At 46.8% G+C, this 72,089-nt stretch overlaps 2 protein-coding genes across 2 annotated transcripts; both read right to left on the bottom strand.

The window, feature by feature from the left end:
• Window positions 1-5,047: 5,047 nt before the first annotated feature.
• LOC105093062 (myeloid-associated differentiation marker-like) lies at window positions 5,048-7,612 on the bottom strand. The gene is given in 2 exon segments (XM_031440953.2): window positions 5,048-6,125; window positions 7,500-7,612. Coding segments are annotated over 2 exon segments (1,191 nt in total).
• A 7,968-nt stretch (window positions 7,613-15,580) lies between these two features.
• Window positions 15,581-18,347, bottom strand: LOC105100305 (myeloid-associated differentiation marker-like). Its single transcript, XM_010993293.3, is given in 2 exon segments — window positions 15,581-16,532; window positions 18,343-18,347. Coding segments are annotated over 2 exon segments (957 nt in total).
• Window positions 18,348-72,089: the final 53,742 nt, after the last annotated feature.

Raw genomic sequence — 72,089 nt, forward strand, 5'->3', positions numbered from 1 at the left:
CCCCACCAGGAAAGAGGGGCCCCTCTTCCCTCCCCTCAAAGGTGGAGTGAGGAAGGCCGGCTCTGTGATTTTTCCAAGATGCTGCTCCAAAGCCAGAGAATGGGACCATCTGTGCCCTGGGCTCTGTTCTGGACGCAGCTCAGGCCACAGTCTGGGGCGGCGTCACCTGCGGGGAGGAGGCCCTGGCTGGCCAGCTGATGAGGGACCTGCTGACCTCCCTGTAGAGACAGGGAGCCCAGGGCCAGCAGGGGAGCAAGGGAAGGGCTGAGGCTTGGGCCCTGGGGATCTTATCCATCAATTGTGTGTGCTAAAGGGCTGGGGGAGGCCCCGGCCACCCAGCAGGTGGGCTTGGGGGACACATCTCGCCCTCCCCAGACCCCTGGACCCAAGGCGCCTCCCTTCCCTCTGACATGTAGACAGACATTTGCGGGCATCTCTCATCTCCTCCCCAGCCTGCCCATGCGGGCTGCAGGGAATGTGGAGATCAGCTAGGAAACTAACCCTTTCCCTGACCGTCTCCAATTAGTAATTTCTCAAACTTAAATTTTATTTTCTAAAAATGGTAATGTATTATCTGATTCAAAATCCAAATGCTCTAAAACACCTCATAGTGAGAAACCTCGCTTCCACCTGCGGCTGCATCCACTCTCCCCTCAGACCCCTCCCCCACTAGCACCAGGTCACTGCTCCGTTGCTCTCCCGGGAGTCCTTCCTGTGCTTCTTGATGCAAATCAAGCATCTACAGGTATATTTCTTTATTACATAAAAAATAGAATATTATACATCATTCTATACTTTACTGATTTTACTTAATATATCCTGGAGACATTTTCCTACCATTATTTTGAAAGCATCCTTTTTTCCAGCTTTACAGCATTCTCTCTTGTGACTGTACCATGTTTAATACCCAGCATCTGAAAGGTGAGCACGTGGGTTGTTTCCAATCTTTCCAATCTATTTTCACATGAGATTACAAGTGGGAGCTTGATCCACGCTGCTCTGGTAAGAGAAAGTGGTGGGTGAGGCCAATATCCTGCGTGCAATCCCCCCCACCTCACCGGAACCCTAGGGCTTCAGAGTCACAGCTCGAAAACTATGATTTTAACCCAATTATGCATGTTTTATACATGGGAAAATGAGGATTAAATCAGAGACAAGACTCATCCGTGGTCACGAGATATCCTGTGGCAGAACTGGAACTAGAAACCTGATCTCTTGGGCTCTGCTGGCCCGACTACTCATGTCTCATCTCTGGGGGACCCGATCAGGGCTGTGGGGCCACTTGACCTTAGTCAGGAGCAGATGTGACTGTGGACCCAGCTGAGGCTTGAGGCTTGGGCCTCGGGGATCTTCTCCATCAACTGTGTCTGCTGAAGGGCTGCGGGAAGCCCTGGCCACCAGGTTCTGGACCTGGTTCTGCCTCTCTCTCACTCTGGGCTTCTGATTCCTCTTCCACTGCTTGGGATCAGCCCCTCTGTCCTCCCAGAAGAAAGGGCTCTGTGTTCACTAAAGGAAACGTGAGCTCCCCAAACAGAGCGAGAGCGTTCGGGCTGCTGAGCTGGAGTCTGAAGAGTTAGAAAGTCAAGGATGTGCAGGAACAGGGGGATCTGGGAGAGATCAGACTGTGGAGTCACTGGAAGAAACTTATGCTTTTGAAAAGGATCGCTGGAGAGTTGGATCACTGGTGAGTGACTGAGGAAACACATGTTATGAGAGAGAAACATGTTTACCGCCAAGCAAAAGTTGTGGGGAGGGAGGGCCTGTCTAATCAGGAAGGATGTAACCAATAAACAGGAGCCCAGCAGCCAAGAGGGAAACAAGCAGAGAGGGTGGACAGAGCACAGGGAGGCCGGCTTCCATCTCCACATCTGAGTCTCCAAGACTGATGCAGCCAGGGGCACCGGGAAGAGGGGGGGTTGGGAGGGGACCAGGGGTCAAGGGGATCCCCTTCCCCATCCTGTAGCTGAGGACCCTGACTCAACCAGCAGTGAGTGACCTCCTCAGGGTCACACGGCAGGTTTGTGGCAGAACTAGGGTGGACGGGGCATTAACCCCAGCCTGGGGGATGCTGCTGCCACACTTGTAACAGGCAGCTTGGGGCCGTGGAAAGATAGCCAGCCTGGGACCAGGAAACCTGGGTCCTGTCTTTGGCTCAGCCACACACAGGGTGTCTCTGGACAAGTCCTGCCACCTCCCTGGGTCCAGCTGCACCTCCTCTATGACAAGAGGGCTCAACTTAGTAGAGGACCTTTACACTTTCTTTTGAGCTCCAAAGTGAGGGGACTGGAACTTGCCCCCGAATTGTGACAAATGACATTTAACCCCCACCAGACAGGAGGGATGGAGCTGCCGTCCTCATGAACCACAAGGGCTTGGACAGTGAGCAATTCAGGTGAGCCCATTCCTTGGCAATTCTTTTACTAAACCACAGAGGATTTCCATCCTCCTTAGAAGTGAGGTCTCAAGTTTGGGTTCAATTTGATTCAGGAAAATATAACAGTATGAGAACTCCGTGCACTCAGACTTGTGGAGGTCAATGCATTCGTGATTTTGTAGATGAAAAGTTAATCAGTAGTCAATCTAAGAAAGAAACGGGAGATTTTATTCCAGGCAACCTGAGAATTATAACTGGGGAGACAGTCTTTCAGGAAGCTCTGAGAACTGTTCTGAAGAGGTAAGGGCGGGAGGCCAGGATGGATGTGACTTTGGTGAAGGGTTCATGCCATCCAGCACACAGCTTGGTAGACGATTACTCCTATTCGTGGGGAACAGGCATCTCAGTTAACAGTTTTCGTGCTTTTCTAAGAGTGGTAAGCTCCAAGAAGCTGGGTTCATAAAAATTTCTCCTGAAAGACTCTCACTGTTTGAGGGCCAGTTCTGCCAGTTTTCCCAAATGACAAAGAGCCTCATCCAGATCTTCGCCCTGAATTCCTTTCAGGGTGGACTGTAGGTTGACTGCAGTGGCAAATGACTTAATTCTTGCAGAATTGATGGGTGGTGGGCAGCATTCTTTATTTCACAATCCTCCCCCTTTTGGTCTTAATTTTGACCAATGTTTGGTGGGCATTTTCCATCAATTTGTCCCAGGGCGCTAGGCATGCCCATTCCAGATCAGCCAAGGACTTCACCGACAGGCCACACATGGGGTGAGTACTCATCTAGCCCTGGTAACGGCAGCCTCTGCCCCACTTGTCTTACTAGTCTGTCACCTGCAGAAAATGGTACCCTCTTGTTGCTTCTTCCCATCTCTAGATCACACTGTTACAATCATTGATCTATACATCAGGTCAGTTGTTTTAAGGCACCTGGTCATCATTATTTTTATCAAAGTCTCAATCACACACCGGTAATGCAAGAAACAGTACAGCAATAAGTAAGTAATGCTATCTTCTAAGGAGTTACACGGATGCAGCCAGAAGAAGAAAAGTTGATGTTTCTAGCATAGCAGGAATTTCTGCCCTTGGAAAGGTCTAGTTAATGCATAGTACAGACGCTCTGTGCACACCAGAGGGGAGGGAGGAGGCCCAAGGGAGCGGAGAACAATTTCATGGTTAGAATTGTTTTGTCTTGCCTTAGAATATGAATTTTATTACATTACATTTTACGATTTTCTTGCCTTGGGGACCACCTCCTGGGAGCCCTCCCCCATCCACCCAGCCTGCCAGGTAAAGGACACGTGCTTCATCGCAGGACAGGAATAAACAGCAGCAGTGCGGGTCCTTCCCTGCCCCTCCCCCACAGCTCTGCTTGCCTGGCCGCCCTGGCCCTGGTGACACAGAGGTGCTGGGCTCTGAGGCTGTGTGGCTGACAGCAAGAGAGGAAGGAGGCTTGTGGCACCTTTAGAGCCACCAGTTACTGTAAAGCGCTGCCGGTCCCGATGCGGGAGTGCACACGGACACATACACACACAGACACTGAGCAGGCACAAGGGCACACATCTTTAAAGAGAGGCCTCCAGGAGCTGGGAGGGCCCTTTTAAGATTTAGGGGACAGGATGTTGGGCACTGGCGCGGGGCCAACCTCTAGTTTCCCAAGGCTGGGCCACTGGGGTGGAGAGGCAGTGGGAAGGGCTTACAGAGAGGGTAGTTTGGTTCAGAAGAAAAGTCTAGTAGGCTGCTTCTGAGCTCTAGTCAAATTTGGGGCAATTAGGATCTGTGGATCTTTGGGGTGTTTTGCTTTTTTTCTTTAACTTTATACTGAGGTTAAAAATAAAGTACATTATGTATGTGAGAGAAGGTACAAGGCTTCTCTCTATGCCTGACAGCAGGGGCTGATGGGAACCAGAAGCTCCTGGGAATAAATATATACGTTTATATTTCTACATTTATATAGATCATATCATTCATGAGTCCCAGAGAAGCAGGAAGCAGCAGCAGAAAGCAACTGACACGCAGAAGCACGCGTGTGCACGCATGCTCAAGCACGGCAATTCCTTTCCCCATGGCAGAGGCAGTCCCCACCCTCCAAACCCACCCCTCTGAAAAGCAAAAAAACGAAAAGAAACTTCTTTAACAATAGGGTGACCCAGTAATTTTTTGCCCTCCTGACCAGAAAAAAAGAAAACAAAAACAAAAACACAGGCTAACATCAGCTTTAAGGCTGACAGTTGCCATGGCCTTGCCTTGCAAAGGCAGGACGTGCTATTTTGAACACTGAGGCAGGAGGGCCTCGTCACCCCCCCTCACAATTACTTCAGACAGTTGTCTTCAAGACTGTATGGCTCTTCGCCAGCTCCTTTTTTGATTCTCCAAAGAGTAAATAATTGGGCTGGAAGGCATCCACCCCTTGCTTCCTCTAAGGTGGCCTCTAGGCAGTGGGCTTTAGTGAGCCTGCAAAACTTCTAGAGCCCATCTCAAGGTGGGAGCTGAGCACCAGGTGGGGCCTAGGGACCCAGGGCCTCTGCTTTCAGGCTCCTGATGACGGGAAATTATTGACCTCCAGAGATTTTTTTAAACATAAATGGGAGGTACACTTTACACCCACCTCCACTGGGTAAAAGGGGTCTAGATATCCACCCCCATGCCCCAAAGCCACACACATACACCAACTAAGGCACAGCCGAGGAGACAGTCATGCTTCGGGAGCAAGGCAAAGAAACTTCCAGTGACAAGAGGGAATTGGGACCCCTGGGCAGAGCCTCAGAACCGGGTAAGAAAAAAATGCGGGCCAAGTTCACAAGGTCGACCACGTAAATCAGCAGGTTGACGGCTGTCAGGATGGCCACAGCAAGTCGTTGGTCCCAGATGCACACCACGCTGGGGAGTCTGTTGCTACAGCTCACATCGCTGGACCGCTGGGGCTGGCCGCCCAACTTCTCATTGAACTGGTAGAGCGATCAGAGGACCACAGTGCTGGTGTAGAGGAGGACGGAGAGCAGAGTCAGTCCCAACTGGAAAACGGAGAAGGGAATGGGCAGCCTGTTGTCACAGTCACACCAGTTCAGCAAGAGAGCTACAGCCCCCAGAAGGAAGCAGATGGCGTACATGGCCACGCACCACACCAGGGCTGGCCGGTGCAGGTACTGGTAAGGGCTGCTGATGAAGGCAAAGATGACACAGGTCACGAAGATCTCCAGCCTCTTAAACAGGTCTGGCAAGGTGAACAAATAGCAAGGTAAGTCACCAGTCATGGCCCAGGTCCAGGCAACATCAGTGGCATAAGCCATGGAAGCAATGCAGGAAAATGCAATGGTGGCGATGGCTTGGACCTGGGAAGCGCTACGCGGGAAGAGCTGGATGTAGGTGATGGCAAAGATGATGGAGGCTGAGAGGCAGAAGAGTGTGGCGTAGCAGGCGCAGGTGATGAGAAAGCTGTTCCAGGAGAGGTGGAGGCGGGACTGGAGCCCAAATAACTCGACTATGAGGATGATGAGGGTCATGAAGAAGCAGAAGCACCAGACGAACGTGGACCAGTTAACTGCGGCCCCCCTCCAAGTGCTCATGCTGGCCACCAGTGAGAAGGCCACACAGGTGGAGAAAAGCAGCAGCAGACGGAGGAAGTAGCCCATGATGGTCACAGAGCCCAGGCCTGAGGACGATCTCGTGGAGGCCCTACTGGTCATGCTGGTCACCGTCACCAATATTGCTGTGGTCTTCCCTGAGGGCCCATCACGGAAAGATGCGGGTCTGGAGGTGGATTAAGTCAGAAGCCTGGAATCATCTCAAGGGCCTGTGGCAGCTAAACTGTGGAGTTTGAAACAGACGCGGGTAACAGCACAGCCACTCCAGGATGACTCTCCCCACCTGTCACCCTTGGCCTTGTCAGGAGACTGGTCGTATCCCCAGCCTCACAGCTGGGTGTGGTCTGGCCTCAAAAACGTGACATTTTGGATCTCTCTGAGCTGTGTGCCATTATCTACAGAGACACAGGGTAGGATGGTCCTTATCTGCAATCCCAACCATTCAACACTCTGAAAATTATAACAGAATTAAAAGAAAATTCATCTGGTCACAAAATTTGGCTTGAGCAGACATGAGACAATTTATGGCCTTTATTTATTTCACTTAGTGTGAATGTTCAAAATTCAAAATGTTGCAGAAATAATATGTTTGATAGTAAGGTGCTTTCAGAGCCCTGTGGAGTGTTATGTCATGTAGAGTATATGCACCATGCTATGTGATTGCAGCTGAAAATTCTGAATTCTGGAGCGTATCTGATCCCAAGAGTTTCAGAAGAGGGATTGTGGATACTACTGCTAACCTCATTTTCCAGATGAGAAACTAAGGCTGTGGGAATTAAATACCTTCCCTAAGATCACAAGGCTAGAAAGTGGGAACCTCAGATAAAAATCCCAAAGCTGTGAGTGTGAATGCTTTGCTCTACAGCCCAGCATTTCAGCAGGGCCCGTGGGTGGGAGCCCAGGACCCAAGCTCAGGGATCTGGGAACCGAGGACATTCCTTCAGGGCCATGGCCTCCTTCCACAGCCACCTGAAGAGACAGGCGTCTGTCCTGTCCTTCTTGCAGCCATCGCTAGAAGGAGCTGCCATCTGAGGTGACACAGCCCTGCCTGGTGGAGGGCAGCCTCAGACGTGAACAGGGACAAGCCATGGGGTAGAGCAAGGCAGTGGTGACGAGATGATACGTGAAGCAGGAACTGTTTGAATTCTCCCCCCAATTCTGCCTTAACATGTGACTGTTGCCCATTTGGGAGGAGACACCAACCCAGCATTACTCCGGGGTGAAGCGTCATGGAGGACACAGAATACAGGAATGCAATGTTTGGCTTTTAAGCTCCAAACCAGCAAACCTGGTGGGGAAAATCTAGGAGCAGTACTGGCTGAGCAAGGATTTTCTGGTGGGAAACTAGTCAGTAGATTCCAAGCTGGGCAGAGGGTTGGAAATGAACAGGGATGTTGTGTCTGGGTGCTGATGTGGAGCCTTCAGGGCATCCCAGGGGAGGGGGTGGAGCATGGACGGTAATAGGCCCCCTTTTAAGGGCAGGAGCTGAGAGAGGTCTGTACCTGCAGGACCTCTGGGAGGTGCAGCCCTGAGGACGCACCTGGACTGGAGCCAGGGCGGGGGCGGCAGAGTGGAGATGGCTGGGGGGACTCCCACGGTCGAGTGGCCCTGAGGCAGCCAAGGAGGAGTCTGATCCAAAAGGAACACTGGCATGGAGCCACCTTCCCCATGTAGGAGGGGCCTGGAATGGAACTGAGAGGGAAGAACAGGTGCCTAAAGCAAATTCAGAGGTGACAGGGGACACGTGGCCAGAGTGGCAGGGACAATGGAGACCAAGGAATTGCCCAGGTCATCTGCCCAAGACAGTCCCTCCAGCCAGGGCTGCAGTCCCGCCTCACACAGGGGCCTCCTCCAAGGGGTCCCCACGTGTCAGGGGGAGAGCTCATCCCCAGCCTGCTCCCTCCTCAGGGACACTGCCCTGTTTCAAAGGCGCTATTGACTGAGAGGCACCCCCAGGGCTTCAGGGCCAGCACCCTGAGCCAGCAGCCAGCTTCCTGCCATGAGGGCCCTTGTCACCTTGGCTGACAGTCAACCCTGGGAACAGCTGTGGCTGGAAAGAGACACAGAGCAAACCCCAAGAATCTCCCTGAATTTACAGAGCTCCTTCAGCCCTGGTTGTCCAAGGAGCCCAGGAGCCTGCTGGCCTTCCAGTGGGCACTGCTGGGGGCGAGGTGGGGACACTGGTTGTGAGGGGGGCTAGGGGTGTCACACTGTCTGTCCCCCAGGTTGTTCCCACCAACCTCCCCAAACTCAGCCTGGGATTTCCACCTAAGGCCAAAAGACAACTCTGGATCCATTTGATGCCAGAGGGGGAGGGCCTGGGGACTCCAGCTGTGTGACCCTGGGTGAGGCATGTGCCCTCTCTGGGCCTCATTTCTCCCACCTGTAAAGCAAAACGTTTGCCTGAGTTTCCTCAACAGCCCCTCTTCCATCCTAATCTGTGAGCAGGGAAGTGTCAGAGCACTTCCTAGACTTGGCTGAGCCCTGCCTGCCCAGCAGCCGGGCACATTGGACTTGGAAGGTAGTGAGTCTGGAAGGTCATGGCTGGGGCAAAGCAAGGAAGGAGGAGGTGCAAGAAGAGCAGAGAAGGAGGAGCTGAGATGGACACTCAGAGATACAGGAGGCTGTGGGGCTTGGAGGAGACACTTCATAGCTGGATGATCCTGGTAAGTTACTCATCAGAGCCTCAGTCTCCCCATCTATGCAATGGGCTTCACACTTACTTTATGTCAGTTAAATGAATAAAAGCACATGAAGGTCTTATCAGAGGGCCTGGCACGTGGAACACACAGCAAATGCCAGCCACCTTCTCCCCTCTCTTCTCCTCAGAGTGGGCGCAGAGGCCCTGGCCCTGCTCTGCACAGAAGCACATGCAAGCTGGATTTGCTCCAGGTCAGGGGTTGCAAACCAGTATTTACTGGAGGTGGCTCGCAGATGTGTTTGGTTTGCCTTCACAGTGTTTTCAGGGAGTGATGGTGTAGAATTGGTCCTATTTCTTCCTTAAGTGTTTCATAGCTGCAGTGTTTTAATTTCCGTGAAACTACAGATTTCCAGCTCTTTGTGAAGCATCAGGAGATCTGGTGTCACCTGGACTGCGTTCCCTTGCGGGGGCGGGGAGTGGGGGCCACGTCTGGAGCAGAGCAGCTGCAACACCCTTTACATTGTTTTCTATTCTTCATTTTTGTTTAGCTTTATTTATTTTTCTTATTCACATGTATAATTGACAGAAAGCAGGACTATGATCATATCACATGTGCCCGGTTCCCCTCTTCCACTTGGCCAGCCTTCCTGCCTGTTCATGGGAACGTGCACCCCTCTGTCCTGGGAGCATCTGTGCCATCAACGTAACATACAGCATTCAGCACATTTCTCATGCTCTGAAATCATATTTAGACATATGTGTGCATATACAAACATGTTTGTAGGTGGTAACTGTAGATTTTTTTTTCCCTTTTTATAAACATGAGACTATGTCATGCACACCGCATCTTGCTTTTCCACCGCCCCCTACTGATGCAGCTGGTCCTCTCCAGGGGGCTCAGTCCTCTCCGTCCGCTTTGCTTGTTCCCTTCCCTCCTGGCTCTTGTGGACACTGGACTGACCACCCTTCTCTAGATCAGTGGTTCTTTCCCTGTGAGTCTCAGACACTGGGGGCCACAGGATTGTGACAGGGGGCCCTTGGATCCATTGAGACCACTGTGCTCTACAACAGGAGGTCGGCAAGCTTTTCTGGAAACTTTAAAAAAATATGACACAAGATCTTGTATATATTTCCCTGTGCTATACAGTATAATCTTGTTTATCTATAAAAGAATGTGACAATGAATATATGTATATTTATGTATAACTGAATAATTATGCTCTATGCTGGAAATTGACTCAACATTGCAAAATGACTATAACTCGATAAAATAAAATTTAAAAAAATTTTTTAAAAATACAAAATATGACAAAGGTGCTATTTTTCATTTCTAGGAATTCATCTTGATGTCATAGGTTTACTGCAACAAATTATCACAAGTTTGGTGGCTAAAAACCACAGCAATTATTCCCTCACAGTCCTGGGGCCAGAGGTCTGCCGTCAAGTGTGGGCAGGGCCACGGCCTCTCTGATGCCCCAGAGTAGGGCCCTTCTCTGCCTCCTTTAGCTTCTGGAGGCCCCGTAGCTTAACCCCATCTCTGCCTCCACCTTCAGGAGGTCATCTTCTCTCACCTTTGTGTGTGCAAATCTCCCTCTCCTTTCTCTCATAGAGAGACCAGTCATTGGATGCAGGCCCACCCTCCATCCAGGATGATTTCCCCTCAAAATTCTTAACTAAGTATGTCTGCAAAGACCCTATTTCTAAACGAGACCACATCGTGGGGTTCTGAGTACACATGAGTTGTGGGGGACACTCTGCCATCCATTGCGGTTCTCTCTCTAATGTTCCTGTCCTTTTTTCATGATAACTTTTCCCAATGTGTTTATCGTATTAAGTGTATTTCTTTGCTGTCTCTTTCAGATTAGTGCTATTTTGTTGGAGCTCTTGTGACTCACAGTGGTTGTTTCCTCGTGCACTTTGTCATTTAAACTCTGAGCCCAGATTGAGCAGGACCCTTTTGTCCCGTGAGGAGCCTCATTGCCTGGATTGGGGGCCGTAACCCAGGACAGCTGCACCTCTCCCTGCTCAGGACACTCAAGGCCAGTTGCCTGTTGGGCACCAATTGTGTTCATTTCCCAGGTTGGAGTTGTTGGACCTCAGAGATCATGTGCATTTGGGCCCAAAGCCACAAGAAGAGAAAACCTGAGATTTTGATTTCTCCTGTGGAGACTTAAAAATACAATCCAAAACTCCTACAGAGGGAGATATCACATTGTCCTTCCCTCTTGCTGAAGAGCATGGTTTTTTTCTTGTCTACCTTTGCTCAGAGGCTGCAGGCCATGTGGTGCTGGAAGTGTCTCAGCTCCAATCCCTTACCTTGTGCCATCCCAAAGCCTTATTCCTCACCCAAGTGGGCATAAAGATCAGTCTCCAGTTGGCCATGCTCAATTCTCCCTTCTCCCTCCCTCTTCCCATAACCCTGCCACTGAAGATTCATGAGATCCTTGAGGAAATCACTTAATCCTAAAACGTCATCTTTTCTTCTTTGCCTTTTTAACCCTATCTTGTCCTTGACCTTCAAATCACCTCCTCAAGGAAGCCTTCCTGGATCCCACTAGCTCCATATCCCATTGCTCTGATTGACACATCCCAGTCTTTGCCCTTCTGTCCAGCAGAATGTTGTGGCAGGACAGCACAAGCTGCTGGGTCTTACCTGAGTGGAACAATTGAGGTGGGGAGGAAGGGAGATGTTGCAGGAGCAAAAGATAGGGCACAACTTTGATGGGCCTGAATGCCAGGAAAAGAAGTTTGATTCTGGCTGTAAGTGATGATGCCTCACTTACATTCTCTAAGGATGAATCCGTCAGTCACGTGCCCACTGGGAACTGTCACTCCGGCTGTTAGGAGGAAAATGGAATGGAGGCTGGCCAAGAAGCTGAGTGGCGAGTTTGGAGGCTAAATCCACAGTCCGATTGTATGATGATGGGTCTTGAGCAAAGACACTTCAGGAGTGGAGGGTGGGGTAAATTTATGAAATACATAGGAAGCAAACATTCAACAAGAATGATGATGCCGAGGGCCCATGAGTGTTAGAGAGTTGATACCCCAGGGGCAGCTGGAACCCCACCTCTCCCTCCGGTTCCCTTAACCATCTCAGACCCTGTCCCAGGTGCTCCCAGCGCCCCACTCCCACCCTTTGAGGGGGTCCAAGAAAGGGGTGCACCAGCCAGAGCGTCAGGGAGGCAGACTGAGCTCCTGCCTCTGTCGTCTCCTTGAAGAGCCTCCGGAATATGTGTGTTCATCCTTCTACCTGCACTCGGATGCTTGGCTTGTGTGTTTCAAGATGGCTTGAAGTTTTCCAAGATGGCTTGAAGTTTTTCAAGATGGTTTGAAGTTTTTCAAGAAATGAGAATTCTCTGCCAGGCAAGCCCATCCCGGTGAAGGAGCACACCATGAACGTGACACGGGTCTGTCACAGGCCCAACTGCACGGAGCTAGCCAGGCAGCTGGAGGCGGTTCTTGGTAAATCAGCCTCTGTTAGTGACTCAAAGCCTGGCTCTGCCCCAGGAGTCTGACTGAGGAGTGCCAGGAGCACTTTACAATGAGATGTGGAAGGAGGATCTGTATTGTCTTGTATGACAAGACCCCATGATTGATTTTTTTACATATGTGTTTCTTTGTAATTTATGGACACAAAAACATTTTTACATGATTATAATTGTAATATCTTGTAAGATCTTGTCTTTTTAAACATTATATTCACTTTTCCATGTTACCTTGTGGGCTTCTTAACTACCTTTTTATTTTATTAAAAAAACATTTTATTAAGGTATAATTGATAATATATTTACGGTTTACAACAGGATGAGTTTGAGGATAAATATGCACCCACAAAGCCATCACCACTATCCAGGCCATAAACATATTCATCACCTCCAAAGTGTGCTTCCACCCCCTTTATTATAATTAATATTTTGTGTCTATGCGATAAGAACTTACCCTTCCGCCAGTAGTTACTGATTTTAGGTCTTCATTTGTCCAAAACATGCTGTGTTCATGTCCTGCCAGGGACTGACTTGGCCCAGAGACCCAGTGCTGACAGCAGAGACTAGACACCTGTCCCCATGGGGCTAAGCTCCAGCAGGGGCATCAGATAATAAAGCCATAAACTTGTCAAATACTTTAACAAGGTAACTTCAAGTAGTGACAGACACAGTGAAAAAAACACAACATGGTCCTGGAAGGAACATGATGGGCAGATGTTCTTTTGGAAGATCTTTCCACGCAGGTGAATTTAAGTTGAGAACTGAAGGACGAGAAAGAAGTGGCCACGTCCCAGGCAGAGGAAACAGCTCGTGCAAAGGCCTTGAGTTGGGAACAAGTTGGCTGTCATGAGGTGATGTATAAGAGGGTTTTAGGATTTGGAGAGTTACGTGTCCAAGGAACAAGGAGCACTGGAGACTGACTGTCACAGAAGATGTGGGCGCCAGCATGGGTGGTCCACAGCTCATCAGCGCAGGCAGCCAGGATGGTGGAAGTTCTGGAGATTGGGGAAAAGTCAAGGTGCACATGAGAGAGCTGGGGGAGGCACTATTCTTTTCTGTTCTGCTCAAATACTACCACGTGTTTACTGTGTGCTGGGCGCTGCAGGTCCCACAGCAAAGCCCAGTTACTGCCCCGAGAGAGCACCAGGCTTGATGCAGAGACGTTCAGTCTGAGGGATGTGAGGAGAGGCGACCAAGGACACCTGAGAACTTTTCAGAGCTCCTCCAGGCGAGTAGGGGTTGGGACTCTCTGTGCAACGGCAGAGAGTAGGGCAGGCGTGCTTTGCTTCACCTAAGGAAGTACAGCTGCCCTCAGAGGAGATGGATCATCATGAGAAGTGATTTTGTTAGAGTTTCAAGTCAATGCTTTTGAACCACTCTAGGGGAGAACAAAGTGACTGGTGGTTCCCAAAGGGTATTCCATGGAACACTAGTCTATGATGCGTCATGAAAAAAAAAATGTTCCCTGATCATATAAGTTTGGGAAACACTTCCTGCTATATACCTCTTTTGGTAATTTTATAGTGTCTACTACACTATTCAAGGCCCTAGGAAGTCCTGCCTTAAGGAAATCTGTTTAACTTTTTACCCAGTGTTAGAATGTATTTGGTCAAATAAATTTGTCTTGTTTTGCCTAAGAATATGAATTTTATTACATTACTCCTTAGTATTTTCTTGCCATGGGGATCAACTCCTGGGAGCCCTCTACGTCCACTCAACCAGCCACTGGGTGAAGAGCACGTGCTTCATCCCAGGACAGGAATGAGTGGCAGCAGTGTGTGTCCTTCCCTGCCCCTCCCCCACAGCTCTGCTTGCCTGGCCCCTCTGGCCCTGGTGACACAGAGGATGCCAGGCTCTGAGGCTGTGTGGCTGAGAGCAGGCGAGTAAGAAAGCTTGTGGTACTTTCCTGGCCAATGGTTATATAAAGGGCTCCTGATCTTAAGGCATGCCTGCCCATGGGCACACAACACACACATACACATACAAACACACACACTCAGTATGCACACAGCACACACCTTCAAAGAGAAGCATCCAGATGCTAGCAATGATCCTTTAAGAATAGCCTGCTTCTGAGCTCTGGTCAAATTTGGGACAATTAGGATCCGTGGATTTTGTTGGCTTCATTTCTATTTTGTTTTCTTTTTCTTTTATCTTTATATTGAAGTTTTAAAAAAGAACATTATGGATGTGGAGGAAAGGACAATAATTCTCTGTATGACTGACAGCAGGAGCTGACAGGAATCAGAAGCTTCAGGGAATTAAAAACAAATACATACACACATATGTGTACATTTAAATAGATCGTGTTCTGCGTGAGTCTCAGAGAAGCAGGAAGCAGCAGCAGAAAGCAACTGACATACAGAAACACACGTGTGTGCAGCACGCACTCAAGCACCGCAGTTCCTTTGGCTGTGGCAGCAGAAATACCCACCTACTCAACCCACCTTCCCCACAAAAAAGTGAAAAGAAACTTCCCCTTTAAGAAGAAGGCCATCCAGTAATTTTTACCCTGCTGACCAGAAAAAAAAAGAAGAAAAGAAAAAAACAGGGTAATATTACCTTTAAGGCTGGCTGTGGCCATGTTCTTGTCCCTGCAAAGGCAGGACATGTTATTTTGGACACTGAGGCAGGAGGGCCACATCACCGCCCCCACAAACACTTCAGACAGTTGTCCTCAAGAATATGCTGTTCTTCACCAGCTCCATTTTTTGATTCCCCAGAGAGTAGTTGGGCTGGAAGGCATCCACCCCTTGCTTCCTCTAAGGTAGTGTCTAGGCAGTGGGCTTTAGTGAGGCTGCAAAATTTCTGGAGCCAATGTCAGTGGGGCTGAGCACCAGGTGGGGCCTCAGGATCCAGGGTCTCTGCTTTCAGCCTCCCGCCCACTGGAAATTATTGACCTCCAGAGATTTTTTTCCCCTTAAATAGGAGGTGCACTGTACACCCCCCTTTACTGGGAGAAAGGGGTCCCAAACCCTAGCTACTTCCCACCCCCTAAACCCACACACATACACCAACTAAGGCACAGCCTGGGGGACAAGCATGCTTTGGCAGTGAGGCCCCTCTGGAGGTCCAAGATATGAACAGCTGCTAAAGGACTGTGTGATATGGAGCTCAGCACCCTAGGAGGGGGGACGGGGTGGTGGGGCAGAGAATGAAGAAGTCTCAGGGCTTTAAGCGATCATAAGAAGGAAAATGGGAAAAGGTGGTCAGGATACAGGAGATGAGAAAACAAAGGATGACCATAAAAGGGCCAAAAAGCAGAAAATGCAGGACAGAAGAGAACAGAAAGAGAAAGAGTCAAAAAAGATGTGGGCAACCAAAGAAAACAGGAAAGGAGACAGAGCAGAAGGAGAGAAGGAAACAGAAGAGCGAGATGAATGGGGAGGAAGTGAGAAGGGAGAGAGGGGAGCCAGGAAGGGGGCACTGGGGACATCAGAACTCGGTAAAGAAACCGCCAGTGAGAATAGGAACCGGGAGCCCCTAGGCAGAGCCTCAGACCCTGACAAAATCCAAGCGAGCAGAGATCACCAGGTCAGTCACGTAAATCAGCAGGTTGATGGCTGTCAAGATGGTCACAGCCAGTCGTTGGTCCCAGATGCACACCAAGTAGGTGAGTCTATCGCTGCAGCTCACATTTCTGGGCCGCTGGGGCTGGCCGCCCAACTTCTCGTGGAACTGATAGAGAGGCCAGAGGACCACAGCGCTGGTGTAGAGGAGGACGGAGAGCAGAGTCTGCCCCACCAGGAAACGGGGGAAGGGGATGGGCAGCCTGTTGTCGCATTTACCCAGGTTTAGCAAGATGACCACGGAGGACAGGAGGAAGCAGACAGAGTACACGGCCACGCACCACACCAGGGCCGGCTGCTGCTGATAGACATAGGGGCTGCTGATGAAGAGGAAGATGACACAGGCCACAACAGTCTGCAGTGCCTTGAGCAGGCCTGGTACGGTGGCCATGTGGCCTGTGGTCCTGCCGGCCTGGGTCCTCGTCCCAGCCACCTCCATGGCATAAGCCACAGAAGCAATACAGGAGAATGCAGTGGCAGCGATGGCGTGGCCCCGGTAGCTGCTGTCTGGCAAGAACTGGAGGTAGGAGGTGGGGTAGACAATGGAGGCTGAAAAGCAGAGGAGGGCGGAGTAGCAGTTGTAGGTGATGAGAAAGTTGTCCCAGAAAGGGAAGTGGTCCTGCAACTCACATAACTCGACCACGAGGATGACGAGTGTCACAGCAAAGCAGAAGCACCAGATGAACATGGACCAGTTACCTATGGCCCCCCTCCAAGTGCCCACACTGGCCCCCAGTGAGAAGGCCATGCAGGTGGAGAGCAGCTGCAGCCGTCGGAGGAAGCAGCCCATGATGGATGGGGAGCCCCGGCCTGACGACGATCATGTGGAGGTCCTGCTGGTCGTGTTGGTCACTGCCACCAGCTTGTTATGGTCTTCACTGAGGACCCATCAGAGAAAGATCCAAATCTGGAGGTAGATGAAGTCAGGCACCTGGAATCGGCTCAAGGGCCAGGGGTGGCTGAGGCTCAGGATGTGGAGTTTGAACCAATGGCCCAGACACTTGGGTAGCAGCACAGCCGCTCCAGGATGACTCTCCCCACCCGTCACCCTTGGCCTTGTCAGGAGACTGGTCTTATCCCCAACCTCACAGCTGGGTTTAGTCTGGCCTCGAAAACATGACTTTTAAAAATCTATTCGAGCTGTGTGCTATTATCTATGGAGGCACAGGGTGGCATGGTCATTATCTGAAATCCCAAACATTCAAGACTCTGAACACTGAACAGGAATTAAAAAAGAATTTTTTTGCAACAAAATTTGACCTGAAGGGACATGAAACAATTTATGGTCTTTATTTCATTGAGTGTGAATGTTCAAAAGTGCAGTTGCCGAGATAATAATACGTTTGATAGTAAGGTGCTTTCAGAGCCCTGTGGAGTGTTATGTCACGTAGAGTATATGCACCATGCTATGTGATTGCAGCTGAAAATTCTGAATTCTGGAGCATATCTGATCCAAGTACTGTAAATTCCATTTTACAGATGACAAAACTAAGGCTTACAGAATCAAGTGTCTTCCCTAAGGTTGCATGGATATAAGTGGGAACCCCGGAGAAAAAATCCCAAAGCTGTGGGTGTGAACCTTTTGCTCTACAGCCCAGCATTTCAGCAGAGCCCATAGGTGGGAGCCCAGGACCCAAGCTCGGGGCTCTGGGAACCCAGGACAGGCTTCAGGGCCGTGGCTTCTTTCCACAGCCACCTGAAGAGACAGGTGTCTGTTCTGTCCTCCCTGCAGCCATTGCTAGGAGGAGCTGCCATCTGAGGTGACACAGCCCTGCCCAGGGGAGGGCAGCTTCAGACGTGAACAGGGACAAGCCATGGGGTGAGAGCAAGGTGATGATATGTGAAGCAGGAACGCTATGAATTCTCCTCCCAGTTTTGCTTTAACATGTGACTCTTCCCCATTTGGGAAGAGAGACACCCATCCAGCATTACCCGAAGGTGGAGGAACTACAGAATAAATTAACACGTTTGGCTTTTAAGCTCCAAAGCAGCCATCCAGGTGCAAGTCTGGAAAGATCTAGGAGTAATACTAGCTGAGGGAGGATTTTTCTGGCCTGGGAGACTGGTTAGTAGCTTCCAAGCTGGGAAAAAGGAATTGGAAATGAACAAGGGAGTTATGCCTGGCAGCTGAGGTGGAACTTTTCATGGAACCCCTTTCTGCAGAATGTCTATTAACATCCTACAGAATTTGTGTTATGAGAATTTGAGAATTTCCCAAACTATCTGGGATGAAAGATCAGGGGTTTGTTTGCTTGTTTTCCACCTTTCACAGACCTATATATTACATTTTCAAAGACAATAAAAATTAATTACTGGAAAAATGAAATAAAACCAAAATACAACAAATCCAGGTTTTTATTATTAGATTTGATTAACATAAAAATTACATTTCAACAAATGGAAGAAGAAAAAAAATTACATTCTTAAAAAATTACAAAACTATACCTATAGTCCATTGAAAGTGTGCGTTTACACAATCATTACAGACAATTGCTATTCTCATCATATCTTTTTGTTGTTCCACAATCACAATGAAGCACCAAGTTTTCATAGGACTCACACTTAAATGGTCAATCGATTTTCAACAAACATGCCAATGTAATTCAACATGGAAAGAGAAATCTTTTCAGCACATGATACTGGAACAACTGGATGTTCACCTGGAAAAAAGGAAACCTTGCCCCTTACCCCATACCACACACAAAAATTAGTTCAAGATATATCATAGAATTAAATGTAAATGCAAACTGTAAAGCTTCCAGAAGAGATACAAGGGAACATACTCATGATTCAGGAGTAGCCAGAGGACACAGACAGCAATAACCATAAAAGAAAAAAATTGATAGACTAGATTTGGTTAAAATCAAAAGCTTCTATTCATAAAAAGACACTGAAGAAAATGAACAGCAAGCCACAGACTGGAGAAAAGTATCTTCATAACATGCATCTGACAAGGACGGCCATCTAGACTGTAAAATGACTTCCTACAACTGAAATAATAAATAGACAAATAATACAATTAAAAAGTGGCCAAGCTTCCTAAGATATTTTAGTATATCTCCTGATTTAAATGTGACAATAATTTTTTAATATTTTCTCAGCTAACATAGGATCGTAATTTTCAAATTTTAATTTGTTTTTCTACCTTCTGTTCAACTTTAAGACTTGCTCCAGGGGTTCTGAGTGTATGAAAATGGCTGTTGTTTTAGGAAAATGAAAATTAATGTAAGAGATAAATGACTTAGATGTATTAAATTCAGCTAGTCAGTTATTTTGTTGTTTTGGAAAAAAATGTATAAATGGTGCCAATCAATATTTATCTCTATATTGGAAAAATGAGAGTTACTATAAGAAATAAATGATTTAGTTTAAATAACAATTTGACTGAAAAAAATTAGGCTGAAACAGATGTATGAATGGTGGGTAAACACATAAAAAGTGTTCCAAATCATTAGTCATCAGGGAAATGCAAATTATAACCCAAATGAGATTTTATTACATGCTGAACAAAATGCCTAAAGTTTAATAGACTGACAACACAAAGTGCAGTGATCACATGGAGCTATTGAAACTCTGGTACGTTTGTGGGAAGATAAAAGATACAACCACATTAGGGTCTGATAGTTTCTTATACAATTAAACATCAAACCACCCTATGACCCAGCAAACCATTCCTAGGTATTTTCTCAACATAGATGAAAGTGTACTCTACAAGACTTGTACAAGAATGTTCAGAGCAGCTTTCTCGTATCAACCCCACACTGGAAAAAAGCCAGTATGTCAGTCAACAGGAGAATAAACAAATGGTGATATATTCAAAGACAGCATATTACTCAACAATACAAAGAAATGAACTATATATACATATACACAAAACATGGATGCATCTCGAAAAATTTATGCTGAGTGAAAGAAATCAGACACAAGAGTGTATTCTGTATGATTCCAGGAAACGCTAAACTTATCTACAGTTGGAAAAAAATCAGAAGTGGGGTGGGGGCATGGATTGACTCAGAACAAACATGGGGAATCTTTCTGAGATGATTATATTGCTCTAAATTTTGAGATTGGTTTGCAACACATTTGTCAAAACTCATTGATTGGTACTCTTAAGACTTGTGTATGTCACTGTATATAAATTTTCCCTGAAGCAATGAAAAAGAACCATGAACAAATACTGCAATCTAGTTAGTGCTAGGAATTCTGAAGTACTCAGGGCTGACGTGAAACATACTAAAACTTGCAGTTTACTTTTCAGTGCATTTTTAAAATGTGGATTAATGGATGGAGAGAGACATGGATAGATATGAGATGGAGTAATTACATATGTTAATTGAAGAATCTAGGTGATGAGTATATGCATTTCACTGTATAATTCTTTCAAATTTGAAAATTTGCATTCCACATATTAATCCCCAGAATACACAGTTTGAACAAAAATCTTATCCATTTAGATTGGATTTATGACAATGCTAGTCACAGGACACGAAGTATCTCTACTTTGTTTCTATGTTTTGCTTTAATAACAGAAACCAGTCTTACAGGAGTATAATAGGGATGGCAGAGAGATTTTTTAAAAAATTTCATCAAGCTCAGGATATTTATTTCTAACTATTATCCAAAGCAAGGTAACTGATGAGGTTTTTTTTTTTTTTAATTCATCTTCAGTGCTTCCTCAGTAGTCAGTTTCAACAATTATCCTGTAAAATTATAGTTAAATTTAAATAAACTTTTTCAGTGTACAAAATGGATTCTGGATTCTTGAATTTTCTGTGCCTGGGTTTTCTTTGGATGGAAAATAAAATTCAAAATATTCTATCATCTGTAAAGTAGTTGATAACTTTTCACAAATATGCAGTATCCAGATATACATATGCTACCTTGATAATGTTTTAAATTATGGAACACATTATAGACATCTGTGGAGACTCTATTTTTCCAAACTTCTAATTTTTTTGCCCTTTCATATTATCTGATATTAAAAGGCATGATGATACAGAAACAACCTGAGTGTCCATCGATGCATGATTGGAATAAAAAATTTACACACACACACACACACACACACACACACAGGAATATTATTCGGCCCTACGAAAGACAGAGGTCCTGACATTTGCAACAAAATAAATGAACCTAGAGGACATTATGCTAAACGAAATAAGGGAAACATAGAAAGAAAAAAGCCCTGCATGTTCTCACTTACATGTGGAATCTGAAAAAACCAAATTCATAGAAGCAGTAAGCAGAACCATGGTTACCAGGGGCAGGGAGGTGGGGGAAATGGGAAGATGTTGTCAAAGGATACAAAGTTTCAGTTTGATAGAATGGTAAATCTAGAGATCCAGTGCACAGCATGATGAGGATGTTCAATACTGTGTTGAATACTAGACATTTGTTAAGAGAGTAGATTCCAGGTGCTCTCATCACACACACAAAAGGTAACTATGATGATATGTTGATCATAGTAACTATTAATGTATATGTATATCAAATCATCATGTTGCCCTTCTTAAATATATACAATTTTTATTTTAAAAAGGTGGGCACTAAGTTTGGAAACACGAATCAGTGCAGTTGTAGAGGATCTTATTGTCACATGGAGAAGTTTGAATTTTTTTTAAATGTTTGAGAGTTTTGAGAAGTATAATGACATGATTTATGAAATAAAGTTTCAGGATTGCTGGTGAGGGATGGAGAAGAGAGAGCCCTTGCACACTGTTGGTGGGAATGTAAATTGGTGCAAGCACTATGGAAAACAGTATGGAAGTCCCACAAAAAATAGAGCTACCATAAGATCCAGGAATTCCACTCTTGGGTGGAGTCTGGGAAAAAAGAAAACACTAATTCAGAAAGATACATATACCCCAATGTTCACAGCAGCACTATTTACAACAGCCAAGACATGGAAGCAACTCAAGTGCCCATCAATAGATGATTAGATTAAGGAGATGTCTCTCACACACACACATACACACACACACACACACACACACACAAACACAGTGGATTACTACTCAGTCATAAAAAAGAATGAAATATTGCCATTTGCAGCAATGTGGATGGACCTAGAGAATATTATGTTTAATGAAATAAGTTAGACAGAGAAAGACAAATACTGTGTGATATCACTTATATGTGGAATCTAAAAAGTAATACAAATGAAGGTATATGCAAAGCAGAAACCGACTCACAAATAAAACAAACTTGTGGTTACCAAAGTGGAGAAGAAAGTGGGGAGGGACAAATTAGGGGCATAGGATTAATAGGTGCAAACTGCTATGTGTAAAATATGTAACCAACAAGGACGTACTGCATAGCACAGGGAATTAGAGCCATTCTCTTGCAATGATCTATAATGCAGCATAAACTGCAAAAATACTAAATCACTACACTATACACCTAAAACTAACACAATATTTTAAATCAACTATACTTCAATTAAATGTACACAAAATGGCTAATTTAATTTAAATGATAAAACACGAAAAAAATTTCTTCTCCATACTGTTTTTCTGCAGTTTGGGAAGGAGACAATCTGGGGCAATTATATGCTCAAAGGCTACCAAGTATTACTGAACATGCTTCTCCTGATGCCAAGGAAGTCATTGCTCCAGACGGCCCAACCAAAGAGAATCTTAAATCCACGCTCCCTCACTTACTCTGTTTGAATCAGCAATATTAGGAAACCCTGCTTCTTTGGGGGTTATGAGAGGGCTGCTTGGAAACTCTTAATCTTTTCTGGCACACAGATCCCTTTGAGAATATGACTAATCCAGAAATATGCGAGCACAGACACTTAAAATACTACATTCAGTTACAGGACTTTTATAGACCTATAATCCACCAGGACATTCAGTGGACGCATGGATCTCAGGGTAGGAAGCTTGCCTTGGAGGAATGAGTTAGTTTTTCTGGCACTACCTCTCCCCCAGGTGTGGGTGAACAGAGTCCTGGACTCATACTCAGGGCTACCCCTGTGGTGCCCCCCAAATTTGGAGACCTCGAAATAGGCAAGAGAGCCCCCTGGAGGCAAGGAGAGGAGTCTGCATCCTAACAGTGATGTTGCACGGTCTCTTTTCCTCATATGACTCAGGTGTATATGGAAACCCACCATCTGACCCTATAGAAGCCTTTGGGGAAGGTGGATTGCTGTTGTGTTCTCCAATATTCGGATTAAAACCCTTTGCAGAGAGTTGATTGTGATCTGAAGTGTGTGTCCTGAGGACGTGAGGGGCTCCTGAAGCAGGGCTCTGCTGGTGGGGGAGGGGGGTCACTTGTCACAGCAAGGAGGAGACACTAGGGGCAGGGAGAAACTGAGCAATACTTACGTGAGAGACAGAGAGAGCGCAAGCTGTGGAATCTGGCAGGGACAGGCATTCACAGCCTTGCATACTTTGTTAAGCATTTGGGACTCCGTGGGAAGCCATTGTTGAGTTGTAATCAGGAGACTAAGGTTCCCTTACAGAGAAGCCTCTGGGGTTTCCCCTCAGAATGACAAAGTGGCAGATACCCAAAGAGAGGTGTTTCAGAAAGTGAGGGAGGGACCCTGAGCTCAAGCGCATGACTACTGTAAACGGGTTATAGAGCTGCAACCTGAGAAAGAAGAGTTACTCATTTTAACTTCACTGTGACTGAGATGGGGGACATAAACGTGTGTGTGTGTGTGTGTGTGTGTGTGTGTTTCAGCAACAGAGGAAGTTGCCTTGGCCACCCTTGGGAGACCATTTGTGATGCACGTGTACAGTGGGGGGAAACGATCCAGTTGCGTGGGGTCAGGACAAGGGCTCAGCAGCCCTGCTCCCCAGGAATGCTGTGTCTCAAGAGTCGGAAGGGACTGTGTGAGAGGCCCCAGGGAGGGGAAGGGAGGAGTGACTCCCAGGGCTCATGGGCAGTCCACCAGAGCAGGGTCGCTTATAATCACTCTGCCCAAATTGATTTCCTGACCCCGGCTAATGGGTCACAACCTGTCGTGTTTGCAAACTCAGGCCGAGTCCTGCCTCCACCCTTTTCAGTGGGATTAGGTGACTTGCTCAAGAGTATGCAGTCACTTAAGAGTCGGGACCAGAACCTGGGCTTCAAACGTCCAACCCATTGCCCCATCTCTTCTTGCACCTCCGGGAGCCCCAGAAAAGTCCTCTCTGTTCCCAAGGAGTGATGTCCTGCATTTGTAGGGAAGAGGCACCTGAGCCAATCATGGCTAAAGCGGCAATCACAGCTCAGGCACACACGCAAAGACAAGGCAAGCTCAACCCCTTGGCGATACAAGGGCAGAGCAGATGCCCAGGGATCCTGCAAACATCCAGCATCCAGCTCAGCCCAGGGCAACTGGATGCAAGATGAGCGTGCGCCCAAATAAGAGGACCTTTGTCCCCTCTTCATAGGCACTGGAATCTGATTGGTAATAAGATAAACATGCATTTGCATGGCAGAGAACTCACCCTTCAGGGGATCCCATGAAAGCCTCTACATGTCTGAAATGCTAGTAGGTGGGAGACCGTGGACGTGTCCCTGGACAGGGAAGTGCCCCTTGCACCATCTCGCCTCATGCCCCAACGTTTGGCTCCTTTGCCTGGTCACAGAGTCTCCCATGGCACCACGCACCCTTGGGAATCCCTTACAGACATGACAGAGCCAGCCTGGCCTCCGAGACACAGTGGTGTGAAGGACTCATGCCAGAGCTCTTACTCAAACAAACCACCAATCTGAGGCCAGAATAGCAGCAATTATTTAAATACCCTTGGAAACGCCAAAATTTTCTTTCTTTTAGTTTGTACAAATTTTTTCCTCTGGGCTTCAGAACAGACGTGTAATTGTCAGCAAAACAGCATAACCTCTCTCAGTCCACCCTCCCTTCCCCAAGACACTACACACACACACACACACACACACACACACACACACACACACACACACACACACACACATGCACAGAGAGAGAGAGAGAGAGACCCATGCAGGCAGGCTTTTCTGTGAGTTTATGGAAGCCCAAGATCCCAGAACGTGAGCCCTTCCTCTGTGACACCGAGTCAGTGCGGCAGACCCTAGCTCCCCTGCAGGATGCAGTGGCTGGAGAAGCCACAGTTGGTGGAGGGGGACGTTGTTAAGGAGGCACTGGAGAAAAGGCTCCTCTTCAAACAGTTCACACTCCTGGAGAAGCGGCCCAGCGTATTTAGCTAGATACCCTTTCGTTGCCCACAGTGGATCCAGAGAGCCCCTTGATCTCCGTGGCCAGTAGGCGGCGCCCTTGTATGTGTTACCCAGCTTGGAGACAGAGGCTTATACCTCTCCCTGAGCCCTGTCACTCAGGTGTCTCCCTTACAGTGGCCCCTGATGACCGGAAGCTGCCACCTAGAACCAGGTGCTGCAGAAGCAGCAGCCCCACTTCTCTCCATCACCAAACAAGAAGAATGCTCAGTTGGCAATGTCAACAGTCACCAGGCTTTTACCTGGGGTCTCCAGTGACATCACTTCCTCCCCCTCACTCACCCATTTTCCAGTAATTGTGCCCAGAGCACCAGAGCTAATTGAAACAAGACATGGACTTTCATGTTAAAGTAGCCCTCAGCTGGGAGGCCAGGGCTGCTTCTGGAAAATGTTAATGCTTTCCTGTTGGATGCCAAACCAGCTTGGAACTAAGCTTCAAACAAAACCTCATCTGTAAAATGAGAGGGTTGGATGATCCCAAAGAGCCATTCTGGCTCTGACAGTTTATGCTACTGTGAATAAGACCCCAATTGAGCCCTGGGTTGGGGAGCCAAGGGATACTTCTGGTTGGCAATAGTGTTGTTACAAATAAAGTGGTTGTGAATCAGTTTTTATTTTAGGCCCTGCAGCTGATAGATTAATTTCTATTTTGTGGGCCATACTCTGCAAAATTCCAAGAAAATCACTCCATCAGAGGCTCCACTGACATCACCAACCACCAGATAGGAGGCCCCCAGTGTGCAAACCTCAGACTGAGTTGCTGTTCGAAGACCTGGCTCAAGGTGGATAAAAGGTTTATGGTTGGGACCCTCAGTTGCCATGGAGACCAAGTTTCTCCCTTGCCATCCACCTTCAGAAGGTGTGAACTTCAGAGGGTTCCCCACCTACTCATGCCCAGAACTGAATTTAATAGGTCCAATCTTGGGTCAGGCAAATCCAACATCCCTGAAGAGATATGAAAGACAGACAGACAAAAGCTCTGTTTCCTGGACAGCCAGACAACCTGAATTTGGGGTGTGTGGCCTTTACTGCCATATAAGTTTGGCTTAGGGTTTATTGTTTGTTTGTTTGTTTGTTAACTTAATTATTTCTTATGGAATTTAGCTATGTGGATGCAGTCTTCCCAAGACCTCCTAATCTCTTTATTTGGAAACAAAAAAATAAATCCTTTTTTTTTTTTAAGAGAGAGAAAGGAGGTTTATAGTCATTTCAGTTGGAAGGCCAGAACCACTGAAAAGAGAAATGTGTTTAGAGGAGACTAGCCAGGAATGAGATGAACCACAGCTAAGAACCAGCAGACGGTTTCTAAATTGACAAAGCAAGGAGCTTTCTCTTCACTCCAACACTAAATTCTTCAGAATTTCAGAATCGCCACACTGAAAGAGATCTCAGAAGGCGCCTAGTGTGTCCATCCAGCCTATGGCATTCTGCTTTTCTCCATCCTTGGCAACTGTCACCCATTCCTTGCTTCCCTGGGCAGTCAATTCTATATTCCTAAAACTTGGTTGAAAAAACCTTCTGAAGTTCTTAGAATGAACTGAAATCAGCGTCTCTGTAGCTTACGTCTGCCAGTTGCAGGTTTGTTCTCAGGAGGCCCATGGAGAGAAAGTACAAACTTTAGTCCAAGTTGGCTTGAACGACACCATTAGCAACAACTTTTCAAATATTCGCAACAGCTCTCATGTCTCCTTCTTTTCTGGATAATACCCCCTAGTTCTTTTAACCACTCCTCATTTTCAGTCATTTGCAGACTCTTCACCCTCCCGGCCACTCTCCCCTGGATGCTTTCCAAGCTGTCAGCTTCCGTTTTACACTGTGGCTGAGGCCTGGACATGATGCTCCCTCATTCTGTGTTGATGGACTGACAGACATAGGGACAAGCCCAAACTTGAAGCTGCAAAGCCATACGCAGATGTCTCACCAGAAACTGGCCACAGGGACATGTCCTGTCATCAAGGACAATCTTTGAGTAGCTGGCAAACACTACGGCAGGTCATCTACCATGAGAACCACACACATGCTACATGTCCTTAAATGTGTCTCTAGAGAATCAGAGTGTAGTTGGAAGTGATTTATTTTTTCTTCCATGAACGCTTAGTGTCAATCCTCTAAGATCCTATCACCGATCACAGAAGAAAGGCTTTGGAGCTGTGACAACAGATGACCTTCTCTAACCTCAAGAAGATTAAATGGAATAATCTACAAAAGCTTAATTGGCCCTGGTGTGCTGGCTGTAAGCAACTTTGGAAGAATTCTGCTTGGGATTAAACAAAAAATGTAGTCATAGATGATTGGAGATGGAAGGAATCTTAGGAAACTTGAATCAATGTTCCTTGGTTTATAGATGTGCAAACTGAGCTCCAGAATTTGTAGTTTATCCATCTAGTCATCCATCCTTCCATCCATCCACTCAACAAATGTATTTATTGAGCAGCCACAATGTGCAAAGTAATATACTTGGGGGAGGTCCAAACTGAACAGCAATACCAGATAAGGAATGGGAAGAAATTTATTGGTGTATGGATAAAGAGCTCTTGTTAAATGATCTGGCCAGTTGGTTGGCATCAGAGCCAGGACCAGAAACCAGGCCTTCTGACATCTGGCACAGGGCTTTTCCATGGCACATACTGTCACTAGTAAATGACTAGATGGCAGATGATAGAGCATCTGCTCTTTTTCGTGGGACTCTGTCCTAATGGAATCCTATTTAGATATTTCAGGAAACGTGTCTGTAATTGGTGAATGTGCTGGCTGCACAGAAATAATGCTCCACCACTGAAAAGTATGATGCAGAAGCTGGAGGCAAAAACCACTCCTGTTCCTCTTTCAGAAGCATAGACAATCCCTCCTCAGCCCCTTCATTCATAACTTTTCCATGCTGACAGTCTACATTCTCTCCCTGGATCCACCAGAGAGCAAATCCAACTTGCTTTCCTTAGCTTTCCTGCTCTTTGAGCTTCACAAGATTGGATGTTACTGACTTTACTGAAACATCCTCCTCCCTGGGTTCCCAGGATGCTTCTCTCTCCACTGCTGTCTTGCTGATGATCCCTTGTCAGTCCCTTAACCATGAACATTTTTAGGAACATTACCTTGCACGTTATAGCTACTAGACAAATACCTATGTTGAGTGGATGGATAGATGGATGGATGGACGGCTAGGTGAATGAATGACAAATTCTGGAGCCCCATTTGCCCAGCTATAAACCAAGAAATATCAATTCAAGCTTCCTAAGGTTCCTCATTCCTCATCTTTTTTTTAATGTCTCTCCTTTGAGGACTGACTCATTCATAGAACCTCTAGTATCATCTCTATGTATGAAATTTCCAAATCTACATCACCATCTTGACAAGTGTCCTTTGTTTCACTTGGCTCTGCTTCTGTTGCTTCAAACTCAACAGGTTTCAAATCAAATCATCCTTACTTGATTCCCACTCTCCTCCATGCCAAACTTCCATCTCCTTTCCACAATCCCAGCCAGCAGCCCTCTCTTCCAGCTCATTCTTTTGGTCCATCAGGCTTAAAACATTGACATAAAATTTAGTTTCCCCCTCTTGTTAAGTAAGTGAATCATCTACAGAAAGTCATTAGAGATTCCTCCCATTAGAGATCAGTTTAATTTTAACCATCCATCTATCCATGAATCCATCCTTCATCCTTTGAGATGAAGCCAGGCCCAGCCTCGGTGATCCTGGCCTCTCACAGATGCCCCCCTCACCTTCTTTTCCCTCCTAAGTACAAGATCAAGGCCAAGAGGATGTGCAGGGCCACCTAACACACAGAAATGCCTCCCTACCTGGAAGCATGGCTGGAGAGCGAATGGCCCTCTTATTCCTCTGGGAGAGGAGCCTCTCCTGTGGCACAATGGGCCATACCCTGAAATCAGACTCTATTTTCGAATAGGCAGCTGGGAGTTCAGGGCTCCCCAAAGCTGAGCAGCGACCCCTCCAGTGCAGCCCGCTCCCAACTCCCTCCCTCCCTAGCCTCATTTCCCCACCACCCATTCCTGCTCCAAATGCCAGTTTCAAGCCCTCCTCTATGGTTCTTTTCAAAGAGGGGGAGGGGTGGGGGGCTGTTATTAGTCAAAGGTCTTTAACCTGCCCCAAAGCATGGGTGCAAATGTTCAGAAGAAACCCCCTTTCGGGCAGTGTTGGAGCACACAGAGCTGCCAGCATCCAGGCATGACCTCCCAGGTGCCCATGTAAAGATATTTTCAGCCTGACCCCAGTTTTACCCACATCCAGATTCCTAGACTCACACAAAACTGGAGCTTCAAGGGCCCTCAGAGACCAACCAATGTGATGCCCTCATGCAGACAGGAAGCCTAAGACTCAGTGACTTCCCAAGGTCACTCAGTGAGGCAAAGACAGAGCTGGAACTAGAAGGCAGAGGGCCAGCCCAAAGGGCAAGAGTGCCAGCGAGCCACTCTCCCACTGATAGGACCCCATGGCAGCTGGGGGCTCTGGGCTCTGCCCCTCAAACTTTGAGTAAGATATGTTCTGCTAGTGAAGCCAGGTGGACCATGTGAACCCAGAATGACAGCAGAGAATGGGGGTGGGGGTCCAAGTGGGGCGGGGAGCATGGCCAGTGAGAGGCGGCCCCTGTTTGTCCTGGAAGGTTGGCATAATGGAGGAGGCAGGGAACAGCCCAGCAGGGACTTGAACTTCACATTCCCCACCAGGGGCCTGATCACCTCGGGTGATAGCCAATTTTGCAGAAGGACCCCCATTCCTGGCCTCTCTGTCTACTCACAGGGATGGCGGGCCAGGAGGCAGCCCTTCCACCCACGGCTCCACAGCTACGAGGGACGCAGGCACCCTGCCTGCTCACCTTACCCTTCAACTCCAGACATGCTCAGGATACAGGCTCTCTCTGCCAAGGGCACTGAGAGGGCCAGATTGTCCAGGTCTGCTTCCAGGGACTGAGGCTCCCAGGGTACCGAAAAAATAAAGAAATGCCGAACGGGGTTACAAAAATTCAGGTGTGTTTAAAACATTTCCTGTGAACAAATTAACACTCTTTATACACACACACACTCACATCGAACATAATGCAAAATATAATCGTGCTATTCACAAAATAATCAGAAATTACATAAACATTCAGAGGCCCCCTTGGCAAAGTGGTCCAGCAATAAGCATGGATTTAGAGTTGTATGGTGAAGGTCTCCTTCAGCAAATCTGTGACTGGATGTGAAACCTCCCTCCAAGGTAAGTAACATGTCAGGTCGAGCTGTGAGGTCCTTTGAGAATGTGAGACAGGGACCAAATGCTCTTGTTTCCCAGCCCCACCCCCTCGGTGGGCTCCACCCTGAGGTGGCAGCTTGAGGGACCCTACCTGAAGGGACTGGGCCTAAATTGGCTGCCTCCCACCCTCACATCCACACCCAGCCCCAAGCCGGTATACCTCAGGGAGAGAGGGAGGGAAGCCAGGCCGCCCCCAGGGACAGTGCAGGAGCCTGGGCTGCCGGTGGGCAGGCGGGCCTGGCTGAATGAGGCCTTTTCATAACACACCACCCAGGAGGGGGACGTAAGCCCTCCCCAGCCACACAGAGCCCTCTCAACCCAGGCAGCACAGTGCACTGTTCACACAGCTCAGGAAACAAAATAAATATATTCTCCCCCAAAGACCCCACAATGGGGCTTTTTCATGGCAGAGAATGAGAAACAGCCCCCTCTCTCCGCCCGGCCGAGGGGCTGCTGGGCCCTGTAGCCTTTGCCCGACACTTTTGAGACTCAGGGTTCACCTGGCCCAGTCCAGGCCTGCCTGCCCACTTTCTGCCCATGGCCCTGTATGATGTGGCCCCGTAGGTAGATACTGGGAAAGGAAGGAGGCAGGAGAGGAACCTGACATTTATTGATTTCCTACTATGTGTCAGGTAGGCAAGAAACCCAGTGAGGACACCCCTTTTGATGGATTTAAACTATCTGTGATTAGACTGCACAGGGCAGACGATGGGGGCACCTACCAAGGTTACTCTTGAGATTCCAGGCCGACTCACAAAGCTCCAGGCCAAACTGCATTGTTGGGGGAGCCACCCAGGGTTCTCTGACCCCTCCATCACACCCAGCCCTGAACTTCCCATGCCCGCATGTCCTTTGAGAGGCTTGCTTTCAGGGGGATGTCAACCAGCCCTGAAAAGATCTCCCCTTTATTTTGCTCCACTCCCTAGTCACAGTCAAGCAAATCATCTGTGGCTCTCCAACATGCCCAACCTGCCTTGGATAGCACACTTCACTCTGTCTGGAACGCCATCTTCCTTTCCACTCTCCCCTCCCTAAGATCATGGGAAGCAGTAATAATAAATAGATAATATTCACTGAATGTTTACCCCAGGCCAGGCACTTACCTGAACTCAAGCATCACCTCCTCCAGGAAGCCTTCACCCTGACTTCACCCAGCACTGTGACCATCTGTCCAAGTGTGTCTTTCCCCAACTGGTTAGGGAAGGCTTAGAGGTCAGGTCCTTGCCCCTCATCTCTAAGTGCCCAATGCCTTTCCCCAACATGACCCCTAAAGCTTGGGCGAATATGGTCACCTCCTCTCTCCCCAACCAATACAGATGCCTGTAGAGCACCTTGAACTAGCGCAAGCCCTGAGCCACAGGGTATGATGGCGATGCTCTAGGAGTCAGCATCCCAGTTGGGAGGTCTGGGAAAATCATTTAATCGGCTAAGCTTTATTTGTGTTTGTTGTTGTTTTAGTTTTTAATTTCAAGCATAGCAAGTTGGGTTAATTGTATTCCTTGCTCAAGGTATACGATCACCATTAGTTAATGCAAAGCCCTTTCCTATTTTCTTTCTTTTTTATAGATTTAATTGACATAGAATAATATTTCAGGTGTGCAATTTGATGAGTTTTGGCATGTTATACAACTGAAGAACCATCACCATAATCCAGGAGGTGAACAAATCCATTACCCCCAGAAGTTTCTTTGTGCCCTTTGGTAATGTCTCCCTCCCGCCTCTTCCCTCCCCTAACCCCCAACTCTGGGGGCAACCACTCATCTGCCTTCTTTCACTATAGATTAACGTGCATTTTCTAGAAGTGTATATAAATGGAATCATACTGTCTGGATTCTTTCATTCAGCATAATTATTTTGCAAGTCATCCGTGTTGCGTGTATCACTGGTTTTTCCTCTTTAATTGTTGGGTAGCATTCTATCGTATGGCTATAGTACAATTTGTCCATCCATTCATCTGTTAATGGACATTGGGGCTGTTTCCACTTTTTGGCTATCACAAGTAAAGCTCCTGTGAGCATGCATACAGAACACTTGGTGTGGACATACGCTTTCATGTCTCTCTCCAAGTAGAATGACTGGGTCATATATTATTATTATTTTCTCCTTTATCCCCAATTTTTACTCTCGCTCTCCCTTAAGCACCCACTCTGATATTTAATGTATTCCCTTAACCATGAACATATCCTCATAAAATGCTCAGAGCTGTCGTGTGTGTGTGTGTGTGTGTGTGTGTGTGTGTGTGCGCGCGGTGGCAGAGGCGGTTAACTTACGTACACAGTACTAGGCTATAAATCTAGTTCTGTTTCTTACTTGTTTCACTTGACCTTACTCTTTGAGCACCACTCTGCATACTCTGCAATTAGAAGTTTGTTGCTTCTAACTGCTGCGCAGCATTCATGGTGTGTCCCCACCGCTTTACTTATCCCTCCCTTTGATGAACACCAAGGTTGCACCCAGTGCAGCACTCCCATAAAAAATGCCATGGTGAACATGCCATCCTTCCAGCCCCCTTGCCGGTCTGCATAAGCACTGAGAGTCGGGTCTCTGGGATCCAAGTCGTGCACTTACTTTATATCACTCAGGGCTGCTGACCTGACTGCTTCCACACTACCTGAGCCAACTAGTTACCTGCCTGGGCTCCAGCAGTGCTCCAGCCCCTTCCTCCTGACATCCTGGCCAACACTAGGTACCTATCCACTTTGCAAATCTTTGCCATTCTGATGGGTGTTGAGTAATATTGTGTTTCAATGTATACTTATCTTATTACTAATGAGATTGAGCATCTTTTCAAATACTTGTTAGCTCTTAGGACCTCTCTTTCTGTGAATTACCATTTTATATACTTTGCCTGTCAAACTTTGTTCTTCCTAGCTTGTCCTTGCTGATAGGCAGGAGCTCTTTGTTTTGCTTTGTTTGAATTGAGACATAACTTTCATAAAGTAAAGCGCACAGATCTTTAGTGTGGAATTTGACTAGTTTTTACACATGCTTATATCAGTGTGACCACTGCCCAGATCGAGAATTAGAGCATTTCCAGCCCTCACAAAGGCTCCTTGTGTCCCCCTAGTCAGTCATCTCTTAACGTAGCAACTATTCTGACCTCTATCACCTTAGGTCAGTTTTCCTGTCCCAAAATTTCATATCAGTGGAATTAAACAATATGTACTGTTTTCTCTGAATAGTGTCTGTGAGACCCATCTATGTTGTTTGCAGCATTAAGTCAGTCTTTTTCATTGCTGCACGATATTCCACTGTATGCTTATACCACAATTTATTCACACTTTTCCTTGATGATTGACATTGGGGTTGTTTCCAGTTTGGGGCTATTATATATGAATAAAGCGTCTATAAACATTCTTGAACGTGACTTTTGTTGGATATAAGCACTCAGTGCAGTTGGGAGTGGAACTGTTGCATCATGAGGATTTTTGCAGGTTTAGCTTTAATGGACACTTGCAAATATTTTCTAAAGTGTTTGTACTGGTTGTACCAGTTTACACTCCTACCAGTAGTGTATGAAAATTCCAGTTGCTCCTCATCCCTGACAACACTTGATATTTTCAGTCTTTTTAATTGTAGCCATTCTGGTGGGTTTTGTAAGAGATCTATATATTCTAAGAGATTCACTTCCTTAGGATTTTTTATACTGTATTGTAAAGGTAATTTCACCCATCTATTATCTTAGTCTATCATGTACAGTACCTGTCTCCTCATCTGTAAATGGGAATAACACTATCTACCTTCAAAACCTGGCCAAAAATGGGTGCTCAGTTCGTGTTACTGTACATTTCTGTCTCCACCATCAGACCGGTGCTCTCCCAGGGCAGGGACTGGATCTTAATTTGTGTAGCAACCAGGGCCCAGTTCTGTGCCAGCAAAGAGAGGTTTTTCAGTAAAGTTTGTTGATTGAGTAAATGACAGAGCCTCCCAAACGCAATCTCCAGGCTGCAATTCGAGGATCTGAGGGAGGGAATGAGGGGCTGCGGCAGTGAAGCGGGGAAAGCACTTCCCTGCGGGGGGACCAGCAGGGTCCGGCGGGTGGGGAGACCCCCCTCTTCCAGGCCTCTGGCGCGGGACCTCGGGAGTAGGGATGCGGGTGAGTGGGAGCCCGGGCTGAGGTGGTAGCTTTTCCTCTTGAGCACTCGCTGCCCTGGTGGGCCGTGCGGAGCTGGCCAGCGGCTTTCCGCCCCTCTGCCGCTCCTTTTTTTCCATACGCTCTGCCCAGAGGAGGAGGAGCAGATGGAGAAGGAGGAGGAGCAGGCCGAGCCGGAGGAGGAGGGCGCTAGCTTCGCCCCCGCGCGGCCGCCGGAGCCTCCCTTGGGTTCCCACTGCCTTGGGCTGGCACGGCTGGACCCGGCCTCGTCGCCGCTGGCAACCAGACGGAGGCGCCTCGCCGCCTCGCCGCCCTGTCGCTCCGCCACCTGGCTGTCGCGGCCGCCGCCTCCCCCGCCGCCGCCGCCCCCTCTGCCTGCAGAGCGGCCCGCAGGCCAGGCTGGGCAGCCACTGGGGCGCCGCCGCCGCGGGTATCACCCTCCCCGGGCAAACAGCACTTCTCAGCCAGAGGGTTCGCCACTCCCCCCACCGAACCCTTATAGACTCGCAATTAGAGTTTAGTCCACCCCTCCCTTTACCCACTAGGGCTGAGGACAGGGAGGCGCAGCAATTGGTCCAAAGTGGCATGGTGAATTAGGAACGGAGTCAGCGCTAGCCTCTAACCCGAAATCCCTGTCCTCCCTTGCCTTGCCCTGTGTCCAACACAGGCATTTCACTCAGTTATGCCTCCCAAGTCCCTCTTGACTCCCCAGGCTCCTCTGCAGACTCTGAGTCAAAGACAGGTCCTGTGTATCCCAGGGTCTGGCAACCCCCCTCATAGGCCTCCTACCTTCCCGCTTGTCCCCCTAACATCCCATCCCCCATCCAGCAGCCAAAGTGATCTTTTAGAACATGAATCTGACCCCCTCAATGCCCTGTTTAAAAGTGATGTCTTTTAGCACACTGGGAATACAGATGAAAGCCAGTCCCGCAGCCCCAGGCCCCTGCTTTTAATCCTCTCCACCCATTAAGCTCAGCCCCTGGTCTGAGCTCCGACCTGCCAAGTTCATTTCCATCTCAGAGTCTTTGCACTTGCTGTTCCCTCTTCCCCAAACACTTTTTCCCTAGAGGTTCTTAGCCAGCGGGTCCATAGGTTAAGGTGGATTTCCGTTTAATTGAATTTAATTAATTTTCCTATGTAACTCCTTGTGTATTATTTTATGCATCTAAAAACATCATTTGGGGATGGGGTTCTTAGGCTTCGCCAGACTGTCCCAGCACCTGTGCCACAGAAGAGTTTAGGAATCCCTAGACCTTTGCATGTCTGGCTCTTCCCTGTCCTTCAGGTCCCAACTCAATGTCACCTCCTCAGGGAGGTCTTCCTTGGCTATATCAGCTACAGATGCCCCCTTCCTCATCTGGTCATTGCTTAGCACAGTGGTTCTCAAAGTGTGGTCCCTGGACCTGCAGCATCGGCATCACTCAGGAATTTGTTTAAAATGCATGTTCTTAGGACCCATCACAGACCTACTGAGTCAGAAATTCTGGGGATGCGGCCCAGCACTCTGTTTTAACAAGCCCTCCACAGTGATCTGGATATTGGATTCTCAAGTGTGGACACCACTGGCCCAGCCTGTTATCCCTGTGCCCTCACAGTTTTCACCATCCAGCCAAGGCAAGATGGAACCTGGGGGCCTGAAAAGAGGAAGGCCAATGCGGCCAAAGGTGGAAGGGGAGCAGGCTGAGTAATGAGATGGAACCACATTAGACCAGCAGCCCACAGAGGGTCAAACCGTCCTGGGGAGGGGGCAGTTTGACTTCAGCTGGAGTAGGGCTTGGAGACTCTGGTTTCTGTCTCCTGCTGGCTGGCCCAGGTCAGCACTGAGTTGGAGAGGAGAAGAGGTCCACATTCCTGTGTTTCACATGTGACAGCAGAGGAGTTTGCATTCCCCTGGGCACTCATACCTCGGCCCTGGTCTGCACATTAACATTAACCTCAGTGTCCCTGAGGTCCCATTGGAACCAGCCACAGTCACTCCCAACTCATACCATTGGCCACAGGAAGTTCCAGGGCAATCCTAGGGCCCTCCCATCCTGAGCTGTTTCCTGTGCATTTTCCAGGAGAGCCAGATGTTTCTGCAACCTGAGTCTGAGCCTGTTCTTCAGACTGGAGGGCTGGTCTCTCTTTGCCAGTCCCTGGGAACTGCCTGATGCCTCCACCAGACCCACTAGGTGCAGCCTGCAGCCTCTGGCTTTGATGTTGTAAAAGGGGACTTATGGCATTGTTCCTTTTGGCCACTGGTCCCTGGCCTCTGTGCAATTCCCAGGCCCTCAAGGGAAACCAGACACTTTTAATTGACTTCCCCAATCTGATGATAGAGTATTAGGTATCAATACACCGCAGGCAAGCTATTTTCATCCATGATTTCAGGCGGCAGCAGAAGCCCAGGCTGCCACCACAATCCTGCCACGCCATCTCAGGGGATGAGCTCACCCCGTCTGCTAGCACAGCAGCATTTGCTGTGGCCAAGCCGTCTGATTCAGGACCGCCCAGGGAAGGTTCTAGGAAGCGGGGGTGTAAGCGATTACAGCTGTGTGACTGAACCAGAGCCTGCTGGAGACCAGCCTGGAGTCAGGAGACCTGGGCATTCTCCCAGCTCAGCCTCTTCCTAGCTGGGGACACTAGGCAAATGACTCGTCCAATCTATGCCTCAGTTTCCCTGCCTGCCGAGACACAGATGACAGTGCTGGTTCTGGAATTCTACAATGAAGCCTGAGTGCTTATTTTCACCCTGTCTTAAGTGGAGTCTAGAGTCTTGCTAGCTGTCATCATGATAAGAATCACCAATGTGATAACACTCAGGGGCCCAGGGTATGGTTCCAACTTCCCCACTTGCAGGACCTTCCAGAACTTTGGCCAACCCTCCTGGGCACAGGACTGGAGAGGACATCTCCAAAGTGTTCAGGGCACCTCACAGGCATCTGTCTGCGCTCTGGGCCCAGTGCAAGCAAGCAGAAATTGAGGAGATGGTGAAATATCCAGGATGCTGTGGGCACTTATCCTCACAGCCCCCTACCAGACCACTGCACTAGATCTTTCACTGAGCATTGTCCTGTCTGGGCTACACACTGCCCCACCCCCATCCCCTGCCTGTCTGTGAGTTCGAAGGCAGGAAGGGGAATCCCATCACCTCTGTGTCTATAGGACCTAGTGGGAGCTTAACGAACAGTCATGAAACAAATGAATGAGTAAGTAAATGAATGGATGGATGGATGAGTGGATGAATGAAAGAAAGAAGGCAACCCACGAGAGGCATGCTTGCTTGAGATCCTGTGTATATGTGTGTGTCATTGCTAGGTGGGGGCGAAGACAGGATTAGTCACAGCCAACTTGGAGGGGACTTGATGGCTCTGCATGGAAGTCGTCCCCTTCAGTCACAGTCTGCAGACTCAAGAACAGGGAGAAGCTTTGCTCCACAAGAAAAACCGAAGAATCATGGAATGTTGGCTCCAAGTGAAAACCACAGGTCACTTAATCCTCACCCCTCCAATGGAGAAGCAAAAAGCCCAGACAGGTTCAGTTCCTGCCTGTACACTGAGCTCATCAAGGAAACTTGTTTTTTCCATGAAAAATGAGCCAAGGGGCAGGGGAGAAGGGGCACAGGGAGGAGTCAGTATTAAAAAGACAACAGTTAATTACAGAGAAAGCCTGTGCCTTCCTAGGGGCCTGACCAGCCCAGAGCAGGGGGCTTACAAAGCAAAGGGGGCTTGCCAAGCTCCAGGGGTGCCAGCTCGCCTGGGCTGGACCACCAGGCATTATGTAACCAAGCCAGAGGCTCCAAGAAACACCTAAACTGGCCTGGTGTTCATTCTGGAACGTGGTTTCTTGCTATTTCCTTATAGAGGGAGATTTTGCTGAGCATAGGGTTTTCTGCAGTTTCCATCCGATTGCTATTAAAGAAAAGCAGGAGACAAAATATAAAATCTTTCCCTGAGGGTGCCAGAAATCTCCCAGTTTTGAAGAAGGAAGAGCTTGAGCTCTATTCTATGGTCCTTAGAGGCCTGAGGCACCTGAGACAGCAGGAGCTGATCCCAAGGTGAGATCTGCTGCTCAGACAGGCTGCTCCCCTAGGGCCTGGCAGGGATCAGGGTGCTGAGCCTTTCTGCTGTGGCTGCGGCAGGCATCTGAGCTTGCACAGCTCCAAGAGGAGAGATGGTGAGAGGTCAGGCAGACCAGCATAGGAGCCTTAGGAGTCCTGGAGGAAGCAGCTCCAGTCAGAAGGTTTAAGTCAGCTTTGGAGAGGTTGATGCAGGCCCTGATAAAATTCATCATTGAAATTCTCCTCTCTGTCTTAATGCCTTGTCTCCAGAAAGCCCCTCTTAGGGAAGAAGGACAGTTGTCTGTAACGCAGCCCTATGGGGTGAGCACCTTGGGAAGCCAAAGAATCCCTGACAGGGGTGGAGGGTAGGTCAGGAAAGGTCTAGAACACAGGGCCTCCATAGGAGGGCAAGCCTGGGGGACATCAGTTCTCGGGGTCTCAGGAGAGGTGAGGGTTGGGTGCCGAGGGCCTGCCTGGACCTCAGCCTAAGGACGGGAGCAGAAAGATCTCACGGGAATATGCCCACACTCTGGGTCCAGAGTGAGCATAGGACGTTCTCACATCTGGCCCTTCCAAGCCCATCCTCAGGCCCCCAGGCCCCTCACCTGCACGTGTGGGAGGCAGCACAGACAGTGTGATGATCAAGAGTTAGCCACCTGCCATCAAGGTCAGCACTGCCCCTGGTAACCTGTGTGATTTCTCTCTGCCTCTGTCACTTCATCTGTGAAATGGAAAAAACACAAGCACCTCCGAGCCTGGGCTGATGTGAGAATTGAGATAAAGCAGCAAAGCAAGAAACACAGCTCCGGGCACATGTCCAGGGCTCGATAAATGTGAACTATTAGGATGCTAACCAGCGCTTCTGGGGCTGAATGAGGACAGGCAGAGCCCACTGAGCTGACGTCTCTGGAGCAGCTTCGTCTGCGGGCAGCGTGTCAGGCACAGCATTGGGGTGAGGCAGGGCACTGCAGGGTGAGTGAGAAAAGAGCCCTGCCTCTCGGGGTTTACTGTAAAGAATGGGCCTAATGGAAGGACAGCTGTGCTAACAGAGGCAGGAGGTGGAGTTCAGGGAATGCTGCCTACCGGGGGCGCTGGTGCCTCGGGGGGACTTGGTTCTGAGACCACAGGAAGCAGGGTCATAAAGCCAGCACCATCCCAGGCCATGTGCAGGACCCCATGGAGACAAGCAGCCCGGCTCTGTCAACCCATGGTCCTTGCAAGGGCTGCTGAGATCTAGTTGCCACATGGATGAATCTCAGGGACTCTGGATGATGGGAGAAACTGGTTCCAACATCCCTGCTCTCTTCTGGGTGACTTCTCCCAAGCTTTGTGTGAGCTCCTAAACTCCTGTGCTCAGCAAGTGCCTCATCTTTAAGCTTCTACACATTTCGCACCACAGTGGCTGGGCACTGAGTTTTGGTGCCCCCGCTGGACTGAGTTCCCTGAGGGCGGGGACTGTGTCATCCCTGAGACCAGCTTAGCCTCTTGGTGCACCAGCTCAGTAGGAGCAGCCACCCAAGAATTTTTTGAAGAAAGCTGGAATTTTGATATTTCTTTAAAAAGCATCAAAGTCAAAGGTGGAATCCCCTTCCTCTGCGTGGCAGTGCAGGGTGAGGGCAAGTCCACCAGCTCTGGACCAGGTTGATTCGAGCTTGAAACCCATTTCCACCACTGATTAGCCGTGTGACCTTGGGCACCCTGAATGATCTCTGCAAGCCTTGATTCCTCCTCTCTAATGTGGGAATAATAATGATTATTTGCCAAGACCCAGGCACTGTTCTGACTGCTTTGCAACCATCACTTCATTTCATCCTTGCAACAACCCTATGGGTTGGTTCTTTTGCCATCCTCTTTTACAGGTGAGGAAACTGAGGCACAGAGAGATCAGAAGTTTCCCTGGTGGAGCCAGGATTTCAACTCTCATCCAACTGACCCCAGAGCTCCCCCATCCCTCCCTATAGTGCCACCCAGAATGGGTGCATAACACACATACTCTGGGCTCAGAGCCTGACACCTGGCAATGCCCCTGCCATCCTCAGTTCCCTCCCCATGAGTGGCTAGATAGAAGAGGGGAAGTTTGGGTCCAGGAGTCATTTGGCTCTTGTTTGCATTTTACAAGTTCTTCCTGCCCAGGTAGAGAGCAACCATCATGGGCTCCAAGTTTGCAGCTGGCCTCTGTTTCACATCCTGTGCCCCCCCACCCAGCCCCTTCTCCCCCACCCCCACCCCACCCCACACCACCCCCCGCAAAAAAAATCCGGTCTCTGCTACTTGGTAACATCAAAATAATTAAATTTTAAACATCCTTATTTGGCCCAAGCTTAGCCCTCTCAGAGGGCCTGGCTAAACCATGTTCCAGAAAGAAAAAATTAAAAAACCTAATAGACTAGGTTGTTTGTTTGTTTTAATGAAAAGATTCAGAGAGACTAAAATGGCTGGGGGTGGGTGAGGGAGGTAATTTTGGGTCAACAAGGTAGTAGAGTCACTCTTCAGAGACAATCCCAGGGGGCCATGTGGACAATCAGAAATAAACCTATCTGTGCTTAGTCCAGTGTGTGGGTCTCTAAATAGAGCCCTGGGTGCTTTTGTGTAAACGTGGGACAAGGTGTCCCTTCTGCAGGCTGTTTATGGGCCTCGGTAGTCCTGGCCTTCAATGGGCGGCTTTGTTGTGTGTCTGCTTGCATAGCCACAGCCGGACGACGAGTGGCTCCAATGTTCGTGCTCCCTCCACCGCTTTCCTTAAACAAACTCCAGAAGCAACAGTCACCCTGGGAGTGAGGCTTGCGCAAGAGTGGATGGAACCCAGGCTGTGGCACAAGGACTTTCCAGGGCTCCCCAACAAGGATCGCCCTCCTGGGCCTCCTCTGAAGGGTTCCAGAGCAGCTCTGGTGGGACCGGAGATAAAGCCTGGGCCCCTTGGATCCTCAGTTCCCTGCCCTTAAGAGATTCACCTTGCTCCTTGACCCCTAACACAGTGCACTTCCACTGCAGGTACGCAGTGTACATGGGGCCCACCGCAGAAGGTCGTGACGAGTTCAGCCCTGCCAGCCAGGGGACAGGTGAATGTCTGTTTGTTTGGTCTTTTCTCCATCCGCTCAGTCACCCACACTCCCAGCTCCCACTGTGTGTTGGGCACCGCTTCCGTAATCACAATCACAAGAGCTAAATCTATTGGACGTTTAATGCGTACTTGGCCCTGTACTAAATATCCACATACTTTCTTTCTTTAATCCTCACAACAACTCTTGAGTATAGTTTCCTAACTTTATTATTCCCATTTTACAGATGAGAAAACTGAGACTCTGGGAGGACAAGTTCCTGCAGTCAGTCAAGAACAGGCTGGGACTTTAACCCAGGTGTGTTCAATTTTAAAGCACATTTTCTTTACCACTAAACTCTCCCACCTTCATGATGCACTAAACACCAAACAGTAGATCATAAAGAACTTAGAAGGGATGATCTTTGAGTTCAGTCTGTTTTTAAAAAGGTGAAAGTTAGCCAGATGGTGGAAGCATATCTGCTCCCTGACTAAGCTGAAAGAATCTTCAGGATGGGAAGAGGTAAGAGAGTGTGTGTGTGTGTGTGTGTGTGTGTGTGTGTGTGTATGTGTGTGTGTGTATGTGTTCAGTCTGTTGGTTTAGGGAACAGGCTTGGCACTACAGACTTCAGCAGATATCAGGGTCGCACTATTGGTGTTTTTAACTACTGACCTTGATAATTTAATCGCTACCCACATTTAACTGAGAACCTATGTTAGTGATGTCTTGCGTGTCACTATAGTCTTTTGGGTGTGAAAGTTCATTTGGTCTCCACCATGATGTGACCCAGACAATTCAGTTTTTCAGATGGGGAATTTGAGGCTCAGGGAGATTAAGACACTTGCCACCATGCATGTCACTAACTCGATTCCTAGGACTTAGAGACTCTCAGGATGGGACAGGCCTCTAATGAGTATCTGTTGCAGCCATCCATCCAGTCTGTGACTCCCCTCAAACGTCCTTCCAAAGTGGCTGCCATCCCTTTTGTGTGAACATATTTAGTGGAAGAGTGCGCATTATCTTCTAAAACACATCACCCATCCTCAGAGAGATCTTTCAATCACTGACAAGTTCCTCCTGTCTCCAGGTTCTTAAACTCCATCACTCCAGTTTCCTTTGGGGGCCCTAGAGAGCAGCATCACTCTCTTCTAGGGGCCAGCCCTTCAAAAAGTCAGAAATGACCCTCCAGTCTCAGCCAGGAGGCCTCGGCCATACCATGAGGTTGCTCGTGGAGACCTCTGTCCCTCTGCCCTGCCCCTCTGGGCCTGCCCCTTGTGTCTGTCCTGGCATCAGGCCAACACAAGTCTGCTCCCAACACTGGGGGTGGGGGGGGTGCTGTTTGCAGAGAGCTTCTGCCTAGCGGCCCGGCCCCAGGCTCATTTGCCCAACCCGGTCTGCGGACTTGCTCCAGTCCGTGTGGTCCTCCCCCTTGTGCCAACTTTGCAGCCAGTCTGCTCTCCTCCCTCTCTCCCTGTGCTGGTGAGAGACGATTAGGGATGAGGCAGCAGCAAAATGCCCTACTGTTCAGGCCTGCAGCCCGCCGGCATGAGTCTCTCCCGGGACGTGTGGCCCCCTGACTCACCGGGGCCCGCCCTGGGTAAACGTCCCGTGCTGGGAGACCACGGGCTGTCCTTTCAGAGGGTACATTTCCATCAGGCCCAGGTTGGGTTCCCAGAACAGCAATAAAGGAAGGACCCACACATTCCCTCAGCTCCCCCTTACTCAGCCAGCGTTGACAGAAGGGCCACGTGACACAGAGTGAGGGAGGCGGGGGCCTGGAATGAGTGGGATTGGGAGAAGGAGCAGAGGACACTGTCCTTTGCTGGTCATCACTTGGGACTAAACCAGGCATTGTCCACATACCCCTTCCTCTGCTGCCCATTGTGGGACCATGAGTTTCCAACTGAAGCTTGAGCTGTTGGGTTGAATCCAGTTCAGTCCCCCAGCCACTAAGGGCCTGTCCCGGGGAAAATGTCTCCTGCTTGGGCTCAGGAGGCAGCAGGTAAAGACACCCTGCCTGGCACCTTCCTCTCCCTCCTTCATCTGCCCAGCCCCTTGGTCAGACCACGGTGGTGGAGGGAGGCCTCTACATCTGGAATCTTCCAGCCCTCCTGTTCCCTTGGCTGGGTGTATTTGTCTTGGCGGCCTTCACCTGGGCTTTTTAAAACAGATTTTCTTTCCTTTGCTTCCCCCCGGCAGCTGGCCTCCGCGGCACGGCACACAGAGCAAGCCTTGTTTGCAAGGAGCCACAGAACCCTGCTCTACCCGGCAGCCCACCCGTGTCTGCACCCTCGCAGCCACTTTTCTCTGGGGCCACAGAGAGCAGCCACGGACAGAGAAGTGTGAGGGTCAGGGTGTGGGGCCAGGGAGCCAGGCTAGGGCTCAGGGGGGGTGAAGTTAGGGCAGGAAGAGATGGGCCAGCACAGAGCTGGCACTGGGCACCCTTACACTGAGATGTGTTGGAGGAAAATGGGGATCAAATGGAGAAAGTCAAGTCCCAAAACCACATGGGGGGAGCCAAGCCAGTCTAGATGGAGACCCTAAAAAGAGGGGACCTACATTGAAGTCACCCCTTGTTATCTGTAAGGGCCCCTGGGCCCTGGTCCTAATCTGTGATGTAGGCATGATAGTAATTTATTTGCTCCAAGGTAAGGAACTGGATTTCTTGAGGTATTTTCCAGTTTGAAAACCTATGACTTAATAGGTTTTTCTTTTATGCCAATAAAAGGTTATTTGTATGTAAACAGAACATTGACAAAACAAGGTGTGCCTGGGGTGGGGCTGGGGAGCAGTTTTCTGCCTGATGACTTCCAGATCAATGGTAAGGATTAAATCAATTCAAACCACAGCCAGTTTTCCTTGCAGGTTGTTTCTGAATGGAGGGGCCTTTATGGTTCCCTGTCCACTGCCTCCTCCAGGAACACAGAGGAGAGGGCAGACGTTCCCCTGAAGCCCCCAGTCTTGGCCTGACATCCTGCATTCCCTCCCTGCTCTGTTAAGGTCCCCCTGTCCCTGACTTTGCCCAGGGACAGCTGGCCTACAGGACAGGCCTGCTGCCCAGTGCAGACTCCTCTGCTCTGAGGGTGATGCGCCTTCATGAGTGAGGTTCAGGAAGCCTGGTGTCAGCTGAAAGGTCCTCACCAGTCTGTCTCCCATGCCATGGAGGGAGGGTCAACCCCACTGCACGTTGGGGTGCTCTCCTGGTCAAAGAATTCCCTTCCAGATATACCCACCCCCTGCACCCCCTGCACCCCCTGCACCTCAGCTGGGTCACCATTTCTCATCTCCCACTGCATCTCGGTGGGGCCCGGGCACTTCTCTGTGTGAGGCCTTGTTGAGGCCTCTGGCTGGAAGTGCCGATGTCCCAGTCACTTCACAGCTTCACGACGGCCGGCCCTAGCTCAGCCCAAAGAATCCTGGCCCCTTGCCACTTGCCGCTGTCCTTCTTCCATCCTCTTCATGCCACCCTGTCCCTCTCTTCTCTTGGTCAGTTCTCATAGATTTTGTCTATTTCTTGCCACTTACTTGATCGACAGTAAATTCTCATTATTTGAAGTAGTTATATTCTGCAGAGTCACCACTTACACTGAATTAGTGAACGTGGAACCATTGCTCCTAGTGGGTATATGGGCTTAGGCTCTTGCCAGCCTCTGGTCACAACATTGTCATTGACCATCAATACATAATCTTGTCTTATGTGGGTTTCTGTTTAAGCACATCTTGTTTAATAGATATAGTTGGTTCACTAATGTGCTGAATTCATAGTCAACAGCACTAGGACTCAGGCTTGAACTAAGCAGATCTAACGCGTGTATTTTCTCTATAAAGGCACATCATGGCATTCTTGCTCTTAGGAACTCTAGACAGCACTTCAGTGTGATGCTTGGGAGCCATTCTGAAGAGCCAAGTCACTCACACAAAGCACAAATACGTAAAAAAAGAGACACTAATTAGACTGAAAAAGGACACTTATTTATAGTATGAGAGCTGAGACAAGAAGGCGGGGCACAGCCTTGTCCAACCTCAGAGTTCAGAGTTTCCACTGATCTGTGCATGTCCACGAGTGAATGCCACAGAGCTGATTTTGGATTACAAGTAAATTTTAACAAGTAGTCAATTTGAAAAAAAATATAATCCATGAATAACGAGGGTCACTGTATTCCCCCTTTTGTTCTCCCCACTCCCTTCCTTCACCAAATCCTCCTGGATCCTCTCTGCCATGTCCTACCCTTAGTCTGTCCTGTCCTCACTTGTTCACACAACAAACACGTATCGAGCATCAGGTATATATCAGGCACTGTGCTGAGGACTTCCAGGCTCCAAAATAGGGATCGGGTCCTGTCCTCTAGGAGCTTATAGTCTAGGTCAGGGCTGGCACATAGTTTCTGTAAAGGGCCAAATAGTAAATATTTTCAGCTTTGCAGGCTGTATAGCCTTTGTCACAGCTATCTAACTGCCGTTATAGAGGGAATGCTGCCGTAGACCATGTGCTAATGAAGAGCTGTTTCTTCCCAGACAGACGTCGGAATCCCTCCACTGACCTCCGATCTAGGAGAGTCTTGTCTCCCATTTCCTTACCACAACTCTTTCCCCCTGGGCTCAACACTGTCTGCTTCCTGAGTGTCATCCATCTGTGCCTACCTCTGCTGGAAACCCTCCCCTGAAAGCGCCAGGGCCCGGAGGGCAGGGATCATGACTCCCGTTCCCTGCTATGCCATGGTCTAGCACATCAGGGGCTATTTATTTGCTAGATAGATAAACAAATACATAAATCAGTGTCCTATATTTATGACTACACAGGACCCAACTATTGACCCCAACACACTTTTAAAATATTTCGAGACAACTCCATGATTATATTTAACAACAGACACCTCTGGGGGCCTGTCTGGAAGCAGCCCCTAAAATCATAAACACTTTAGGGATGAGGTATCTGCTGGTCCTCCATCCCCACATTTCCCTCAGGGAAGGATCCAGAAAGGGACCATGGCATAAAACTGAGACAGTGAAAGGGGGCACCTCCTTCTTATTATTTTTCCCTCCTCATTTTTCTTTTTTCTCTACTTTTTTTTCTTCCCCTTCCTCTCCCTAAGGAAAGCCAGGTAGCCAGGAGGCTGCTGAGGCTTGCCTCTGGCTTAGGGTTTCAGGGAGCAGGGTGGCAGAAGTCCCTGATTCTGGGTTGTCCAGCCCAGCTCTTGCCCTGTAGGCATAACATTGCCCTGCACTTGGCCTGGGATTGTATCTCCTGAAGACTCAGCACAGCTGCAGGCAGCACGATTCAGATCCAGAGGAGGGAGAGGACTCCCAACAGAGGCCTGTCACCAACACAAAGCGACAGCCATCCCAAGGAGGGAGATACGAGGGGATGGGCCACATGAGTCAAGATGAAAATTAATTCCCAGCCCCCCTTAAATCCCACCGCACAGCAGCCCCAATCCTGGAGCCCTGAGGCTCTGCCCCCCTGAGTATGTGTGCGCGCGCACACATGCACGTACAAACGTGGCCTCATGGTCTGCAGGGCAGGAAAGGAATCTCAAGTTGGTTTAGGGTTTCTTCTCAGTATGTCACTTCTACCTATAAAGTCTCCACCCAATAGGGAAAGATTGAGACAATCTGGTGCATGAATCTAGGGGCTCGGGGGTTGAGGGCAACTAAGGGTTGGTGTGAAGGTGAGTCATCTTTCACACTTGCTCATGAGCCTTCCACGGGTGCATACAAAATGCAGCCTCACATCACCCTTCAAGGCTGGGCTGCATAAGAGGTGCCCAAAGAGGTCTGGCCCAACACTACACAGAGGGCAAAACCCAAACAGATAGAGAAGATGGAGTGGGGAGCACAATGGAACAGGCTGTAGGTGAAGACCCATCACATCTGCACCTCTGGAGGTAGCTTCCAAATGAATGCAGCCTCAGGGATCACAGCAGACAGGGGAAGACCCATGAAGATGCTGTGTGGTTCCAGACCCTCCAGGAACAGAAGGCCAGGACCACTCAAAGACCATGTGAGCACTGAGGACTACGACAACCACATGTTTGAGAAATGGAAGCACTGGGGGAGCCCAGGGTGTCTAGTTATGAAAACTCAGGCAGCACTGAGCCAGGCAGACATGGCTGTGTGACTCGGGCCCGTCCAAGCTCCAGACTCTTCACCTGTGCCATGCACTAATACTAGCACCCTCCTCATGGGCTTGTTGGGAGGATTAATCAGATAAGGCTTAGCACAGTGCTTGGCATGCAGAAAGTCTGCAAAATCTTAGCAGCCATGATGACAAAGATGATGATGATGATAGAACTGGTTTAGCTTTCGGGAGTAAAGAGTTTGATCCAAGTTTCATTTTTGCAGTCCGCTTTCTTGTCAGCTCCAGTTGTCTCCTCTATAAAGTGAGATGGCTCAGTCAAATGAGTCCTAAGATTGCTTACTTCTTGCTCATTGCTTCTCAAGCTAAGGATCTATGACTCTAGAAGTTTCCATATTCCAGGGCTCTATAGAAAGTAATTAATGCCCTGCTACAGTCCTGGAAATGCCCATTTGTTCCAAGACAGCTCAGATCAAGAATAGAGATAACCCAGCTAAAACATAAGCAGGTAATAGTACACTGGATTTTTAACAGCCTGGTGCCTCATCTCCTCTCTTGACCTTTACAGCTGGGTTATTATGCTGAGCACAAAATAAGTGCCTCGCAAACCAGTCCACCCCATCAGTACCCTCCCAGCAGTAGAGACCCACTGTTGTGACTTTTGTCACCATGCATTAATTTTGTCTCATATACGTGGAACCAAACAGCATGTATTCTTTTGTCTCTGTCATCCTTTCCTCGACATAATGTTTTTGAGACTCATTCTTACTGTTGCGCATATCCGTAGTTCATCCTTCTTATTGCTGAGTAGTATTCCATTGTACAGATGTACCGCCATCTGTTTATCCAGTCATGGACATTTGGATTGTTTTCAGTGCAGGGCTATGATAAATAAAGCTGCTACCATTACAACAAAAGCTCTATTGATCTTCAATGGGAGAAAAAAATGTCCTGCAATAAATGATAGCGGAGTCATTGGATTTCTAGTCGGAAAAAAATTAACCCTTACCCCTAACTTATACTTCACACAAAAATTAATTCAAAGTGGATCACAGGCCTGAATTAAGAAAGTAAAACAATCTTTTTATGAGAAAACATAAGAAAATATCTTCATGACCTGAGGAAGGGCAAGGATGTATTAAACAGGACACAAAAGGCATTAAAGAATTTTAAAAGTACTTCATTAAAGTTAATAACTTTATTAAAATTAATTGCCTGAGTTTATTGTGAAAAAGAATATGAAAACAAATATATGTATATTCATGTGTGACTGAAGCACTGTGCTGTATACTAGAAACTGACACATTATAAACTGACTATACTTCAATAAAAAAATTAATTGCCTGTTCATCAAAGCTTCATTAAAATTAATAATCTGTTCATCAAAAGACACCATTAAGAAAATGAATAGATAAACCAAAGACAGAGAGGTGTTTGCAATCCATATATCTGACAAAATAGTCCTAGTTAGAATGTTTACTTTTAAAACTCCACAAGTCAGTGATAAGGAGAGAAACAACTCAATAAAAAAAAATAGGTAAATTATTTGAACAGGGACTTTAAAAAAGATATCCAAAATAGCTACGAAAAAAATACTCAACATCATTACTTGTCAGATAAATGTGAATAAAAACAAAATGAGACATTGCTACATACCCACCAGAAAGACTGAAATTAAAAGACTGAGAATCCCAGGTATTGGGGAGGATGTGGAACCACTGGAACTCTCAGAGACTGCTGGTGGGAGGGTAAGTTGGTTCAGCTGCTTTGGAAAAGCATTTGGTAGAATCTGCTAAAGGTAAATAGCACTCTGACCCAGCAATCCCACCTCTAGATGGACAACCAGCAGAAAGGAATATGAATAGTCACCAAAAAGACATGACAAAGAATGTCTACAGCAGCCTTATTTGCAGCATCCAGCATGCTTTAAAGTATAAAATAGAAACATCTTCTACGATGACTTTCATCTTAGGTTTGAGAGGACACAGAGCACCAGAAAGGATTGTGCAGACGGCTACTCAGCTCGGTTCAGGAAGGAGACTGGTATCAAAAAGGGGGTGAAAGCAGGTGGTCCCTGGAAGGTCATTGCTTAGACGATGAACCTGGAGGTGGGGGTGGTCCTGATCTGAGCTAGCTAAGTGGGCCTGTCAGGCTATACGTGTGAGTCAGAGCAACCATCCATCAACTGTGCCCTGACATTGCCCCTTGCTTAAATAAAGTGTATGTATCCAGTTGGAAAAGTCAGGGAAAAGATAAAAGCTCTGCCAGAGAAGCCAGGGAGAGTGAGGTCTTTGAGGGGTCTCCCTTTCATGTGTCTTGACGAGGCACCCACTATCCAATGAGACTCTTGAGTACTGGGATCCAATTCACTGGACCCAAGCCACAGTGGAGCTGGTTCTGCTCCCAGAGGGCTTGACCTTCAGCCATGTTGCTGCCTGTCCATGCTGCTCAGCTCCTCCTCTCCCACAGACCCCTCCAGCGAAGGACTGTTCTGAGTGGGAGCTCTGGAAACCCCTGGGCCAGGCACATTGCATCCATCCACGCTGATTACGCATGCCCAACACAACTTCTTTCCTGAAAGCAGAAATACCCTTGTCCAAACACAGAACAGAAGAGATGTTGGACACGGAGATACACTAGCACTTCCTGGAGCAGGCACTATATAGCTTTAGAACCCACCAGGGAAGGACACACACGGGGCTTGGTCCTAAGTGACCTGGGTCTTACACAGGAAATATTTGGGTACACCTCTCACCTCAACACACATACTTAATTAAACTGCACCTCCTGGTGATAGGGGGAGAACCAAAAAAAAAAAAAAAATCTGTCATTTTTAGTAAGAGGAACTATTGAAAAATATTGTTAGGGAAAAATAGAAATAAATAGAAAATTGTTCTGCTTTAAAAGTAAATAGTCCATGAGGAAGCCACAAGGCTATTTAAAATGCCATATTGAAAATCCAGGAAAAATGTGAGCTAAGGCTTCAAAGTAGCTGCTAAATAATGAACCTGGTGAAACTACAGCTCATCATAGAAGGAAAGTTGTGTTTTCAAAAATGGGAAGTGGGTCTGAGGAAGCACAGAAATCCAGAAACCGCCCACCCCAGAGAGGAAGCTGGCGCTCCCCAGCCAGGGTACTGAGCCTAACCCTGACCCGGTGTCCAAGCCCCGGCGTTTTCCTCCACTGTTTGTTCTAAAAGGCAAGCTCCTCTCTGTAGAAGATGAATTATCTCATTCACAAGCCTCTCTTTAATGAGCTGTCTTGATAAGGTTTATAGGTATAAACATAATACAAGGAACTTAAACGAGACATCTCAAACCGATAATACGAACTATTTCAAGTTAGAAATGAAACCACGGCCCCTCCCCTTGTGGAGGTCTTGGTTTGGGTGGAGATGATGCAGCCTGATGGGGGTACCTAACCTGACAGTTACAGTGGGAGTGTGATAAATGCTCTAATTGAGGGAGTTCAGGGGGCTTTGGGAGCCTAGTGGAAGGCATCCAGCCCACCCTAGTGTATCAGGGAAGTCTTCTAGGGACCCAGTGCCTAACCTAGGTCTTGAGCCAGAAGAAGGGAAGAAACAGCATTCCAAGAGGAGAAGCCCCAAGTGCAAAGGCACAGAGCTGTGATTGCTTGGCAGATGGCAGGGGCCTGAGGCAGGGACAGGAAGGTGAGAGAGGAGGCCAGATCTGAAGGAGAATTTTATGCCATGCACCTCTTCTGAATTTACCCTGAAGGCACATACATAGGTATCAGATGAGTAACTGTTAACGTGGGTTTCATGATGTGGAGCAACATCCAACTTACTCCCATTCCCCAGTGATAAAGGCATCATTACACAAGGGGAAGTTCGGGAAAGAGGGATTATGTCCATAAGAGCACCGAGGAACTTCGACTGAAAGTAGATTTACGTATTTGTCTTGTTTATTCTCAAGAGTATTGAGAAGAAGACAGTGCCCACATCATGAAGAATATGGAGGAGGTTCAGCACTTCAAAATGGTGGAAACAGGGAGGACCCCCAGCAAACTTAGAAAGGGATGCTTTGGGGGGAAAAAACCAGGAAGCAGTACTTTGCCCAGGAAGCTGCAAACATCTGGAATTAATCCACCCTAGAGACAGTAGGGAGGGAAACAAAAATTGGTTCAAGGAGGGTTTTGATAATTTCAGGGATGGGAGAGTCAGAGTGATTATTAAGGGCAGCTGGGGATGTTTGGCACTTACTCCTGACCACCTGAGGTTGGAGTCTTGGAGCACTAGCATACTTTCCCAGCAAGCCTCACAGACAGGGCAGACCAAGGGCTGGGCTGGACTGACCACTCATCCAACTCGGCCTGGCGCTGCTCCTGCTTCCTGCATCACTGGCCTCAAGCCTGGGGGACCCTGGTTCTGATAATGATAGGGAAGCAGAACTCAGAGTGGGAGCTACTGAGCCTGTGAACCCACCCAATGAACTGAACATATGTTCTCTTCCCTCACTACTCACATACGTGCCAAGTTCTAGAGCCCGAAAAGGGCTGTGAATGCCCATACCCAAGGGTTTGAGCAATATCTGGCTTTATTTTCTTCATACAAGTCTCATATTTCAACAAAGAGGCTCACTTTTTACATGGATATCACTTATGGGCAAGGGTAGGAGGTTTCTATGTTCAATGTCGAAGGTAAGGACATGGAGACAGAGAAGAAAAATCTGATAATAACGAGGAAGAGGCACTAAGGATAGAGGTCAAAGAAATAAATAGCAGTGGCCATAATGGTGGAGTGAGGATAAGCCACGGAAGTAAAGGTGGAGAAGACAGAAGTGCAGGTGATGATGATGGAAGTGGTGGCGGTTGAAGTGGGTAGTGAACACGACGGAGCAGTAGTGGTGAAGGTGATGAAGGAGATGAAGTCAGTGGAAGTAAAATTGGAAGTGATGATTATTGTGATGAAGGAAGTGATAGTAAAGGTAACAGAGCATTGGTGCTGAAAATGATGACAGAAGTGGCAGTGGAAGTAGCTAACCAGTGATGGTAGAGATGATGTAGAGATGAAACTAGTGAAGATAAAGGTGGAGGTGATGGTGATGATGATGACAGTGGTGTTAGCGAAGGTAAAGGAAGAGAGATGAAGGCAACAGAGGTGGTGGCGGAGTCGATAATTAATGGAAGCAAATGTAGTGAAGATAAGCAATAAAGAAGAAAGAAGTTAGTTATGAGCTAGAGCAGGGAGGGAGGGATTCTGGAATGTGTGAGTCTCGAACCAGAATTTACAGACTTGTAGAATTTAGAGGATAAAGTAGTACATTCCAAACCAGGGAAATGTTAGTGAGAATTTGCAGGGACAGAATACGTGGGTTGTATTTGTGGGGCAGTGAGGGGAGGATGAGTACTGGACTGGCATGGGAAAGGATGCACTATGAGGAAAGAAGGTGTGTTGTGGGCAGTCTGGAAATGGTGGGCAGCCAGCTGGAGACGGGGCAGCCAGCTGGGGGACGGGAACCCCCAGGGAGCATAGCGGTGAGCACCAGGTTCCAGCATGGGAGTGGGGCTCACTTAAGCTGGGAGGGTAACTACATATGCCACTTGGTTGGGTACTGCCAACTTCCCTTCCACTTTGCACTCCCACAGTAATGCGTGAGCCAGCACAGCCTCAGAATGAACTGTCAGTTTAATAAATGAGAACTGATTGTTCAATGAAGTTTTGATATGCATTTGTCTGATTGCTTATGGGACAGAACACAGTTTCATATGTTTGAGAATCAGTTGCCTTTCTTTTTTTCTATGAACTGTCTCCTCATGTCATATACCCATTTTTCTGTTAGGTTATTGCTCTTTTTCTTCTCAGTTTCAAAGGGCTCTTTATATGTCATCACTTTACGTGTGATGCAGATTGCAAACATTTCCCCTCAATGTGTCATTTGTCTTTTGACTTTGTTTATGCTGTGTCCTGATGGTGTTCATTCGTTGGGGAAGGAGAAGGCAAGAGAGAAAGGCCACCAGTGCTTCCCCAGCTGTGTCAAGATTTTAGGCCACTTGCCTCCCTTCCCAGGCCAAAAAAACCGGCCCAAATCAGGTGTGTAAATGTCCAGGAGCTCATGAGACAGGGAGCATGGAGACTAGCCCGAGTATGGGGATGGCTACCACACCTCCTCCCTGCAAGAGCTCGGGGAGCCATCAGTCAGAGGTGAAGCAGCCCTCGGGGAGAGGCCAGGGGTCAGGTCCTGCCAGGCTGGGTTTATACAGAGGCTGTGAAATTCCTCCTGAGCTCAGCAGGACGTGGCATTTGGACTCTGGGTGAGCAGAGCATTCCAGACCCCACCCAGAATGAGGCATGAGAGAGGCCAGTCATGAGAGGGGAGGGGCAGGACCTTGAGTCAGTCCTTCTGAGTAGGACCTTTGCTGACTCACCCAGGCTGTGGGGCACCTGGAAGGAGAGAAAAACACCCGAGATCTCAATTCTAGGACTTGAGGGAAGTTAGCACTCTCAGCTGCCCCCTTTTGTGTTTGCAAAATAGGAAAACTAACATTATAACTGATAATAGTAAGTGTGAATACACATTGGCACTTACACAGTTCATAGTTCATATGGCTCAATCAGAAATGTACCAGAAATATTCTAAGTGCTTTTTATATATTATCTTGTTTGATTCTCATAACTCTACAAGGTAGATACTCATCTGAGGAAACCGAGGTTCAGAAAATTAAGACTCGCTTTCAGCCCCTGCCTCCTCTCTTGTTTTATCTGTCTGAGAGATTTCTCCCAGACCAGAGCTCATTCACTGCCAGAAACAAACAAAAGCCAGGGAATTCACACCCCCAGGGGCAGCCCTCAACCTACAGAAGACAGGGGCTGATGGATGCATGCTCCAACCTCCTGTCTGGGCAGTAGAGATGAGTGTGTGCTCTTCTGAGACACATTCCATATGGTTTCTCAGAGAGTCTGCAGTGAGGTGGAGCCTCAGTTTCCCAGTCTGTAACCTGCCCATTAATGTACCCTTTGTGGGCTTCTCTCTTTTCCCTGACTCACTTTCCCTAGTCCCTTGCTATGATGACCTGTCGAATAAACTGCCTGCACCCCAGGACTTGCCTGGTGGTGTGCTTTGAGGGAAACTCAGAAGACACTTGGTTTCAAGTTGTGACTCTACCTGTTAATGACAGAGCACTTGCTCCAGATCTTAGTTCCCACGCTGGAAAATGGGGCCATCATCTCTGCACAGCACATGGTGGAGAACAGCTGTGAGACAATGATTTCACTGAGGGAATGCCTGTGAGCACGTCCTGCATGGCAGAGGGACCAGCAGGAAGGATGTGTAGTATCACTATTAATTATGCCAGAGAGGAGACAGCAAGGTGATCTTCTGGGAGCCAGAGAGTAAACATGCTCAAGTACATCAGTAAAAATGAAAGTGATGGGCATTTTCCCTTCCTTTTCAGTCCTTTCTCCAGGACTGAAAGTAGTCAGTTCCTTGGGTTCTCGTGCCAACTTCTGGTCTGGCCAGTTGTCTTCTGTGTTTTTAATGGGCCCATGATGGCCAGGATCATGGCAACTTTAGTCCTACCAGCCTGTGTGAATAATTTCTTTAAGAAGAGAAAGGAGGATTGATATTCATTGAGTGGCTACTCTGCTAAATGCTTTATATAAATAATCCTTTTTAGTCCTCGTAATAACACTGCTTAATTGGTCTCAATAGCTCCACTTCACAGATGAGGAAACCAATGCCCAGAGGTTAGTGCCTAAGGTCACTTGGCAAGAAGTGGGACATGTGGGTTGCAACCCCAAGTCTCTGTGCCTCCCAAAGTCTTTGCTCCTTCTAGATTGGATATGCTCCCCGCCAGGAGGCCAAGCACAGTGCCCAGTGACTCCGCCAGAGCTCACAAATCCTCTGTAAGAACTGCCTTCAGAGCCAAAAAACCAGTCTCATTAAAATTTGGTTGTACTTTACCAGTTAGCTGTTTGCCTTCCCCCTTCTCCCTGGAAGCAGTGCCATGTGGAGGTTACAGAGGTCAACTCAGGTATCACACCAGCCGGGTTTGAATCTACTTCCCTGGCGTGGGATCTTGGACAAGTTACTTAAACTCTCTATGCCTCAGTTTCTTCATATGTAAACTGTGGACAAGGAAGCCCTACTATGTATGATACAGCAAGGTGGAAGGGCTGCGATGATAAAGCAAGATAATTAATCCATGTAAAGTGCTTAGCCTCATGCCTAGCACGTTAAGAGTGTTCAGTAAACACTGGCAACTGCTGTCCTTTCCAAGAAAGCCCTGATTACCCGTCCCTCCTCTGTGTGGTTAGGGCTGTCTCCTCTCTGCTCCCCCGAGCATCCCCAGGCTGCCTGTCATTGTACTTATCCCCTAGGCACTGTCATTGCCTGCTACCTTATACCAGGTATGAGCTGTGCCCCCTGAGGGCTGGCACCATTCCCAGATCAAGTGGGTCGGGGGTTTCTTAGAAGGATGACCAGCTTGTCATCAGGCTGGCCAGCCTGTTGGTCACCCCTAGCAAACCATGCACACTTTCAAGATATCTCATCCACAAGCAACAAGAACTGTGCCTATCTCAGTAGGCAATGGGTAAATGAGCTCTGAATGACTATGAGCTATTTTTAATTTTAAAACATCCAGCATCCCCACTGAGAAAATTCAAGATCATTTGGAGAAGGGGCTGGGACTAGTTCCTCAAATAGTGTGGCTTCACTGGATATGTGAGTATCCAGCCTCCCCAGGGAGCAAACTCATTTGCATGGATAAATTCTGATCTGTGGTTTTTCAAATCAGTGCTTCTTTGTGTCCATCACTATGCTGTGCACACAGTAGGAGTTCAATAAATAGGTGTTTATTTATTGAAGTACTCCAGAGCCCCTGAATTCGCAAACAGAAACCAGAATCAGAGCCTCCTCCCTTGCAGGCCAGGCTTCGGTCCATCTGGGCAGACAGATGGCCATTCACCAGCCTGCTCCCTCTGGGAATACTGTCCTGGCTCCAAGCAGGGCTGCTGAAAGGGGGCCATTCTCTCATCTCAGAAGGGCCTCAAACACTTCACAGTGAGGATTTTTTTCCCAACTGCCTCACTTGACCTTTGGGCTTAACGGGCAGTGGGCAAAGTCCAGGGAGGCCTGCAACAAATGGCCTTCCACCAGCCCACGACCTACTCTGCTCTCTTGGACTCCCAATTTGACACTTTTGTGGGCTTTCTGTAAACTTGGAAGAGCATGGAAGACCACAAGACTTTCCTCCTTTCCTCTAGATTGGGTGCTGGTCTCCACTGGAAGTTAGGAGGCTCCTTCCTATGGCCACAGCCCCTGAGCCACCACCCTCTCCCTTCCCCTGTCTCCCTCCAGCATGGCAGGGGGTCAAAGCATTCAGGTATCTTAAACAAAAGTCCTGGCTGACCAGTGGGAGGATTTCAGAGCCTGGGCAATCATAGCACATCCACCCCTGGACTAGGGCTTCATCTCTGCAGACTGGCCTGCTGGGGAAGGGAAGGTGCTGCTGGTCACTGCCCCAGGAACTCGTGCTCCATCGGGTCAGCTGGGGGGTAGCCAGTGGTGAAGGTGGGGTACCATATGAACATGCATTAGGGGAAGAGAGAAAGATCTAACAGGAGACACTGTGTGGTCTCCTAAGAGATTCAGGTCAATTGGTCTCACCTCTTGCTTTTGGTATCTCACCTCAACTTCTGGCATTTTCATAACATCATTTACCAGACAGACCAGGCAGGACACAGCACACATAGTGAGTACTGAGCAAGTGTCAGTTACCGCGATTATCAAGGACCAAGGCAGAGGGGCACACAGGCAGCAATGCATTGTCCTATTTGGATGGAGCTAGGGACAGGTGTGAAACATCATTTGAGATGGAACTGAAAAGACAGATTGGAAGTCACCCTATAGCTGAGGCCTGTGGGAAGTTTATGCTTAATTCAGTGGTCATGGTGGGCCATTGAACAAGGTGAAAATGGAGAGTTTATAGACAGAGGAGGATTCAGCCTGTGTTCTTATCACCAATGCCCTTGTGTTTAGATCATGCCAACCTCACTCCACCCAAGCCCCCACACCCACACCCCGGCCTACACAGCAAATGGGCCAGCCTTGCCATTGAAGATCCCAGCTTTCCTCTTTCCTGCCCTCTGGATGTGAGCCTGAAATCTTGCTTGAGTTTGCTGAGCAAAAATAACAGGACTCAGCAAGAAATCACAGGTTTGCACCCCTTTCCAGTCAGGCCCTGGTTTGATTTAATGATGACTGGTGTGGTGCCTAGTTTTCACATGTTTCGTCTCATTACCCTGGGATTTCTCTGCCCCCCCCCCCCCCCCAGTGCTCTTTGCCAGTCACCGATAAGGGAATCTTTAGCAAAACGCTGCACAGGACTGGCAGTCTGTCCTGTGGATCCGTAATGTTGAATATGTAGATAGGGAAAGCTGAGGCCAGCGGGAGGTGATCTGCCAAAGTCAGTGTAATAGTGGTGAAGGAACAGGTTTTGGAGTCAGGCCACAGCACCCCTGAGGGCAAAGACTACGTCTGCCTTGTTCTCTGATGTATTCCCAGGACTTGGAACAGTGCCTGGCACACAACAGGCACTCAATAAATGGATGCTAAGTAGAGAAGTGAGTGGAGAGATGAATGCCCATCATCGTGAGAGGTACAAGTGTAAGGAATGCCATGCAGGGACAGGGGACTCAGGCTCAGGAATGCCTTGCTGCCAATTGCCAGCTTTCAGAAAAGATCAGCCGCTTGTCCTGGTGTATGGTGGGCGGTGGGTGATGAGCAAGTGTTGGAGGGAGGGAGCAGGTCAGCAGGGCTGTGCTGGCAGGTCTGCCTCCGAGGACGAGTCTGGCCAAGGCACGCCCAGAGTGGGATACTGTCAAGACAGCGCACCAGGGAAGGCGCCCGGTGCCCCTGTCCACCTCTACCCTGCTCCCACCTCAGCATCCCCATCATGCCCACTGCAGGGGTGACCGTGACAAGAGCATCTTTACCGCCTCAGTAGGGGGCGAATGCCCATGACTCACAGCTCGAGAAACCCACCCGCTGGGGGCCAAGCAATCAAGGCCTAGGTCTGGCCTTGCGAGGCGGAGCAGAACCCAAGACTGGGCCCCAGGAGCCCTGGCAGAGCGTGTCCCCCCCAGCCCCCAGCGGGAGTCCGCGGCAGGCAGCACGTCCCCTTCCCGGCGTGGCTAGGACACTCGGCTCCTTGCGCGGGCCAGAGAGGACCCCGGGAGGTCTGGGCCAGGGCATGCATCCGAGGCAGCCAAACAAGTGCGGGCTTTGTGCGGCCGCCGGGCGGCAGGACGGCGAGTCCCCGCGCCCCTCCGGGCCCAGGTCCCGCTGCTACTCGGCGGATTCCTGCGGCCGCAGTGTCTTGGCAGCTCCACAGCGGGCGAAGGCGGAGGGCAGGCAGGCGGGACTTTCGCGGCCCCTCGCCCTCCCCTCCCTCTCGGGGAGAAAAGCTCCAGAGGAGAGAGAAGGGACCAGACAGACCTCCGAGGGATGCAAATCTGCCACTGAATCAACAGATTTAGAGATTTGAGCACAGGCTGGCTTTTGATAGAGCAGGCGCTAAGGCAAACACAGGGCCGGCCCACTGGCTGCTCTCCCCAGCTGGAGGGGCTGAAAGTAATTCCAGTGAGGGGAAGGCTGGGGAGAAAGGGGAAGTCCACAGGGTCCTCCCTCCTGGCCCCTGGGTCTGCGTCCCCAAAACCCTCAGGAGTGAGGTCTGCCCACCAGAGATACTGAGCGTCTTGCACTCTCTGATGTGTGCTTGGTCCTGTTGCAGCGAGGAGTCTGAGTGCTGAGCCGACCACAGGGATAGCAGGTGGGAGAGAGGAAGGCCTCCCTGGCTGTCACCTCAAGATCCCGGTCCCAAGCTACATCCACCCAATGCTCCCAGGACCAGGACAGCAGCCTACTAGATCCTCTGCCTCTTGCACATGACTAGGGTTCTGCTTGAAGTCCAAAACTGCAGGGGTCAGTGTGACCTGGGGAAGGGAGCTGTTGGAATGATCTGTGGGCATTCTTAAACTCTGCTGGAAAATGTCCACACAAAGGAGTGTGATATTTCAAGAGGCAAAGCCTTTAAAATGGTTCTTCCTTCTGATCAGCAATTTCAAGGAATTTATCCCAAGGGAGGAGTTATAGGTGGGCACAAAAATGTTCACTGTGGCATTACTTACAATAAAGCAACTGAAAACAAATTCATGGCTAACAACAGACTTATATAGACATCACATGGCATGGACGTGAGAAAAATTATCAGGATATATCATTAAGTAGGAAAAATATAAGATACAAAACTGGATGTTTTCAGTTTAAGAGCTCTGATAGGTCTGAGGAAGCCAGCGTTGTGAACATGCAGAGCTGAGAGCTAAAGTAAAGCAAATCCAGGATTTCCAAATATATACCCATGCTGAATAACATAGCACAGGGGTTTCTCGATGGCCAAATGAAATTATTCTAGCCAACATTCACCAAATGCTTTCCCTCATGATATGGAGGGAAATCTTTAAAAATGAGATGAAAATATAGAAAAAGCAGAAAGGGGCGGGTGGTAAAAGATGCATGGGAAAAGCAAAATGAATAGAAAGCATATAGGAAGATGGTAAAAATAATGACTATATCAGGAATTATTACAAATGGTGAAAGTCTAAACTCCACATTTAAAAGTTTGCCAGATTTGGTTTAAAAATATGTGCACAATCAAAAAGTGATAGAAATTCACAAATCCACAATGATATGTGTAAGATTTCCAAGAGAAACAGTCAAAACATGAAAGAGAAAGGTTGAAAATAAGACTGAAAAAGATACACTAAGAGACACTAATCTCCCCCTGAAAACAACCCCCCAGCTGCTGTGGCTATATTAAACTTTAAAGAGAAAAAGCATCATTGAGAATATCAAAAACTACATAATTATAAAAGGAGTAGTTCACCAGGAAGCCATAACAATTGTAATAACATATGTTTAGTATCCAAATTTATAAAATAATAAGTGATAGAATTACAAGAAGAAATTTATAAATCCTCAATCATAATGGCAGATTTATTATACTTCTTTCAGGAAATATATCAAACAGACAGAAATCTAGTAAGGACAGAATATTTAAATAATACAATTAATTTTAATTTATGAACATGTATAGAACCATGTATTCAACACAGAAATATTTTTCAAGAACACGTACCACATGTGCAAAAATTTATTATTTACTAGGCATGAAGCAAATCATAAAAAAGCCAGAATCAGTTGTATATAAACTTTATGCTCTAAGTGCGGTGCAATGAAGATAGAAATCAAGAACCAAAAGATGACTAAATACAGTGTTGTTTTGGAAATTTTAAAACAAACTACCAGAAAACTCACAGGTTACAGAAAAATCAAAATGGGAAATTAGAAATTATCTAAAATTGAATGACGTTGAAGGTATTATGTATCAAAACTTATGGGATGCCTTTCTTCTTCACTTCCCTTCTTGACCCATTCAGTTTTAAGCTGTTAAGTGAACAAAGCAAGATAATTGATGGGTGCCCACTGAGAGGGGTGACCTGGAACCGGTGTCGCAGCCCAAGTGGAATGAGGAGCACACCCGGGGGGGTGGCATGGCGTGGGGAGTCCCGGCCTGAGCCAGGAAGGGAGGGCATCTGTGCAAGGAAGCAGCCTCATGTGGGGTGCTGAAGCCCAGACCTGGTGAGAACGGCAGCCACCAGGCTAAGGGGGTGCCTGATGGGAGGTGCTGGAGTCCCACCAGGGTGAGGAAGGCAGCCACACAGAGCGGCAGCCTCCTGCCAAGTGTCAGACCCAAGCTGGTGAGGAGCGTACCCACAGACCTCACACTAATGCCTCCAATTCCAATCCAAGAGCAAAGATTCATTCTAGTTACCTCTCTCTCCATAGATGTAAATCCCTTTTTCAATAGTGAAAAACCTGGCTCCCATTATCCTTAATACAGGGACACATTTGATCCATGAAACCAATCTCCCACTATAGCTGCCGCCTCTCCCCTAAGCAGATAGACACCCTTCTTACCCTGGTTTGTCTCTAACGCTCTATGACAAGATTTTTATACTTTACTTGAAACTTTCCTGTAAGTTGGAAATTATATTAAGAAATTTATTTAAAAAACCCTACAGGATGCACCTAAAACAGTACAGGGATATTTTGAAGCCTTAAATGCTTATATAAGAAAAGCAGGCTGAAAATTAATTAGCAAAGTATCCAAGATATTTGAGAAATGAACACAGAAAACCTGAAGAATGTAGAAGGAAGAAAATAATAAAGGTAAGTGTTGGCAAAGCCATGAGGTCATGTCAACGCTTCTATATCTATGGAGAGGGTGTAACTGGATACAACCGATCTGGAAAACAATTTTCCTCACCCAGTAAAGTTTAAGATGAGCATAACCTATGATGAACAATTTCATTCTTAGAAGCATCTCCATATGCCCCAAGAGATGGTACAAGAATGCTATTGTAGTGTTGTCTGTAATAGCCAAGAAATAAAGAAAGAGAGAAAGAGAGAGAGAGAGAGAAAGAAATCTCCCTTGATTGATAGAATGTTTAAATAAGCCATGATCTAGTCATAAAATGAAATACTGTGGATAAGTAAAAATGAATGAACCACAGCTATACACATCACCACAGATGAATTTCAAAACCATAGCGATAAGCAACAATAACTAGTGACAGAAGAATTCATATTTCTGAAAATATTTCAGGAAAACATAGGATAACATATTTATCCTATGTTTGAGGCTGGGAAGAATGTCTTAAGTAAGATATAAAAGACATGTAAACCATATTGTGAAAGACTGGTAAAACTGATAATATTAAAAGCAAAACTTCCTGCATGGCAAGACACTATAAAAAGAGAGAGAGAGAGAGAAGCTGTAGGCTGGGAGAGGACATTTGCAGCAGATTTGAGTGACATGAATTGGTCCACAGAATTTATAAAAGATTTCTTAAATATCAACAAAGTCAAGCTCAGTAGTAAAAAAAAAAAAAATAAGCAAAGCATATGAAGATCCAATTTAAAGAAAAAGACAGTGGAATGACTAACAGAACTTAAGATGTTCAATTGCTCTGAAGATGGGAGGATGCAAATTACATCTCTAATCTTACACCTCAGCTCCCAGCCAGCCCCAGGCACTCAGCACCATGCTCACCATCCTGCCGCTGTCACCACTCATCCTGACCACTCATCTTCAATGCTGACCACATCTTGATGCTCTCAACTGCCCCACCTAGGTGCCAGAGCTCACCTGCCTCCTGCCTAGAGGTGCCCTCTTTTAGAGCCGTTCGGGTCCTCAGGGGTTAGACACGCACAGCCTCTTCTTTCCCAACCCACATATACATTTCCAGGGGGACTGGGCTCAGGCAGGTTCAAGTCACAGCCAAATACTGTGACTAATGAAACTCCGGTCCCCTTCAATCCTCAACCCCTTTGCTGAGTCAATCTCACCATGGCTTGTTCTCCTTTCCCTGTGGTATCCTCCTTTCCCTTCCAGGTTCTCAAATATTCATCCCCTTTGCAATTAAGTGTCTGTTGCCTTCTCCACCCCATTCCTGTGTGTCTAAACCCCCAAGTGTGGACATAGTTTGGGATCATTCCCAGAAGGCTACCTAGTCCCCATCAATATCAGTGAATGTGAAATACAATTCATAGTAATATTTTTTTCTGGGATAGGTCAAAATTGCTAATTTTTAAAAATCAAGGTAGAAAGTAAAAGTAAAGAACTCTGAAATAACCAAGGCATGCCCTCTTGCTGAGAGACCTAACGCTTTACTTCAGCATCAGTATCCTTAAGTTTGCCTGCCATTCCTGCATTATGCCTCTAGTAACAAATTCAGGGATAAGAATAAATAACTCAAGAAATACATGCTCCTTTCTTATCTGGCTGGAAGTGAAGCCATGCCATGGAATTGGCAAGAGTCAGCTGCCATGTCTCAGGAACACAGAAGCTTGACAGTTATGCAGTTCAGACTCTCACCCATTGCAGCAGTGCCCTCTACAACTCCTGACCTGGGGACAATGAACTCTGCTTCATCTCTCCAGATGATGGGGAGGTCAAGTCCGACAACCCCAAGCATGGGCATCCCCAGCGCACAGCAGTAGACATGGCCACGTGCTGGACTCAGTCTATCTGCTGAGCAAGTAAGTGAATTTTTCATTTACTGAAATATTTATTAAAAGTTTCATTTGAATGTGGTTTTTGACCTATTAGCTTTATTTTGTGACTTGGAATGACATTTCTATATATTTATACGAGGGTTACATTTAGAATCTAACCACCCTCAGAAAATAGCTTTTTGTGAATCTAAAAATTCTCAAAGCTTGTTGTTTCAGTGACTGGAAACATTTTTCTAAATGGTTTCTTTAAAAGCAGGCATAAATCAGCACCACTTTACTGGCTGCAAAAATACTGATGCAACTAACGGATTAGAAGTTATTTGCAGATGGCAGCATGCTAAATTTGTTCTTAAAATCTACTCATGTCACCAAATATGGGTTTCTCCATAGTGCTGAAAAATAAAGTTATTTTTAAATGTAATGTAATCCAAATGTCAACGGTCCCTCATTCCTCCCCATTCTTTTCTCTTCTTTTTTATGAACTCTTCAGCAGTGGCTGAGATTAAAATTTCTTCATGCGGTTACATTAATATTGCATGAAATTTGGAAAATAAAACAAAAAAATAACCTAACAAATGTAAGCATTTTTGTGGTTTTCTTTTTTCCTTCCTTCCTTCCTTTCCTTCTTTCTTTCTTTTTCATTGTTGCTGTTGTTCATTTGCAAATATATCTGCATGTTTGTTACATGAATTGTACATACATGTAATTATATGTTACATACATTTTTGTGCCTTGATCTTTATTTTCTGGAAAATGCCCTGTATCCAGCTTGCAATGTAGGGGCAGGAATCATATTTTTGTCTCTGTATAATCCTCTTGAGGGCACAGCACCTGCCACATTGCCATGTAATCTCAATAATATTCACTAAAATTCTCAATAATATTCACCAAAATCACCAAAAAGCAAAGAACATTCTAAGTATTCAGAATTATGATTTACCATGCTGTGTATAGATCTGACAGCACTATAAGTTACAGTTATTTTTCTCACTTGATAAGTGAAAAAAATTCATATTCAAAGAGCTTAAATAACCTGCCCCAGGTCACACAGTGACCTGACAAGTATCCCAGCTAGGATTCACTCACTGGTCTACAGTGTCTTAACCCCAAACTCCTGACCAGCTTGTATGATGAGTGGAGTGTAGGGAATACAGAAGCCTCTCAGTTTAATAATGTCTCTATTCCAAAGTTGGAGAGCTTCCACCATTAGATAAAATACAAGTGTGCCTTTAGGTAGTGACTGGCTTTGAAGTTAGTGCTCATGTCCACTCAGGTCTTCTCTATTAAAGGCTAGTTATCACCATGTTTTTCAAACTTCCTTTCATGTAACAAGGTTTCTAGTCTTCTTACCACTATCAGTCTCTCCCTGAGGTATTTAGTCTGTGCATATGTTGCTTCAAATAGGATGTCAGAAACAAACAACAATTCAAAAAGAAATTAAGAAAACAATCCCATTTATAATAGCATCAAAAAGAATAAAATACTTAGGAATAAACTTAACTAAGGAGGCAAAAGACTTGTACATTGAAAACTACAAAACGTTGCTGAAATAAATGAAAGAAGGCAAATAAATGGAAAGACATACCATGTTCATGGATTGGAAAACTTAATGTTAAAATGTTCATACTAAAATGTTCAAAGTAACCTACAGATTCAATGCAATTCCTATCAGAATCCCAATGGCAATTTTTACACAAATAGAAAAAAAACTATCTTAAAATTCACATGGAACCACAAAAGAACTTGAATAGCCAAAACAATCTTGAGAAAGAAGAACAAAGTCAAAGGCTTCACATTTCCTGATTTCAAAATGTATTACAAACCTACAATAATTAAAACAATATACTACTGGCATAAAGACAAACATATATACCAATGGAACAGAATACAGAGCCCGGAAATAAACCCAAGAATATATTATCGACTCATTTTCAACAAGGGTGCCAAGAATACCCAATGGGGAAAAGATAATTTCTTCAACAAATGGTGATAGAAAAACTGAATATCCACATGTAAAAGAATGAGATTGTATCCTTATTTTAAACAAAACAAAAATCAACTCAAATAAAAAAATAAGACCAGAAGCTGTAAAACTCCTAGAGAAAACATAGAACAAATGCTTCATGACATTAGTCTTGGCAATGATTTCTTGGATATGGCACCAAAAGCACAGGCAATAAAAACAAAAATAGAAAAGTGGAACTGTATCAAACTGAAGAGCTTCTGCACGCCACGGAAACCATCAATAGAGAGAAAAGGCAACCTAAAAAGTGGGAGGAAATATTTGCAAACCATATATCTGGTAAGGGGTTAATATCTGGAATGTATAAGGAATTCCTAAAACAAATAACAAAAACCAAATAACCCAATTAAAAATTGTGTAAAAGACTTAAATAGATATTTCTCCAAAGAAGACATATAAATGACCAACACCCATAAGAAAAAATGCTCAACATCACAAACCATCAGAGAAATGAAAATCAAAACCATAATGAGGTTATCACCTCATACCTGTAAGGATGGTCATTATTCAAAAAAACCCAGAAAATAATGTGTGTTGGCAAGGTTATGGAGAAACTGGAACCCTTGGGCACTGCTGTTAGGGATATGAAGTGGTTTAGCTGCTATGGAAAATAGTATGAAGTCTCATTTCTGGATATTTATCAAAAAGAATTGAAATCAGGATCCTATAAAGATATCTGTATTCCCATGTTCGTTGCAGCATTATTCACAAAGTCCAAGAGACGGAAGAAACCTAAAGGTCCATCAATGGCCTAATGGATTAAAAAAATGTGAGATATATATATACACATACAATGGAACATTATTCGGCTATAAAATATAAAATCTTCTGTAATATTCTACAACATGGATATAGCTTGAGGACATTATGCTAACTGAAATAAGCCAGTCACTGAGTTGCTGTTCAATAGGTAAAAAGTTTCAGTCATCTAAGAAAAAAATGTTCTAGAGATTTGCTGAACAACATTGTTCTAATAGTTAATGATACCACATTGTACACTTGGAAGTTTGTGAAGAGGGTAGAGCTCATGTTATGGATATATGTATGTATACGGTCAGCAATTTGTTGTCTTGAGAATAAAAAGTTCCTCTTTTCTCTTATGAGAAGACTAACTGCTCTACAGTCATAGTAAAAACTAAGCCCCACAAAGACTTTAAAACCTGTTCTACTCACGGGCTTCATACCAGAATCTGAGCGTCAGAGAGTCAGCCAATCAGAGATAGACCTATGCTTCTGCCAGCCAATCAGCAATAATTACATTCCAATAACCACAACTCCACAGCTAAAGGTCAACCAGTCCCTAGCATTCTCACTCCTTAAATTCCAGCTAATCCTTGAATGCCTTTGCCTTGTTTAGGAAGACTGTCTAAAGGCAGTTTTCCCTTGCTTCACAAAAAATAAATTTCACTGTTTCAAGTTTTCAGTAGTGCTCTTCTTTTGGCATACCTAATAATTCCATTTTCTGGGAGTTTATCCTAAGAAAATAACCAGGAATGTGTGCAAAGATTTAGCATTAAAGATGACATTGTTTAAATGGAGAAGCAGCATGTGTCCAAGGGTATTTATTAGCTCTAAATTTTGATTCCTTCATCAGATGGAATAAATGCTAAATAGGCATTAAAAATCCTGTTGTGGCAAATTACTGATATAGTATTGATATTGTATTGTTATGTTCAAGATATGTCATGGAGAAAAAGCGAACTACAATGTAGTATTTACAATAAAACTCCAATTGTGTAAACTATTTAAGTATATATTTATGGGAAAAAATAGACTAAAAGAATGTATATGAAGACATTAATTATTATAGGTGGCAAGATGATAGGTAATTTTCCTTTTCCAATTTCAGCATTTTCCCCATTTTTCTGCACTGATAATATATGACTTTTGTAATTTAAGACAAAAAGAGTGTTTTTTAAGTGGTATCCAGAAAAGAGTACAACCTTCTGATGAGTGCAGAAAGCAGGACAGCACAGACAAATGCCTCCTTGATGATGCCAAACACGAATTCTGATCATATAACACAGCAGCTGCATAATGCTGTAGATTCATATTGAGTTCAAGGTTAATTATACTCTCCTTGTCCCTTCCTCTTGGATATACCCAGCCATGACCTCAAATTCAGCTTGTTAAAATAGAACTCATTTTCCTCTGGTTCCCTGTCTGCGCCCAACCCCCCCAAACCCCTCCTCCACACACATCCACTCCTTTCACCAAAGCAAGCTCTCCTGTCCACAATCCTAAGTCCTCCCAGGCCTTCAGGCTCCTCCTCCCCTTGCACTTCACCTAACCCCAAGCTTTCTAGATCTTCCTCCAGAATATTCTGTGCATTCACTTCCTTCTGCCGACACTCTACTTAAGTTCTTCCTACCTGATAAGATGTCTCAGACTGTCACCCTGAGAACCAAACCTTGCCCGCGAATCAGTTGTGCTTGTCCTACATACTGCTGAATAACACACCAACATTTAAAAATTGAGAAACAACATAAAAATACAGATTTCTGGCTTCTCACCCCCTCAAAAAAAATGCTATGCTCTTTCTGAGAAGTGATTTCCCCTTTAGACACAGATAACCCTTTCCAGTTTTCCACAGTCTCCAGCACTCCCTATTGCACCTCTAACACTAAGAGTTCCAGGGATCATTTAATGTCAAGATTACTTGGTTGTTTATCTGGGTGCACATCTGAGTGTGACTCCAACCTAGATTCACGGAATTCTAATTGCAGGTGGTCTTCAAAATCTTTTTAGAGTAGGAACATCTACAATTTTTTAAATAGTATTTTCTATTTGCTCTAATCAATTCCAAAATGATAAATCTCCTAAGAATTGATAAGGTAGAAAAATGCATCAAACTTTCTCTTTTCATCTTTGAACAAACAGGAAGAGGAAAACTGAGTTAACCACATAATGCAACATTTTGTTTCTTAAGTTGTCCTAGCTGAACTGATCTAATTTTATTTTTAAAAACCATGTATTTCAGCTTTTATCTATATGTTGTCGTTGAAAAAGAATCATGTCTTTTATGGAAGGAAATGAACAAAATATGCTTGTTGCTCTCATTGAAGTTCACATCTTATTTTTGGTAATATTTGTTGTCCTAAACAGGCAATTGTAACAAAAAAGAAAAAAAATCAACTTACAAATAGCACTATTTCTCACTTCTCAACAATTGCCTTAGAAGCAACTTATAGAGAAAGAAAATATTCAATTTTCTGATGCAGATGCAAAATGAAGCTGAAAAACTATCAAAACAAATCGCTGCTTAAAATTCTCAGGTATTATCTTCAGAATAGGAAGCCTATGTGTCTCATACTGTATGAGTTAGGGTTAGGGTTAGGGGCACAGAAGTTCAGAGGATCTCAAAGTTGCCCTGGAAGAGATGCTTGAACCTACTTATGAGCTCTAATTTCACAGCCCCAAACTCTAAACAATCAAAATACAATTTGGAGATCAGTGTAATAGAGAGAAAGGTATAGGCTGAGGCTGCAGCTTGGGGGTCTGTCTGGAGTGCCAGCCCGTTCTGTGTGTCTGAAGGTGGGGTGGAGGTATCCTAAAGCAGCACGTAGATTTTTAGAAACAAGGAGCCAGGGGCACACTGCCTAAAAGACTAAATCATAACCTTCTGGCTAGGATCCAGCCTCATCTAGTGGTCTCTAGTTAAGAAACACTGACACCAAAGCATGAAAGGAAGGACTGAAACACTCCAGAAGTGGGGGTTGTCGGGTAAAGGCCCACAAGGCTCAGTCTTGTTTGGTTACTGCCATCAATTACTCTTCCTACAGGGTCAGGAACTGTGGACTCAGTGATTCAGGTGTCCTAGGTACATGTCCTTTTATAATAGGCACAACTGTCCTAGTGCATATTGAATGCTAACGTTTCAAAGGCATGGTGAGTCCACACATCTGAGGGAGGGGTCACCCCCCCCCCTTATTTATGGCCATTTAAGCTCTAAGCACTTTGGCCTACATAATCACATCCCAATCCTCACCACTCTTTCAAGTCAACAGGTCAGGCTGCATTATGCATTTTCAAAAGAGAAATCTTTTAATGCTTAGAGAAAGAAAATCAGTTGCCCCAGGGCCCACAGTCTGGGAGTCATGCTAAGACTGGCCCCAGACTCTGAGGCAGGGAGGCAAATGGACCTTGGAGTTTCTTCACTCTTAGTTTGTCAGGGGAGGGAAATACAAGGGGATTTAGAGGGAAAAGCCTGCCCAAGACGTGTGCCTTTGCTGGAGCATCCTGGAGAACTGGGGTGACTGGATGAAGCCGGAGCCGTAACTGGAAAGCAGATCACCTGGTTCTAGACCCAGCTCTGTTGTGGACCAGTGTGATCCTGGGCAAGTCCCTCCCCCTTCTCCCACCCCAGACCTTCTTTTCCTTAATACTGAGAGGATGACTTCAAAGGTATAGGCTGGCTCCAGGATATAAATTCTTTTTGTTCATCTTCATTCTATTTGGTTTTCAATGGATTATGCTTTAGGAAAGCAAATCAATTTGATTTCTTATTATAAATACTTCATATTCCTTTATATAATTGCTGGTGAATATGAAGTTATATGTCCCCAGAGGGACTTTATTTTTCATGCCAAACCACAGTGCCTGTTACATGACCTCAAAAAAGTTGCAGCTTTAATCTCCTGATGACAGCTATTAGAGATAAATGCAGAGGGTGGGGGAGGCACCAAGCCAGACAGTATCAGGACATCATCCCAATCCTCAGCTAGGCTTTGAATCATCTTTCAAGTGGATTTCCAAGGGTCTAAGTCAGCCCATGGGCTCAACACCCCATAATAATATTTATTAAGTATTTATTATATGCCAGGCACTATTCTCTGTGCTTTTCATACATTTGTTAATTTAATCCTTGTAACAACTCTATAAAGTTATTGTTGTTCTCATTTCAAACATGAGGCAAATCAGGCACAGATAGGGTAGGTAACTTGTACGAGACCACACAGCAAGTGGTAGAGCTGGGATTCAAACCCAAGCTGGTTTTTCACAACACATGTTGGCACACCTTATAATCAATAAAATCAGGAAATTTTACTATGGGATGAGTGTGTTGCCACTGTGTTTAGATAATATTTTGAAACGTTAACTGCGTTTTTCACCCCCTTTGATTCTTGTATTTCTTTGGACCTGATGGCCCTTTCCCTATTCCAGCCGACATAGCATGTGGGATCTTTTGCCTCAGAAGAGGAATAATGAGGCAGAATGAAAGAGGAAAATGGGAAAATGAATCTTTTCCTCACTTCTGAGTTGAGGCCCCAGAGGTAATGGGGAGGATTTTAGCAGAAGCCATCAATTTGGGAGAATGTTCAGTGTCAGAGCAAGGCTTGGAGCCCAGGGCTGGACGAGGCCCATGGTTACCAGTAAGAGACTGGAGAAGAAGCAAAGAGTATCAAGATGCAGATGTGTCCACGGGCACTGGAGCCTGCTCTGTCCCACCCCTGGGGTGACAGAGCCAGGTAGGTTCAGAAAATCTGAGAGCAGTGAAGAGATGGTAACAACTGAAGTGGAAATGTCTGAGTGTGGTGTGCAGGCAGGCAGGAGTCGGTGAGATCACCAAGTGCCCGTGGCCCAGCAGAGCAGGCAGGCGCCTGTGTGTGCAAGGGCGGCCCTGAAGGACGAGGCAAGTTACCCAACCTGAAGAACCTCTCGTACAGGGACAGGAGAAAGTCAGACGAACCACAAGCTGACTGAGAGTGTTTCCACTAGGCAGGGGAATCAAGACTTAGAGCAAAGATTAGTTACAAAAAGATAAATATCCTTTTTTTTGCATGTGGGATTTTTTGGATTGAAATGTGCACCCTTTATTCTAAATAAGATTTTAAAACATGAAATATGGATCCCGTTTTCAGGTTACTCCCAATTTAGGCAGGAAACAACTGTGCAATAAGGGCCAGAGTCCAGGGTGTGCAAGGTCACAAGGCCTGATCTCAAGACCATTTCCCCTACTTTCCAAAATGATCTAAGCCTCGGGGTCCTTCATCTGTAAAATGGGCACATGGCAGTAACTCACTACGTATTGGGTATATTAAATGAAAGGCATGTGAAGGACACCAGGAAACTCTGTTTGAACTGGGGAAGACTCTGACACTTTGTGAGTGGAATTTTCTTTCTCTTTTTAGAAAATTAAATAAAATAATGCACATAAAGCTCTTATTACAAAGTAGAACTTTAATAAATGTTAACTGCCTTCTCTTTAAAAAAAAAAAAAAGCAAGCTTTTGCCCTTTATAGCAGACACTATAAATGCTCTATCTCAAATCCCCTTTATTGGGTCTGTGAGTACTCTTCAGGTTCTGTGTGCTTTGCTTTTAAAGGCTTGCATCAGTGATCTTCAGAAGGCTGCTCTGGGCTGCTAGAGCCATTTCCTCTCCAAACTATTCACTGCTGCAAAGCAGGAGGTGCCCAGGAGTTAATGTCCACCACTCTTCACACACATACACATATGCACACACACAGGCAGCCAGCAGCTAGTGACTAACTTGTGTAGGAGATGTGCACTCTGAGATGTAACATACACTCCAGAGCTACCCCAAAGATCAGGCTGAGGTTGGAATCTCTTCAAAACTCATCCTTGCTTGACTTCTCCTTCTCTGTTCTTCTA

Source organism: Camelus dromedarius, chromosome 29, assembly GCF_036321535.1.
Source record: "Camelus dromedarius isolate mCamDro1 chromosome 29, mCamDro1.pat, whole genome shotgun sequence".
NCBI lineage: Eukaryota > Metazoa > Chordata > Mammalia > Artiodactyla > Camelidae > Camelus > Camelus dromedarius.